General features: G+C 42.0%; 2 protein-coding genes across 2 annotated transcripts; both read right to left on the bottom strand.

Moving 5' to 3' along the window:
* Window positions 1-34,696: 34,696 nt before the first annotated feature.
* On the bottom strand, window positions 34,697-35,047 carry LOC116887904 (60S acidic ribosomal protein P1-like). The gene has a single exon (XM_032889378.1). It carries the CDS (start codon window positions 35,045-35,047, stop codon window positions 34,697-34,699), a length of 351 nt encoding a protein of 116 aa, XP_032745269.1.
* A 5,401-nt stretch (window positions 35,048-40,448) lies between these two features.
* Window positions 40,449-61,041, bottom strand: Amer1 (APC membrane recruitment protein 1). Its single transcript, XM_032889914.1, has 2 exons — window positions 60,812-61,041; window positions 40,449-48,675 (listed from the first exon to the last, which is right to left on the bottom strand). Exon 2 carries the CDS (start codon window positions 48,582-48,584, stop codon window positions 45,249-45,251), a length of 3,336 nt encoding a protein of 1,111 aa, XP_032745805.1. The 5' UTR covers window positions 48,585-48,675; window positions 60,812-61,041; the 3' UTR covers window positions 40,449-45,248.
* Window positions 61,042-72,089: the final 11,048 nt, after the last annotated feature.

The following is a 72,089-nucleotide window of genomic DNA, read 5'->3' as shown; positions in this document are numbered from 1 at the left end:
ATAAATGTAAAAATCCTTTAGGCCTATTCCGAAAGTCCTTATAGTCTTCAACAGTCTCAATACTCCTAAAAAGTTCAAAGAGTCTTCTGAGCCTCAAGGCAGTCTCTTATTTGTGAACCCTCCCACTGGAAAATTAAAAATTGCTTATTTCCAATGTTCTATGTCCCAAAGTATACAGTTTCATTCTAAAATGTAGGAAGGAATGAAAATATAGTGAGAAAGAATAGAACCAAAATGAACACCAAAATAAAACCAAGCAGGAAAAACACCAAATCTTGTAGCTGGAACTTTGGTTTTAAATGGCTTAGGTGGTTCAGCCCCTCTAGCTTTGCTGCCTGAAATCTCTCCCTGTCCCTGTCCCTGTCCCTGTCCCTGTCCCTGTCCCTGTCCCTGTCCCTGTTCCTGTCTCTGTCCCTGTCCCTCTCTCTCCCTCCCTCCCTTCTCTCCCTCTCCCTCTCTCTCTCCCTCTTTCTCCCTCTCATTCTCCCTCCCTCCCTTCCCTCCCTCCTTCCCTCCTCTCTCTCTCTCTCTCTCTCTCTCTCTCTCTCTCTCTCTCTCACTGTCTCTCTCTGTCTCTGCCTCTGCCCCCCCTGTGTGTGTGTGTGTGTGTGTGTGTGTGTGTGTGTGTGTGTGTGGTGTGTGTGTGTCTAATTCCACTCACTCATCTTTACAGATATTCCATGGCTCTGGCACCTTCAACATCTTGGGGTCTCCATTGCAGCCCAGGCTTCACCTTCACTGCTCACTTCTTTACACAGTGGCCTACCAGAGCCTCCTTTCAGGGACACTTATACTACCATATTGTCTTAGTTAGGGTTACTATTGCTGTGATGAAACACCATGATCAAAAGCGTGGAAAACTAGATAAGATGGATGAAGCAAAGAAGTGCAGGCTGACAGGAACCAGATGTAGATCGCTCCTGAGAGACACAGCCAGAATACAGCAAATACATAGGCCAATGCCAGCAGCAAACCACTGACCTGAGAACAGGACCCCCGTTGAAGGAATCAGAGAAAGGACTGGAAGAGCTTGAAGGGGCTTGAGACCCCATATGAACAACAATGCCAAGCAACCAGAGCTTCCAGGGACTAAGCCACTACCTAAAGACTATACATGGACTGACCCTGGACTCTGACCTCATAGGTAGCAATGAATATCCTAGTAAGATCACCAGTGGAAGGGGGAAGCCCTGGGTCCTGCTAAGACTGAACCCCCAGTGAATGTGATTGTTGGGGGGAGAGTGGTAATGGGGAGAGGATGGGGAGGGGAATACCCATATAGAATGGGAGGGAGAAGTGTTAGGGGGATGTTTGCCTGAAAACCGGGAAAGGGAATTACAATAGAAATGTAAGTAAGAAATACTCGTTAATAAAGATTAAAAAAAAAAGCAACTGGTGGAGGAAAGGGTTTTGGTTTTTGTTTGTTTTTTTGTTTTTTTTGTTTGTTTGTTTGTTTTTTAAACTTACATTTTTCATATAACAGTTTATCATCAAAATCAATGAAGGCAGGAACTTAGGCAAAGCAGGAAACTGGAGTCAGGGGCTAATGCAGAGGCCATGGACAGGTGCTGCATACTGGCTTGCTCTCTTCCTAGTGCCCAGCCTTACCTTCTCAGTATTAGCCCTTCCTTCCTGGACTGTCATCTCTGGCATCTCCTGGATGCCAAGCCTGAGCCTCTCTCCATGGCTCTTTTGTGTTTTCAAAACCTGGGCGACTCCTAGATCACCAAGTTCAGCTCCCAGCACAAGGTACACACATGCCCATGTCTGGAACACAACTTCTGTATGTTGACTCTCTGCAAACACTTTCCAGAAGATTTCACCCCAATGATGATGGTCTACTTTTAATTACCACTAATTTCTCACCTACAACTGACCAGCATCAAGTATCCCAACAAAGAAAAGATTTCACTTTAGTAGTTGTGGTATGTTGTTAACCGCAGCTGATTCTTCAGCCCCAGGTAACCAGAAGATATGGAGACTTAACTTAAAATAACAAATGGCTCTGATAGAGCCTTTAAATTTCCCTCTGAAATGTCACAAGCCAGGCTATCATCTGCATTACCCTTGACATTCTTATTGTCCAAGAGCCTCAGAACAGCTCACCAAGCTTTGAACACTCAATGACTTTTCTAGCCCAAAGTTTTTCCTCAATCTTCCCAAAACCAACATGGTAAGGTCTGTCACAGTAATACCCCACAAAAACCAAAAAAGTGACAGTGGGCCCACGATCATGGAATCCATTGGTCTTACCATTTCCCCACCACCCTGAAGCAGCTCACCTGATAGAATGGTGGAATGGCCTTTTGAAGACACAGGTACAGACCAATTCAGTGGTTGCAGTTCAAGGTCTTGGGCAGGGTTCTCCAGAATCCTATACATATGCTTTGAATTACCACTCAGTATATGTTTCAGTTCTTCCCACAGCCAGAACCCATGGGTCAGGGAATCAAGGGGTTGAAAACAGAACAGGTACACTCAATATCACTCCTCATGACCCATTAAAATTTTATTTTATTTTTTTGCTTCCTGTTCCCACTACCTTAAGTTCTTCTGGCCTAGAGGTTTTGGCTCCAGAATGAGAAGCTTTCCTGCCAGGATCCACAATAAGAATTCCTTTGAACTGGTAGTTTAGACTTGCCCTTGGCCACTTTAGACTTCTGATGCCCTTAAGCCAACAAGCCAAGAAAGGAATAATATTGTTAGGAGGGATGATTGGTCCAGATTACCAAGGGGAAATTGGATTGCTTCTCCACAATGGAGGTAAGAAAGATATGTCTGAAGAGAAGGAGATCTGTTAAAGCGTCTCTTGGTGTTACCATGCCCTGTGATTAAAGTCAATTAGGACAACAACCTAATCCAGGCAGGATGACAAAGGGTGCAGACACATCAGGAATGAAGGTATGGGTCACTCCTCCTGGGAAAGAACTAAGACCTGCTGAGGTTGGAGGAAATCCAAAATGGGTAGTAGACGAAGGTAGTTATAAATAGCCAGCTAAAACCAATTACAGAAATGAGGATTATAGTTGATATGAGTGTTTTTGTATTATTTTATTAAGAATGTGTTTGGACAGTTATTTGTGTTTACTTTCATAAAAATTTTTATCATGTGGTGCAAAATCAATTAAGAGAAAGAACTTAAAGCACCTTGAAATACACACTTGCAGTCAATAACAGAGAGAAATAAATGTTGTATGCTTTTCTGTACTGTTATACAGTCTGATGCCCAAACCCAGGGAATGGTGCTACCCACGGTGGTCCGGAGCTTTCCACATCAATTAATATCACCAAAATAATTTCCGTGGACATTTCAACAGACAATTCTGATATAGACAACCCCTCATTTAAACTGAGAACCCATCATTTAAACTCTGCTCTCAGGTAACCCCAGATGGTGTCAAGCTAAAACTAAACATCCTAGGAGTCCTGCTTCTGCCTTTCCCAACTCCCAGGCTAGGTTTCTGTTGCATGTCCTGTGTGTTGGCCCAATCAGATTAATCTAACATTCACCTTTCCCAGTCCCATGCTTGGTCCAATTAAATACTTGTACACTGGCTCAATCCTGTAAGATGTTCATGTCAAGACTCAGGTTTTTAAGTCCCCATTGTTTAACACTAAGAAGGCAGTGTGTTTGACAGTATTCTGTATTATTTGGCTAACATAGTTGTTTTGGGTAGTAAGTCTTCAACAGTTAAAAGGGAAACAGAACAGGAGGGCTGGGGAAAAAAAGCAAAGTTTTATACAGAAACCTGTTATAAAATGGGGCAGAGAAATTTGGGGGACACGGAGGAGGAAGATTCACCATAACAAAGCAGATAACCAAGACAGGAGACATATTTACCAGTGGCCAGTAGTTACTAATTGCCCAATGTTGTTTTGTGAGTCTCCAGAACAGCTGAGTATGAACATAGACTGTCATTTTCCTGAAGGTCTAGACATTTCCTTCAGGAGTTTTACGTAATGGGAAGCTTTACTCTTTTTTCCCCCGTGTTTAATGTGAAAACAGTGACTATGGGGTTTATGGAGCAAATATAAAACATCACTTCATATTAACTTCAAAGGTTGCAGTATGTCATCAAGTATAGTATGATAACTAATACCACAACTCATGCTTTCCAAAAATGCTGTAAAATATAAATGATGTGAATTCATCTATACTGCTGAGGAGTGAGGGTTGCTCTAAAACTTTACATATAGCTGCTAAGTCATTTTCTTTTGGCATTAAAATAATGACTATTAGAGGACCAGGTAAACAGGATCTAAGACATTGAATTAAAATATTTACAGAAGTTTAATAACGTTTCAGACAGAACTTTAAAAAAATAATTCTTATTCCAAATTTAATGTTTGTTTCTGTTTTACCAATTCTCTGTACAAGCATTTCGAAGGACAATTCAATAACTTTTTATTAATAGAATACTTCTGAATTACCCAAGTAAATGGTTGCTTTTTGTAGTAGCTTTTGCACCCATGAGAGTGGGAGCCATTCATTGAAGGCAACAAGTTATCCCACTTAGGTGAAAATTCCTTCTGCTGGTTCCCAGAAATACCTGGGAAGCCTCTGGGGAACACTTGGCTAATCATCCCAGGAAAATGCTGCCTTGTCTGAAACTGGAAGATCATGGTGGGCCTAAGATATCTTTTCTTTGGGCCACTTTGAAAACAACAAACAAACAAACAAACAAACAAACAAACAAAAATCCCAATTTTATTCAAATTAAGCCAGTCTTCTTTGAGAAACCTAAAAAGAAAGGGCTTCTAAAACATGAACATTAGTGCTCTGACATTAGCAACCCAACGTTCACTCTAAAATTATTGAAATATTTATGGGTAAAATTAATTCTTATTAAAAAAAAAAACTCTCCTCTAAGGAAAAATGAACAGTGAAGAGCCACCACTGATGGAACTTACCTGGTGATTATTTTAATGTGTGCTTTTCCAAATGGCAGAAAATAAATAATATACTATGATTCTAATTACACAATGGTAAAATAATGACTTGTCACTAGAAGCCATTTTTAAGCTGATTTTGAACAGTGAGAATGTATTTCTAAATCTGTGTATGGCAAATTTAAGCAAAATTACAAACACTTCTCTTTTTCTCCCTCCTAAGATGTAAACATTTTTTAGTACATCTCTATTTGTAAGACTTATTTTTCATTTACACATGATATGGTATATTGGAAAGCTTAAATATTCTTAAATAATTCAATCAAATACCTGAAAGCAAAGTATGTTCCAGAGAAGTCTCCACAAACAAGTGCCTCTTTTCAAAGAGGCAGTCTGCTGTGCTGTGACTCTGTACTTTGGCTCCAGTCACACACTCTGCTTACAATAACTTCTTCATTGATACAGCAAGAATGCTCTGTCTGCCTTTAAATGCTACTAATACACTTATCTCTTTAAAATTCAGTTAAGACCAACTCTCTCTCTCTCTCTCTCTCTCTCTCTCTCTCTCTCTCTCTCTCTCTCTCTGTGTGTGTGTGTGTGTGTGATTTTGCTCATTTCACTTGAAAGCAGGATCATATTTACAAGTAAGGGATGGCAATAAAGAGTCATATCACATACACAACCCTTATAGCTTCATACAGAATCTTGGCTACAATTAGAAAACATAAAAATACACTCCTCCCTGGCCTCTCTACCACTTTGTGTCTCCAGGTACCTAGGTTGAATTCTTGCCCTGACTTCCTGGACTACAAGCTATAAGACAAAATACACCCTTTCCTCCAAAGTTGCTTTTGGTTATTGTGTTTTGTGACAGCCATTTTTTAATTTTATTTTTAAATTTCTTTTTTCCCATCTTTATTAAATTGGGTATTTCTTATTTACATTTCAAATGTTATTCCCTTTCCTGGTTTCCAGGCCAACATCCCCCTAACCCCTCCCCCTCCCCTTCTATATGGGTGTTCCCTTCCCCATCCTCCCCCCATTGCTGCCCTCTCCCCAACAGTCTAGTTCACTGGGGGTTCAGTCTTAGCAGGACCCAGGGCTTCCCCTTCCACTGGTGCTCTTACTAGGATATTCATTGCTACCTATGAGGTTGGAGCCCAGGGTCACTCCATGTATAGTCTTTGGGTAGTGGCTTAGTCCCTGGAAGCTCTGGTTGCTTGGCATTGTTGTACATATGGGGTCTCGAGCCCCTTCAAGTTCTTCCAGTCCTTTCTCTGTTTCTTTCAATGGGGGTCCAGTTCTCAGTACAGTGGTTTGTTACTGGCATTCGCCTTTGTATTTGCCTTATTCTGGATGTGTCTCTCAGGAGAGATCTACATCTGGTTCCTGTCAGTCTGCACTTCTTTGCTTCATCCATCTTGTCTAATTGGGTGGCTGTATATATATGGGCCACATGTGGGGGCAGGCTCTGAATGGGTGTTCCTTCTGCCTCTGTTTTAAACTTTACCTCTCTACCCCCTCCTAAGGGTATTCTTGTTCCCTTTTAAAGGTGTGAAGCAACCACATTTTGATCATCCTTATTGAGTTTCATGTGCTCGGTGCATCTAGGGTAATTCGAGCACTTGTGCTAATATACTATCATATCATCTGCAAATAGTGAAATTTTGACTTCTTCTTTTCCGATCTGTATCCCTTTGATGTATTTTTGTTGTCTGATTGCTCTGGCTAGAACTTCAAGAACTATATTGAATAAAATAGGGAGAGAGTGGGCAGCCTTATCTAGTCCCTGATTTTAGTGGGATTGTTTCAAGTTTCTCTCCATTTAGTTTAATGTTAGCAACTGGTTTGCTGTATATGGCTTTTAATATGTTTAGGTATGGGCCTTGAATTCCTATTGTTTCCAGGACTTTTATCATGAAGGGGTGTTGAATTTTTGTCAAATGCTTTCACAGCATTTAATCAAATGATCATGTGGTTTTGCTCTTTCAATTTGTTTATATAATGGATCTCATTGATGGTTTTCTGTATATTAAACCATCCCTGCATGCCTGGGATGAAGCCTACTTGATCATGATGGATGATTGCTTTGATGTGCTCTTGGATTCGGGTTGCAAGAATTTTATTGAGTATTTTTGCATCGATATTCATAAGGGAAATTGGTCTGAAGTTCTCTTTCTTTGTTGGGTCTTTGTGTGGTTTAGGTATAAGAGTAATTGTGGCTTCATAGAAGGAATTCGGTAGTGCTCCATCTGTTTCAATTTTGTGGAATAATTTGGATAGTATTGGTACGAGGTCTTCTATGAAGGTCTGATAGAATTCTGCACTGAACCCATCAGGACCTGGGATCTTTTGGGTTGGGAAACCTTTAATGACTGATTCTATTTCGTTAGAAGTTATGGGGTTGTTTTAATGGTTTATCTGTTCCTGATTTAACTTTGGTACCTGGTATCTGTCTAGGAAATTGTCCATTTCTTGCAGATTTTCCAGTTTTGTTGAATATAGGCTTTTGTAGTAGGATCTGATGATTTTTTTAATTTCCTCTGATTCTGTAGTTATATCTCCCTTTAATTTCTTTCTTTATTTCATTCTTGTCCAGGTTATCATTGAGTAGAGCATTGTTCAATTTCCATGTATATGTGGGCATTCTTCCCTTATTGTTATTGAAGACCAGCTTTAGGCCGTGGTGGTCCGATAGCACGCATGGGATTATTTCTATCTTTCTGTACCTGTTGAGGCCCATTTTTTGACCAATTATATGGTCAATTTTGGAGAAAGTACCATGAGGAGCTGAGAAGAAGGCATATCCTTTTGCTTTAGGATAGAATGTTCCATAAATATCTGTTAAGTCCATTTGGTTCATGGCTTCTCTTAGTCTATGTCTCTGTTTAATTTCTGTTTCCATGATTTGTCCATTGATGAGAGTGGGGTGTTGAAGTCTCCTACTATTATTGTGTGAGGTGCAATGTGTGTTTTGAGCTTTAGTAAGGTTTCTTTTACGTATGTAGGTGCCCTTGTATTTGGGGCATAGATATTTAGGATTGAGAGTTCATCTTGGTGAATTTTTCCTTTGATGAATATGAAGTGTCCTTCCTTATCTTTTTTGATGACTTTTAGTTGAAAATTGATTTTATTCCACATTAGATTGGCTACTCCAGCTTGCTTCTTCAGACCATTTGCTTGGAAAGTTGTTTTCCAGCCTTTCACTCTGAGGTAGTGTCTGTCTTTGTCTCTGAGGTGTGTTTCCTGTAGGCAGCAGAATGCAGGGTCCTCGTTGTGTATCCAGTTTATTAATCTATGTCTTTTTATTGGGGAGTTGAGTCCATTGATGTTGAGAGATATTAAGGAATAGTGATTTTGCTTCCTGTTATATTCTTATTTGGATGTGAGTTTATGTTTGTGTGCTTTTCTTCTCTTTGTTTTGTTGCCAAGACGATTAGTTTCTTGCTTTTTCTAGGGTGTAGCTTGCCTCCTTATGTTGGGCTTTACCATTTATTATCCTTTGTAGGGCTGGATTTGTAGAAAGATATTGTGTAAATTTGGTTTTGTCATGGAATATCTTGGTTTCTCCATCTATGTTAATTGAGAGTTTTGCTGGATACAGTCACCTGGGCTGGAATTTGTGACATCTGTTGAGGATCTTCTGGCTTTCATAGTCTCTGGTGAGACGTGTGGTGTAATTCTGATAGGTCTGCCTTTATATGTTACTTGTTACTGTGTCAGGAGTGGTGTAGACCTCTTTTCCTGTTTTCTTTCAGCCAGTTATGGGAACAGATTGTTCTGCTTTCAGGCCTGTATTTGTTCCTGCCAACTGGCTTTCAGCTGTTCCTGTGGGCGTGTGTCCTGAGTCCACCAGACAGGTCACTTTGAGCAGAATTTGGTCTTACTTCTGGTCTCGGGCCTGACATCACTCCTCCAGGCTGGGTTTCAGCTCTCCATGAGGGGAGCAACCAGAAGGGTCTGCCCCTATTTCTGGGTCCCTGTGTGCAGGGGGCCCTGATGGCACTTAGGTGTTTTCCTCTAGAGTTAGAAATGTGGGCAGAGTGTAGTATCCTCTGGTTTCCCAGGCATGTCTGTCCCTCTGAAGGTCTAGCTCCCCATCCTATGTGATTTGGTTGCAGGGAGCTGTTTGACCAGGTTCGTTCAGATTCGGGCGCAGTCTGGACCGCAGGGCTCCTGCAGCTTGAGTGCCCGTATCTTCCTCTTCCCAGAGGCCCTATACAGTTTCCTCCTGTGACAGGGATGTGGGCAAAGGTGGGCAGAAGTTGCGATCTCTCCTGCCCTGCAACCTCAGGATTGCCCACAGGTCTGGGTGATGAGTTCTCTCTCCCACGGGTTTGGAGTAGGGAGCTGTGGGCCTGGATCAGCGAGGTTAGGGTGCCAGCTAGAAACCACTGACAGCAATATAAACTCTAACACAAACCTAAGGAAACTGAAAGTAAATTTCCCATAATGATCCTAGGGAAGGGTGGGGGATTCACTCCAGGAGTTCTGGGGTTGAATACAGCATCCCTTGATGCCAGCTCTGGACCAGAGACCAAATGATTGGAGCTTCCTGCTACTCATTCTCAAGGACCCACAAATATCCTTGAGAAAGACCCCTGAGAATAGCTCTAAAAGCATTAAAAGCTCCAAGGCTTCTTCCAATCTGTGTTTAATCAATTTATTTAAGTCTGTGTTTCTCTCTCCCACTTTCTTCCTCCTATTCTCATTTTCCCCAGAACTTCGCATGCAATACATTGTGGCCAAAATAAGCAGCTTTGTGTTGCATGAAATATTTCAAAAAGCAATCCACGCTACCACGGGGGGATGGCACCAGCAGACAGGCTGGCCTGCTCTCAGCCCAGCAGATACTCTGATTCAAGAGCTCTGAAATCTCTCCATCACGCACACCCTATGCTTCCAAATTCCCATGGCTGTCTTGGGTGTCCTGCCAGTGTACCTTTCTCTGGTACTCAAGTGAGTCACCATGTGAAGGAAAACACCACACAAATTTGGTTTAGAGTCAACCGGTAACACAATCATTGGGCACAGCAGCTAACTTCTTGATTTGTAAGCTATTCTAAGTTATAAATCCTTTGGTAGCAGATCCCTGCCGAACGGCCATCTGAGCGGGGGTGGGGGGGTGGGGGTGGGGGAGTGGGGGTTGGGGGGACCTTCTGCTACCTACATTTCGGCCATTTTGCTCTCTCCTGTTCCAAAAAGCCATATCTTTTTTCTTGCTTCCCCTTCCTCTCTCCAACTCAAAGCCCCCCACTCGTCCAATGATTGGCTCCTTGAAATCTTTATTCATGAGGGAAAGGTTCTGCCACAGCTTTGTGTGTGTATGTGTGTGTGTGTGTGTGTGTGTGTGTGTGTGTGTGTGTATTCATTCTTTCCAAATATTTTAATGCCACATCCAAGGGAGACATGCATTCCTCTTTTATGTGGAAACAAGGGTGAAGCCCTGCAAATGAAGGGTACTTGTGAGTCGATAATAACTCTCACTGGTTAGGAAACAGTCCTTGGTGAGATTGTAACTCCAGAATTACAGGGAGAACATACTACCTAAATTCCCAGTAAACTTTTAGACCTTGATCTAAACAAAGTAACTCTGGAATTGAGAAGTATATGCTGCTAATTTCCCACATGACTTGTGTGCTTAGATCTCTGTTGGTCAGTCTGTGTGACTAAGATAACTTTGGATTTCTATTAATTTACCTTTCAGATATGGTTCTCCACAATTACAGAAATTCTCTCAGATGTTCAGCTAGCAAAGACATTCTCCCAGTCTCTAACTATTTCTACATTGTGACAGCCATTTCCTTTGCTATACAGAAAATGTATACATTTTTATTTTTTAATTTAACTTAAAAATTAGTATACAAAGCAATGGTTTTCAGCCTGGTATTTTATGCTGTCCAGTTCCTTTGGTCTCTCATGCTGGTGCCCATTCACCACCCACTAGCTTCACCTCTGCTTTCTGTTCACCTCTTTCATCTTCTTCATAGCCCCCCACTATAACATCATTTCCCCTCTTAGGATCCCATTTTAAGTGTTGTAACCTATGTAACATCCACATGCATATACACATACATAAAATTTAAATCTTAGGATCTGCATGGTGGCATTGTGTTTGTGAATCTGGGACACTCCACTTAATATAACTTCCACCCATTTTCCTGTAAATGTCATGATTTGGTTGTTTTACAACTGAAGAACATTCCAGGGCATAAGTGGAATTTTTCCTTATCCATTCAACTGTCAATGAACATCTAGTGAACTGTGTGGCAAAAAAAAAAATTATTCTGAACAAAACTTTTTGGCTCTGTCCAGATGTGGTACAGCTGTATCATGAGCTAGTTCTCCTTTTAGTTTTCTGAGAGAGTTTCCTGCTGATTTCCATAGTGGCTACAGTACCTTATACTCTTGCCAGCAGTGAATCAGTACTCCTCTTTACACATATCCTCATTGCATTTGTTCTCACTTTTTTTCCTTATGCTGATGTCCCATCCAGGGTGAGATGAACTCTCAAAGTAGTTTCAGTTTGCATTTCTCTGATCACTATGGATGTTGACTACTTTTCAAGTGTTTATTGACCATTTATATTTCTTATTTTGAGATCTGTCTGTCCAATTCCTTGTCCCATTTATTGGTTTGAAAGATTTGGTGGTTTCGTATTTATTCTATACAGCTTTTTGTGTAAATATAATCTAGAAGTAGTTACCTGTCTGAGGTATAACTACTAACAAAGACTTTTCTCCCATTCTCTAATTTGTCTCTTCACCACTCAGTTTCCTTTGATATGCAGAACGTTTGTAATTTCAGATAACTTCATTGGTTGATTCTCCAAGTTATTTACTGTGCTACTGGAGTCTTGTTTTTCCCTCCAGAAATTTTTTCCCTATCCTGTATTTATTAATCATTTTATTCGTTCACATTTCAAATTATATCCCCCTTCCTGGTTTCCTCTGTGCAAACCCTCCAACCTCTCCCCCGTCCCCTTTCCCTCTCTCCCTCTCTGAGGGTGCTCCCCCAACCATCCACCCACTCCTGCCTCACTGCCCTAGCATTCCCCTACACTGGGACATCAAGCTTTCACAGAACCAAGGGCCTCTCCTCCCATTGATACCAGATAAAGCCATCCTCTGCTACATATGTATCTGGAGCCATGGGGTCCCTCTATGTGTACTCACTCTTTGGATGGTGGATTAGTCCCTGGGAGCTCTGGGTGGTCTGGTTAGTTGATGTTGTTCTTATGGGGTTGCAAACCCCTTCTGCTCCTTCAGTCCTTCTCCTAGTTCTTCCATTGGCATCCCAGGGCTCAATTTTCCTTGTTTTCCTCTATCAGCCTTTCAGGCTTTATAGTAATGTCTTTGATTCATTCTTGTTCTAGCTTGCTTTTCTACTGCTATGATAAAATATTGACAAAAACATGTAGGAAAAAGTATTTATTTTGCTTACATGTTCCAATCACAGGCCATTGTGAAATGAAGTCAGGGTAGGAGCACAAAGCAAAGACGTTGAGGTAAGAACTGAGGCAGAGGACATGGACATATACTGCTTACTGCCTTGCTCTCCATAGCTTGTTTGGTCTGTTTTCTTATACAATTCAGGGCCAGGAAGATATTGTCCCCAGTGAACGAGGCCCTCCAACATAAATAATGAATGAAGAAATGTTTCCACAGAACGAGGCCCTCCAACATAAATAATGAATGAAGAAATGTTTCCACAGACTTGTCTACAGACCAATCTGATGAAAACATTTTGTCAGTTGAGATTCCCTCTTCCCAGATGACGGTAGCTTGTGCTAGGTTGGCAGAAAACTAACCGTCACACAGTCCTCAATTGCTTTTTGTACAGAATGAGACATGCACATTCAATTTGCTTCTGCCTATGTATGACCAGTTTTCTGGTATCATTTAGTAAAGAGCTGCTTGCTTTCCAGTAGTTTTTCACGCCTTAAGTTTTTTTAAGTTGGTTGTATTTATGTGGATTCATTTCTAAGTGTTCTATTACACTGGTCTACATATCTGCCTGTGTGCAAGTCTCATGCTGTGTTTGTCATGGAGGCTTTGCAACATAATCTGAGGTCAGATGTTATGATTCTTCCTGTACACTTTCTGTGTATGCTGGCTCTGACTGTTTGGAATCTTTTGAATTCCTATGTGGATTTTAAGAATTCTTTCTTAGTTCTGTAAAGAATGTCACACTTGTTAGTTTTTGTCAACTTGTCACAAACTAGAGTACCCTGGGAGGAGGGACCCTCAACTGGCAATTATTGCCTCCATCAGACTGGCTTATAGGCAAGTCTGTGGGGACATTTTCTTGATTAATGATTGATATAAGAGGGTCCAGCCCGCTCCTGGGCAGGTGGTCTTGGGTTGTATAAGAAAGATTTTTATTGAGCCATGGCAGTAAGCAGAACTCTTCAATGGTCCTTCCAGCTACGGCTTTCAGATTCTTGTTTTGAGTTCCTATCCTGACTGACTTCCCTTGAAAATGGTCTGTAACCTGTAAGCCCGATAACCCATTTATTTCCTCACCAAGGTGTTTTTGGTCAATAGTGGTTATCACGACAGCAGAGAAGCAAACTAGAACAAATGTCATTGGACTTTTGAATGGGATTTTGTTGAATATAGACACTGCTTTCAGAAATATACTTATTGGCACACTGCCATTTGCCAAAGCATGACCATGGATTTCTTTCCCATCTTCTAGTGTCTTCAGCTTCTTTCACCATTGTGGTAAAGTTTTCATTTTAGAGAATTTTTCCTTCCTTAGTTAAGATAATTCTCAGGTTTTGGTTTGCTGTGTTTTGTTTCTGAAACTGAGAATAGGATAAATTTTGTCACTTTATTTCACAGCAAGTTTATTACTGCTCTACAGGAAACTTCAGGGAGTGTGGGAGGTGGCTCGGCAGTTAAGATCAGTGGTAGTGGCTGACAACTCTTGACAATTCCAGTTCCAGGAAATCTGATACCCTCTTTTAGCTTTCATGGGCACCAGACACTGATGTGGTTCACAGACATATATGCAGACAAACCACCATGTTTTCCTCTAAGAGCTCCAGTATTTCAGATTTTAAAATATTTTTTATTTTATCATTCTTTTCTTTGAATTGGCTTTTGTGCAGAATGAGAGATAGAGATTTCCAGCATTTGTCAGAAAGGATATCTTTTGTTTTCCACAGTAAATGTTTTTACATATTTTAAGCTTTAGTTTTAAGCTCTGTGGACTTGGGTCTCAGTCCACTATTACGATTCATTGTACTACACATCTGTCTTTTTTGTCTATGCTGTCTTTGTGTCTACTGATGTGTACTATAGTTTTACGTCCAGTAGCATGATGCCTCCAGCAGTGTTCATCCTACTTTGGTTAGTTTGAGTATCCATAGCCTTTTATCTTTCTAGACAAATTTTAGGATAGCTTTTGTAGTTCTTTCAAGAATGCCATGGGAATTTGAATGGGAATTGCACTTAATATGTAGATTACTTTTGTACTCTAAGCACTTTCTTATATTCATTCTGTCAAGCCAGAAGAATGACAATTTCCTTTTCGTCTTACTGTTTTGAAGTTTACCTTGTAAACTTCCCTTCTTAGTTTTATTCCTAGATTTTAAAAAATCAAGTAATTAATTGAGAAGTTTTGTAACCATGTTCATCATGGAAAATGCTATTTTCCTTTTTGTTTCTATGAATTTGAGTGTCAGGGTAATATTAGCTTTGTAAAGTGAGATTGTTCACTTTCTTTTCTGTTCTAGTGAATGATGTGGGAAAAATTGGTATTTGTTTTTTAATGGACTAGTAGAATTCATTTGTGAATACATTTGGGCCTGAATTTTGTTGTTGTTTTGAATCTTTATTACTACATTAACCTTATTGCTTACTATAGATCTCTTAATGTTGTTCATACATTATTTTTAGCTTTTAAAAGATTTTTTATGTGTTTACCTCCATATGACTGTGCATCCAGTATGCACAGTGCCTATGAAGAACAGAAGAGAGTGAAAGATACCCTGGAACTGTAATTTCAGATGGTTGTGAACCAGAACCAAACTCAGGACTTGTGCAAATGCATCAAGTGCTCTTAACTGCCGAACCATCTCTCCAGCTCCTTCAAATATCATTGCTTTAATTTTAGCACAAAATGTGTGTTTATATATTGATCTATTTTATATTTTTTCAACTTATCATAGAACAGATTTTTTAAGGCATGCTCTAATGATTGTAATTTCATTGGTATCTTTGTACTATCTTCCTTTTCAATTCTAATTTTTTTAATTTGATATTCTCTCTTTTAAGTTAGCCAATGGTTTGCTAATTTTGTTAATCTTTTCCAGAACCAAGTTTATTTTTTACTTCACTGGTTTCGGTTCCATTTCTTTAGTCTTTGCTGACATTATTCATTTTTGGTGCATGTTTTTTCCTAAGACTCTGAGGGGGCCTCCTTAAGTTATTTCTGATATATTTTCAATAGAGGTATGTACAATTATAAATTTCCTTCTTAGAACTTCACATTGTTTCCCACAAATTTTTGTGTGTTGTATTCTCATTTTCTTACTTTTTAATTTCTTGAATCATTATTTCATCATTCAATAGTGTTTTGTTTGGTATCCATGAAATTGTGTATTTGTGTAGCTCCTCCTACTCTCACCTCTAGTTTGACTCCATCATGTTCACATAGAAATACAAGCAAGAGACACCGCCGGAACCTGAAGGGACAGACCGGATAAACAGTTCTCTGCACCCAAATCCCGTGGGAGGGAGAGCTAAACCTACAGAGAGGCAGACACGCCTGGGAAACCAGAAGAGACTGCACTCTGCACACATCTCTGACGCCAGAGGAAAACACCAAACGCCATCTGGAACCCTGGTGCATGGAGGCTCCCGGAAAGGCGGCGCAGATCTTCCTGGTTGCTGCCACCGTGGAGAGCTCGTAGGCAGCACCCCATGGGCAAACTTGAGCCTGGGGACCACAGGTAAGACCAACTTTTCTGCTGCAAGTGACCTGCCTGGTGAACACCAGACACAGGCCCACAGGAACAGCTGAAGACCTGTAGATAGGAAAAACTACATGCCCGAAAGCAGAACACTCTGTCCTCATAACTGGCTGAAAGAAAACAGGAAAACAGGTCTACAGCACTCCTGACACACAGGGTTATAGGACAGTCTAGCCACTGTCAGAAATAGCAGAACAAAGTAACACTAGAGATAATCTGATGGCGAGAGGCAAGCACAGGAACGCAAGCAACAGAAACCAAGACTACATGGCATCATCGGAGCCCAATTCTCCCACCAAAGCAAACACGGAATATCCAAACACACCAGAAAAGCAAGATCTAGTTTCAAAATCATATTTGATCATGATGCTGGAGGACTTCAAGAAAGACATGAAGAACTCCCGTAGAGAACAAGTAGAAGCCTACAGAGAGGAATCGCAAAAATCCCTGAAAGAATTCCAGGAAATCATAAATAAACAAGTAGAAGCACACAGAGAGGAATCACAAAAATCCCTGAAAGAATTCCAGGAAAACATAAATAAACAAGTAGAAGCCCATAGAGAGGAGTCACAAAAATCCCTGAAAGAATTCCAGGAAAACACAATCAAACAGTTGAAGGAATTAAAAATGGAAATAGAAGCAATCAAGAAAGAACACATGGAAACAACCCTGGATATAGAAAACCAAAAGAAGAGACAAGGAGCTGTAGATACGAGCTTCACCAACAGAATACAAGAGATGGAAGAGAGAATCTCAGGAGCAGAAGATTCCATAGAAATCATTGACTCAACTGTCAAAGATAATGTAAAGCAGAAAAAACTACTGGTCCAAAACATACAGAAATCCAGGACTCAATGAGAAGATCAAACCTAAGGATAATAGGTATAGAAGAGAGTGAAGACTCCCAGCTCAAAGGACCAGTAAATATCTTCAACAAAATCATAGAAGAAAACTTCCCTAACCTAAAAAAAAGATACCCATAGGCATACAAGAAGCCTACAGAACTCCAAATAGATTGGACCAGAAAAGAAACACCTCCCGTCACATAATAGTCAAAAAACACCAAACACACAAAATAAAGAAAGAATATTAAAAGCAGTAAGGGAAAAAGGTCAAGTAACATATAAAGGCAGACCTATCAGAATCACACCAGACTTTTCGCCAGAAACTATGAAGGCCAGAAGATCCTGGACTGATATCATACAGACCCTAAGAGAACACAAATGCCAGCCCAGGTTACTGTATCCTGCAAAACTCTCAATTAACATAGATGGAGAAACCAAGATATTCCATGACAAAACCAAATTTACACAATATCTTTCTACAAATCCAGCACTACAAAGGATAATAAATGGTAAAGCCCAACATAAGGAGGCAAGCTATACCCTAGAAAAAGCAAAAAACTAATCGTCTTGGCAACAAAACAAAGAGAAGAAAAGCACACAAACATAACCTCACATCCAAATATGAATATAACAGGAAGCAATAATCACTATTCCTTAATATCTCTCAACATCAATGGCCTCAACTCCCCAATAAAAAGAGATAGATTAACAAACTGGATACGCAAGGAGGACCCTGCATTCTGCTGCCTACAGGAAACACACCTCAGAGTCAAAGACAGACACTACCTCAGAGTGAAAGGCTGAAAAACAACTTTCCAAGCAAATGGTCAGAAGAAACAAGCTGGATAAGCCATTCTAATATCAAATAAAATCAATTTTCAATAAAAGTCATCAAAAAAGATAAGAAGGACCTTCATATTCATCAAAAGGAAAAATCCACCAAGATGAACTCTCAATCCTAAATATCTATGCCCCCCCCAAATACAAGGGCACCTACATACGTAAAAAGAAACCTACTAAAGCTCAAAACACACATTGCACCTCACACAATAATAGTAGGAGATTTTCAAACACCCTCCTCTCATCAATGGACAGATCATGAAACAGAAATTAAACAGAGACGTAGACAGACAAGAGAAGTCATGAGCCAAATGGACTTAACAGATATTTATAGAGCATTCTATCCTAAAACAAAAGGATATACCTTCTTCTCAGCTCCTCATGGTACTTTTCTCCAAAATTGACCATATATAATTGGTCAAAAACAGGCCTCAACAGGTACAGAAAGATAGAAAATAATCCCATGCGTCCGATAGGACGGCCTAAAACTGGTCTTCAATAACAATAAGGGAAGAATGCCCACATATATGTGGAAATTGAACAATGCTCTACTCAATGATAACCTGGTCAAGGAAGAAACAAAGAAAGAAATTAAAAACTTTTTAGAATTTAATGAAAATGAAGGTACAACATACCCAAACTTATGGGACACAATGAAAGCTGTGCTAAGAGGAAAACTCATAGCGCTGAGTGCCTGCAGAAAGAAACAGGAAAGAGCATATGTCAGCAGCTTGACAGCACACCTAAAAGCTCTAGAACAAAAAGAAGCAAATATACCCAGGAGGAGTAGAAGGCAGGAAATAATCAAACTCAGAGTTGAAATCAACCAAGTAGAAACAAAAAGGACCATAGAAAGAATCAACAGAACCAAAAGTTGGTTCTTTGAGAAAATCAACAAGATAGATAAACCCTTAGCCAGACTAACGAAAGGACACAGAGAGTGTATCCAAATTAACAAAATCAGAAATGAAAAGGGGAGATATAACTACAGATTCAGAGGAAATTCAAAAAAATCATCAGATCTTACTATAAAAGCCTATATTCAACAAAACTTGAAAATCTGCAGGAAATGGACAATTTCCTGAGACAGATACCAGGTACCAAAAGTTAAATCAGGAACAGATAAACCATTTAAACAACCCATAACTCCCTAAAATAGAAGCAGTCATTAAGGTCTCCAACCAAAAAGCTCAGGTCCAGACAGGGTTTAGTGCAGAATTCTATCAGACCTTCATAGAAGACCTCATACCAATATTATCCAAACTATTCCACAAAAATTGAAACAGATGGAGCACTACGAATTCCTTTGAAGCCACAATTACTCTTATACCTAAACCACACAAAACCCAACAAAGAAGAGAATTTGGACCAATTTCCCTTATGAATATCGATGCAAAAATACTCAATAAAATTCTGGCAAATGAATCCAAAAGCACATCAAAACAATCATCCAGAATGATCAAGTAAACTTCATCCCAGGCATGCAGGGATGGTTTAATATCTGGAAAAACCATCAACGTGATCCATTATATAAACAAACTGAAAGAACAAAACCACATGATCATTTCATTAGATGCTGAGAAAGCATTTGACAAAATTCAACACCCCTTCATGATAAAAGTCCTGGAAAGAATAGGAATTCAAGGCCCATACCTAAACATAGTAAAAGCCATATACAGCAAACCAGTTGCTAACATTAAACTAAATGGAAGAAACTTGAAGCAATCACTAAAATCAGGGGACTAGACAAGGCTGCCCCTTCTCTCCCTACTTATTCAATATAGTTCTTGAAGTTCTAGCCAGAACAATCAGACAAAAAAAGGAGGTCAAGGGAATACAGATCAAAAAAGAAAAGTCAAAAATATCACTATTTGCAGATGATATGATAGTATATTTAAGTGATCCCAAAAAAGTTCCACCAGAGAACTACTAAAAGCTGATAAACAACTTCAGCAAAGTGGCTGGGTATAAAATTAACTCAAATAAATCAGTAGCCTTCCTCTACACAAAAGAGAAACAAGCCGAGAAAGAAATTAGGGAAACGACACCCTTCATAATAGACCCAAATAATATAAAGTACCTCGGTGTGACTTTAACCAAGCAAGTAAAAGATCTGTACAATAAGAACTTCAAGACTCTGAAGAAAGAAATTGAAAAAGTCCTCAGAAGATGGAAAGATCTCCCATGCTCATGGATTGGCCAGATTAACATAGTAAAAATGGCCATTTTACCAAAAGCGATCTACAGATTCAATGTAATCCCCATCAAAATTCCAATCCAATTCTTCAAAGAGTTAGACAGAGCAATTTGCAAATTCATCTGGAATAACAAAAAACCCAGGATAGCTAAAACTATCCTTATCAATGAAAGGACTTCAGGGGGAATCACTATCCCTGACCTCAAGCAGTATTACAGAGCAATAGTGATAAAAACTGCATGGTATTGGTACAGAGACAGACAGATAGACCAATGGAACAGAATTGAAGACCCAGAAATGAACCCACACACCTATGGGCACTACTTGATTTTGACAAAGGAGCCAAAACCATCCAATGGAAAAAGATAGCATTTTCAGCAAATGGTGCTGGTTCAACTGGAGGTCAACATGTAGAAGAATGCAGATCGATCCATGCTTATCACCCTGTACAAAGCTTAAGTCCAAGTGGATCAAGGACCTCCACATCAAACCAGATACCTCAAACTAATAGAAGAAAAACTAGGAAGCATCTGGAACACATGGGCACTGGAAAAATTTCCTGAACAAAACACCAATGGCTTATGCTCTAAGATCAAGAATCGACAAATGGGATCTCATAAAACTACAAAGCTTCTGTAAGGCAAAGGACACTGTGGTTGGGACAGAACGGCAACCAACAGATTGGGAAAAGATCTTTACCAATCCTAAAAACTGATAGAGGCCTTATATCCAAAATATACAAAGAACTCAAGAAGTTAGACCCAGGGAGACAAATAACCCTATTAAAAAAATGGGTTCAGAGCTAAACAAAGAATTCACAGCTGAGGAATGCCCGAATGGCTGAGAAAATAAAGAAATGTTCAACATCTTTAGTCATAAGGGGAAATGCAAATCAAAACAACCCTGAGATTTCACCTCACACCAGTGAGAATGGCTAAGATCAAAAACTCAGGTGACAGCAGATGCTGGGGAGGTTGTGGAGAAAGAGGAACACTCCTCCATTGTTGGTGGGGTTGCAGACTGGTACAACCATTCTGGAAATCAGTCTGGAGGTTCTTCAGAAAATTGGACATTGAACTACCTGAGGATCCAGCTATACCTTTCTTGGGCATATACCAAAAAGATGCCCCAACATATAAAAAAGACACGTGCTCCACTATGTTCATCGCAGCCTTATTTATAATAGCCAGAAGCTGGAAAGAACCCAGATGCCCTTCAACAGAGGAATGGATACAGAAAATGTGGTACATCTACACCATGGAATATTACTCAGCTATCAAAAACAATGACTTTATGAAATTCGTAGGCAAATGGTCGGAACTGGAAAATATCATCCTGAGTGAGGTAACCCAATCACAGAAAAACACACATGGTATGCACTCATTGATAAGTGGCAATTAGCCCAAATGCTTGAATTACCCTAGATGCCTAGAACAAATGAAACTCAAGACGGATGATCAAAATGTGAATGCTTCACTCCTTCTTTGGGGGGAACAAGAATACCCTTGGCAGGGAAGAGAGAGGCAAAAGATTAAAACAGACACAGAAGGAACACCCATTCAGAACCTGCCCCACATGTGGCTCATGCATATACAGCCATCCAATTAGACAAGATGGATGAAGCAAAGAAGTGCAGGCCAACAGGAGCCGGATGTAGATCTCTCCCGAGAGACACAGCCAGAATACAGCAAACACAGAGGCGTATGCCAGCAGCAAACCACTGAATTGAGAATAGGACCCCCGTTGAAGGAATCAGAGAAAGAACTGGAAGAGCTTGAAGGGGCTCGAGACCCCATATGTACAACAATGCCAAGCAACCAGAGCTTCCAGGGACTAAGCCACTACCTAATGACTATACATGGACTGACCCTGGACTCTGACCTCATAGGTAGCAATGAATATTCTAGTAAGAGCACCAGTGGAAGCGAAAGCCCTGGGTCCTGCTAAGACTCAACCCCCAGTGAACTAGATTGTTGGGGGAGGGCGGCAAGGGGGGGGGAGGATGGGAAGGAAACACCCATAAAAAGGGGAGGGGGAGGGGATGTTTGCCCGGAAACCGGAAAGGAATAACACTCGAAATGTATATAAGAAATACTCAAGTTAATAATAATAAAAAATGAAATACAAGCAAAGAAAGGCTCAGCTGTAAAGGGTACTGACTGTTCTTCCAGAGAGTACCATATGATTGAACTCATTAGTACAGGAAACACTTTCTGAATAAACCCTAAACAGTACAGGCATCTTAAAGAAAAATTAATTAATGGAACCACATGAAACTGAAAAGGATCTGAACAGCAAAGGATATATATCTGAGAGAAGAGGTAGTCTACAGAATAGAAAACCATTTTACTGAAAATTCAAGCTCATCTGAGTATAGAAACAGAGGCAGCTTGATGTATGTCTATCCAGACAGGAGGTCTATGGTGAAGTACACCAGAGACTGAACTTCACCAACACTATCACCATGTCTAACTACCTCCAAGAGACAGATGGTTTTGAATGTTTGGTTCCCAGCAGGTGGCACTGTCTTGGAAGTTTGTAGAACCTTAGGCCTTGCTGTGAGCAGGGGATCTGGTTTTCACACAAACTCTGCTTCCTGGACTATCAGGACATGAAGAAGCATATCATGTTCCCACTAATATGGACAGAGCTGCCTACCCACCAGAGCCTTGCACCATGATTGTCTGCTGTCCTTTCTACATCAGGAGCCCATATTATGTTGCTTTTATTTTACGAAGGTGATATAAAAGGTAACTACATACTTTCCAAGATGGGCCTCCAGAACCTATCCTAGAATATCATTGGCTTTCTCTACAGGTCAGGTAATGATGGCCAGTTAAGGTACATAGTGAGAAACTGCCTGTGTCTTAGCAACCTAGAACCTAGCACTTTAAAGCTATCCACAAATAATTCAGAATTGTTTAAACATGTCTGATTAGTTTGAGTATAAGCAGCCAATAGAGATGGTTTTTAAGTTCTGATGCTTCTCTTTAAAATTTTTCAACTTTCCAGAAACATACTTCTATGTTTGAATTTTGAGCTCTGCCCAGGCTAGTGATATATAGTGTGATAGTCTCTTGCAATGTTCACTGTGGAGTAACCTGAGTGCTCTGATCATGCTAACATCAGAATGAGCCAGGCTGTGGTGCTGGACCTATAGCATGTAGTAAACATACTTGGCAACTTCCACCTTTGAACTACAGAGCATCCCCGTGAAAGATGGTTGTCAATTTTGATTTTTGTTTTGTTTAATGTTCTTGTGTGTGTGTGTTCCTGAGAAAGACCATCTATCTCCCAAGGCAGAGTCCTGCATCCACTTAGAGCTCACCACTTAGGCTAGACTAGCTGGCCAGCAAGCCCCAGGAATCTTCTTTTCTCTACTTCCATAGAATTAGTGCATGCCACCAAGCCAAGTATTTTAACACAAGTTCACGAGCTGGAACTCTGGTCTTCATGCTCATGGGGCCAAAACTTGATTGATGGAGTGGTCCCTCAACCCCCAAATCCTTGACTTTAAATGGAAAACTATGCTAAAGATACACATAGTGAGGGTGGGGGGGCTTGATGTAGATCCATGTAGAGTGCTTGTCATACATAAAAGGCTTGCGCAATTCCTAGCACAATATAAGCTACACAGTGAATAGGGGACCTAAATATTCTGAACTATAAGGATACTGAGGTAATTTGAATAAGAATGCCTCCCCATAGGCTCCTATATTTGAATGCTTAGTCACCAGAGAGTGGCATTATTTAATGATCAAAATAATTAGGAGGTGTAAGATTGTTGGAGGAAGTATGTCACTGGGAACTGGATTTTGAGGTTTCAAAAGCCCATGTCAGCCTTCGCTGTCCTCCCTCCATACTTCTTGTCCTGTGGGTCAGAAGATAGCTCTCAGCTACTGCTCTAGCACCACGCATGCCACCATGTTCCCTGACATGATGATAGTGGATTAAGCCTCTGAAACTGTAAGCAAGCCCCAAATAAATGTTTTTTTTTTTAATTAAGAGTTAGTTACTGTGGTCAAGGTGTCTCTTCAAAGCAATAGAACAGAGACTAAACCAAGCACATTTGTAGGATTCACAGGTGGCTCATCAGTTTATAGCATAGGCATTCCTGTAGAAGATCTAGTTCAATTCCTAATACCTTTGTCAGAAACACAACCACCTGTAATTCCAGCTCTAGGGGATCTGGCACCCTCTTCTAACCACTGTAAGCACCTGCCCCCCCATACACACACACACACACACACACACACACACACACACACACACACACACACACACACACACACACACATATATTTAAAAGAGTACATTTGAACTTTCTATTAGGGGAAAAAATCTGTACATACACACTGTAAATAGCTCAAGAGGGAAACATTGCTAATGGCTGGTTTGTTATGTATCAGACCCTAAGTCCAAGTGTTTGAGAGAGGAATGAAAAACTTATCAGACTGAGACGGATACCAACCCAGGTGCAGAGAAAGCTGATAATGAGAGAAAAGTGTAGAAAAGATAGGAAGGCCACCAACACCTGGGACCTCAGAGCCCAGGGTGACCTTCGAAGAAAGAGTTGCAACTCTACTCTGCCCTGATCTCTGCGTTTTCCTCTGTGTAATCTGCTGTGATATTCCACATCCATTTTCTGCTTAGGTTGTCTGATTGTATTATGGAAGCCCAACTTAAAGACTCAATCAATCCCTAGACAGCAGAGATGGCTCAGTGGGTACAGGTGTGTGCTGCCTGTTATGGTCTGACACTCCCTACCCCCAATAGCTGTCACCATTTTGTTCCATGTCTGCCAGCTATTTCATACTGTTGTTGTAACTTGCCTACCAGTCACTGACACAGAGAAGTGACTTGGCTCAGACCAAGGACATGCTGATCACACACCATTTTGTTCCGTCTGTTCTGTGTGAAGTTTGCTAGTCTTAAGACATTCCACAAAGCTTTATGTCAATATGAACTGTTATGTGTAAAATATCTTGAATAAGAGCTGACCAGTGAGTGGTACTTCCCGTGCCTGCATATGAGCTCATTGTGGTCTCGGTCTCTCTCTCTCTCTCTCTCTCTCTCTCTCTCTCTCTCTCTCTCTCTCTCTCTCTCTCTCTCTCTGTTTCCTTTATAAGCTGATAGAGATACCCATTGTCATAGTTCTGAGCTATGTCCCTGGTCTGACCAGTAGTAGGTGTGCATTCAATAAACTATTTTTGCTTAACTGAAAAAAAAAAAAGAAAACCATTTTTTGGCCATTCAGAGCCTGCTCCACCTGGGGATCCAGCCCATATACATACAACCCACCAAACCCAGACAATATTGCTGATGCCAAGCAGTGCATGTTGACAGGAGCCTGATAGAACTTTCTCCTGAGAGGTTCTGCCAGAGCATGACAAATACAGAGACAAATGCTCATAGCTCAACCTTGAACTGAGAGTGGGTTCCCCATTAGAGGAGTTGGAGAAAGGATTGAAGGAGATGAAGGGGTTTGTAACCCCTTAAGGGACAACAATACCAACCAACCAGAGCTCCTAGGGACTAAAGTACCATCCAATGAGTATACATGGACAGCCCTATGGCTCCAGCTGCATGTGTAGCAGAGGATGGTCTTGTTGGGCCCAAATGGGAGAAGAAGCCCTTGACCCTGCCAAGGCTGGACCCACCCAGTGTAGGGGAATGTCAGGGCGGGTAGGCAGAGTGGGGTAACACACTCATAGAAAAAGGGGGATGGGGCATGAGATGGGGTTTTATGGACAGGAAATGTTAAAAGGTATAGCATTTGAAATGTAAATAAAAGAATTCAAAAATAAAAAAAAAACCATTTTTACAAACTATACATCTGATAAAGGGTTAATATCTAGAATACAAAAAGAATTTATAAAATGATCATCAAGAAATCAAATAACCTAATTAAAATGGAATATAGAACTAAACAAAATTCTCAGAAGATGAAACATAAATGACTGACAAGTATTTAAACATTTTCAACATCCTTAGGTATCAGGAAAATAAAAATTAAAATTACTTTGAAATTTTATCTTACCATAGCCAGAATGGCCAAAATTAATAAAGCAAATAACAGGACATGCTGGTGAGGATGTGGGGAAAAGGGAACATTTTTCAGTACTCGTGGGAGTGGAAATTGGTGTAATCACTATGGAAATCAGTGTGGACGTTCTTCAGAAAGATAAAAATCAATCTACGACAAGATCCAGCTATACCACTCTTGGGCATATACTCAAAGGATTCTACAACTTACCACAAAGACACTTGCCCATCCACATTCATTGCTGCTATATTCATAATAGCCAGAAATTAGTAAAAGCCTAAATATCCATCAATTGATGAATGGATAATAAATATGTGGTACATTTTACATGATGAAAATTATTCATCTGTTAATAAAAATGAAATTATGAGATTCACAATAGATGGAGCTAGAAAGAACAATTGAGTGAGGTAACTCAAAATCAGAAAAAAGTATGTTTTCTTTTAGATGTAATTTAGCTTTTAAGCTTTAGAAATGTGCCTTTCATTTAGAATATCCATAGGTGGAACAGGGCGAGGAGAGGCTCTTCCACGTTTTTTTTTTGTTTTTTTGTTTGTTTTTTTTTTTTCCCCGGAGCTGAAGACCGAACCCAAGGCCTTGCGCTTGCTAGGCAAGCACTCTACCACTGAGCTAAATCCCCAACACCTGAGAGGCTCTTCCACGTAAGAGGAACTACAATATAGTGCCACAGACAGATAAAGGAAAAGTAGAATAGGGAGATTAAGTGAAGGGGGATGGAAGGGCAGGAATATAGAGGGATTACTAACACTAAAGGCCTTTTTGTTTTGTTTCGTTTTTATTGATAATTTTTATTTATATTTCAAATGTTATCCCTTTTCTCGTTTCCAATCCATAAACACCCTATCCCATCCTCCCTCCCCCTTCTTTTATGAGGGTGTCCCCCACCCATAAACCCACCACTTCCCGCCTCCCTGCCCTAATATGCCCTTACACTGGGGGCTTGAGCCTTGGCAGGACCAAGGGTTTTTCCTCCCATTGGTGTTCAACAAGGCATCCTCTGCTACATATGCAGCTGGAGCCATGGGTCTGTCCATGTGTACTCTTTGGGTAGTGGTTTAGTCCCTAGGAGCTCTGGTTGGTTGACATTGTTGTTCTTATGTGGCTGCAAACCCCTTCAGCTCCTTTAAACCTTTCTCTAACTTTTCCAATGGTGACACCGTTCTGGGTTCAATGGTTGGCTGCGAGCATTAGCCTCTGTATTTGTCATGCTCTGGCTGAGCCTCATAGAAAACAGCTATATCAGGCTCCTGTCAGCATGCATGTCTTGGCATCAGCAATATTGTCTGGGTTTGGTGGCTGTGTATGGGGCTGGATCCTCAGGTGGGGCAGGCTCTAGTTGCCCTTTCCTTGAGTCTGTGCTCCAAAGTTTGTTTCCATATTTCCTCCTGTGAATATTTTTGTTCCCCCTTCTAAGAAGAACTGAAGCATTTGGACTTTGGCTGTACTTCTTGAGCTTCATGTGGTCTGTGGATTGTATCTTGTGTAATTCAAGCTATTGGGGTAAAATCCACTTATCAGTGAGTGCATACCATGTGTGCTTTTTGTGATTGGGTTACCTTACCCAGGATGATATTTTCTAGTTCCATCCATTTGCCTAAGAATTTCATGAAGTCATTGTTTTTGATAGCTGAGTAATATTCCATCGTGTAGATGTACCACATTTTCTGTATCCACTCCTCTGTTGAAGGGCATCTGGGTTCTTTCCAGCTTCTGGCTATTATAAATAAGGCTGCTATAAACATAGTGGAGCATGTGTCCTTGTTATTGTCCTTGTTAATGCTGGAGCACCATTTGGGTATATGCTTAGGAGTGGTATAGCTGGGTCCTCAGGTGGTACTATGTGTAATTTTCTGATGACTAAAGGCCTTTTGAAAAGTCATATGGAGACACTAATCTAGAAGCTTCCTGAAATATATACATATATATAAAAGGAATTTAAATGGAGTCATCACATGATTGGGGAGAGACAGTGCCCAAATTAGACACCATGTGCGACCAAATACAACTCCCAAAACCACACAAGTTTTCTAAACAAATTTAAATTAATAATTTGATACAGATTTAAGATTTATTGTAATGGCTACTTAGAAAAAAGTTTTTATTAAAAATTTCTTTTTTGTTCTAGTTCCCAAGGCAAACAAGAGCAGAATAAAGCCTGGCATTCTGTTATTCCAATAATACCCTATCTTTTTTTTTTTATTAATTGGCCATTCTGTCTAGGATGTGATAACATTTCAATGTAGTTTTATTTTGCATTTCCTTAATGGCTAATGGTGTTGAACATTTTAAAAATGTTTGTCAACAATACATCCAGAGGGATCTTCATTCTACCATAAGGACACTTCCTCAATTGTATTCATTGCTGCTCTACTCATAATAGCCAGGAATTGGAAACTACCTAGCTGTCCCTCAACAGAAGAATGAATAAAGAAAATGTTCATTTCCACAATAGAGTATTGCTCATTTGTTAAAAAAGTGATATCATGAAATTTGCAGACAAATGGATGGAAGTAAGAAAATCATTCTGTGTGAGGTAACCCAGACTAAGAAAAATAAATACGGTATGTAATCTCACACACACACACACACACACACACACACACACACACACACACACAACAATCAATCAATCAATCAAAGCTACATTCTGTAGACTCAGAGAAGTTAGGTGTAGAGGAAAGGATTAAGGAGGGAACATGGATTTCCTTATGAGGGGAAATATAATATATTTTATGGGTACACTGGTGGTGGGGTGGGGTACTAAGACAGGATGATCAAATGGGGACAGAAGGGGTATCTGAGGGAGGGAATGAAGGGAGAGACAGGTAGAATTGAGGGGCATTTGAAGGGCCATATGGAAACCAAGTGCAGTGAAAACTTCATAATACATGAACGTTATTCTAATAAGGTTTCCAAATAATGGGGAACTGATCATAACTTGCACCCCAACCGGGAAGCTTCTAGTACTAGGTCTGGGTTGCACTCAATTAAGTTATTGGCCAAAGGAGTCCCATGGAGATCCCCAGGCTGTTGCTTTTCACAAACTGACAACAAGGCTCTATTGCTGAAGACAACACTCACAAAAGTCAATGACCATGGAGACATAGACACTGTGTTCTTGTGTCTTTGGTGTAGGAAAGTACTCAGGAGGGTTCTAAAAGAGAAACATTAGTAACAGCCACAAACCTTTGATCTACATGCTGTCCTGCCTATAAAATATGCTAGGGCAATGGTGGCATAAAACTTGTGCCAATATTGGATTTAAGTTAAGGACTACTCCACTAGGTGGAATCCAGACCCTGCAACTGCTTGAGTGATCAAGAATCAGAGACTACATTTCCCAGGAACCTAAGGGAAAATCCAAATATTACTGGTCTTAAAAATACTGATAAAATAACTCCTAATGATATTCCGCTGTACTCATAGATCAGTGCTGTATTCAGGAATCATCAGAGAAGTTTCCTCCTGCAGAAGGTGGGAATAAATACAAAGACACCCAGCCCAACATTACAGAGAGAGAGAAAAGAGAGAGAGAGAGAGAGAGAGAGAGAGAGAGAGAGAGAGAGAGAGAGAGAGAGTGTTTTGTGATGCATAGCTCTAGATGGGATGCCTCAATTAAATCCCTACCCCTTAGAGCTCAGGGAACCCTGAAGAAGAGGAAACAGAGTTTAAGATCCAGAGGGGATGGAAGGTATCAAGAAAACAAGGCCCTCTAAATCAACTGAGCAAAGTTTATAATATGAACTCACAGAAAATTGAGGCAGCACACACAGGACAGACTTGGGTCTACACTAGGTCCTTTCTCTCTCTCTCTCTCTCTCTCTCTCTCTCTCTCTCTCTCTCTCTCTGTATGGTTTTCAGTTTAGTGTTTTTGTGGGACCCCTGAGTTGCCAATGTATGGGTCTCTGATTATTCTACCAGGTCTTAGGATTCTTTTTACTTCTAATTGTTTCCCCTTTCTAACTTCAATGTGATGACTTTTATTTTGTCTTATTTGCTTTGTTATGTTCTGTTGGTATTTCTCAGAAATCTTTCCTTTTCTAATGAGAGATGCAAAGGGAATAGATCCAGACGGGAGAAGAGGTGGGGAGAAACTGGAAGGAGTAGAGGGAGGGAAAATTGTAATCAGGATAGGTTGTACGAAAATAGAACCTATTTTCAATAAAGGGATGAAAGAACAAAGGACTATTGTCAAGATATGATATGCATATAAAAAAGACAAATGGTATGGAACTAGCCTGCAATAAACTCAAGAGCAAGTCTTCCATTCTTCTCGCATCACTGGATTTTATTTTCTCTCTCTTTTAGCCCTCAGGAAAAAAAACTAACAAATTGCTATCTGCTTCAGATTTTCAAGGGAACAAATGCCTTGTGTATTTTCTCTTCTGACGTTTCTTGTTTACAGCGTACTTTGCTCTCCAACATTATTAGAAGTTCAGTTACCTCTAGCAGCTATTGCTGCTGGTAGAACCTCTCAGGGAACGGCCATACCAGGCTGCACTTTTTGGCATCAGCAATATTTATAACTTATATAAGTCATATCTAATATGAGGAGACATATGGTATGATAAAGGACTTTCAAACTTGTTAAGAAAATATTTAAAATCAGTAACAGAATCTTTCCCCAGTAAGCTCCCAGGAGACAAAGAAATCTGTGATTTCATAAATGAAAAATTAAATATTATATCAAAAACTTCCTTAATCCTGAGGGGAGAGGGTACTATTAGGTACTTCTCACCATGACCTATGTTGCAGAACTGTAAGTGATGACCTCTTAAAATCTTACGTCTTACCTCAAATTTGTGCGGTTTTTGTTGTTTGGAAAATACCCCTTGCTCCTTGACAGTCAAAGTATAGCTCTAACGACATTTTTTCTGATGTCTTTGTTTACAATTTTCAAAAGTCTTTATATTCATTTCACAGGAAAAGGACAGGGCAGTTATATATATATATTCTTACTTGATAGATGATGAGGCCAAGGATCAAATGAATGAGGGGAGTACCAAAAGTAACAAATGGACAGTATCTGTGAAAAGACTCTATTTTCAGAACAATGAGGGCAACTTCCTTAGGACTTATTGTTGACCGCATTTGGTGTTGGCTATTCATGACTCAAGTGGCAGGGAATTGTTTTCCTTTCCCTTTATAAACTTTGTATACTTTGTAAACCCTCAAGGCAGAAAAGTAGCCATTCCAGAGTAGCTACAGCAGCCAGCAAGCCCACATCCCAGCAAGGCTAAAAGAAGTCTTGACCTGAACTTCATTTTTTAAGTGAAGAAGTCATCTTTTATTTATTCGCTCTACATCCCACTCCTTCCCCACTCCTGGTCACCCCCATCCTCCATCCCCTTCTCCTCTGAGCTGTTGAGCCCCTCCCTAGGGATCCCCCTACCCTGGTACATCAAGTCTCTGTGAGGCTAGGTGCCTCTTCTCCCACTGGAACAGACAAGGTAGCCCGGCTAGAAGAACATAGTCCGCAGACAGACAACAGCTTTAGGATAGCCTCTCTTCCAGTTGTTCAGGATCCACATGAAGAGTGAGCTACATGTCTGTTACATATGTAGGGGGAGGCCTAGGTCCAGCCCATGTATGACCTTTGGTTGATGGATCAGTCTCTGAGAGCCCCAAGAGTCCCAGGTTAGCTGACTCTGTTGATCTTCCTGTAGACTTACTACCCCATTTGGGGCTTGCAATCCCCCGCACCCAGACTCCCTTCAATAAGAGTCCCTAAGCTCTACCAACTGTTTCACTTGTAGATATCTGCATCCCTCTGAGTCAGCTGCTGGGTGGAGCCTCTCTGAGAACAGCTATGTTAGACACCTGTCTACAAGCATAACAGTATCATTAACAGTTTCAGGGATTGGTGCTTGCCCATGGGATGGGTCTCAAGTTGGACCAGTTATTGTTTGGCCATTCTCTCAGTCTCTGCTCCACTCACTGTCCCTGAATTTCTTGTAGACAGGATAAATTTGGGCATCAAAAGTTTTGTGGCTGGGTTGGTGTCCTTGGGTTCCTTCCTGGCTGTAGGAAGTGGACTCTTCTGGTTCCATATCCCCGGTCACAGTTACAGTCGTCCCTATTGATTTTTGGTAATTCCTTAATACCAGGTCTCTGCCTCATTCTAGAGATGCTCCCTACCTCCCCACTCCTATCAGTAGCAGATTTCCATTCATTCTTATGCTGTCTATCCATCTTTCCTGTCCCTCTCCACACCTAGTCCAAGACTCATCATTGCCCATCCCATCCCCCTCACTCCCAGTTCCCTCCCTCCATCTGTCTCTTGTGACTATTTTATTCCCCCTTTTAAGTGAGATTCAAGCATCCTTGCTTGGGCCTTCCATCTTGTTTAGCTTCTTTGTGTCTATGAAGTGTAGCGTGGATATCCTGTGTTTTATGGCCAATATCCACTTAACAGTGAGTACATACCATGCATCTCCTTTTGGAATTGGATTACCTCACTCAGGATGATATTCTCAAGTTCTGTCCATTTGCCAGCAAAATGTATGATGTCTTTGTTTTTAATAGTTGGACAGAAGATGTACCACATTTTCTTTATCCATCCTTAAGTTGAGGAGCATCTAGGTTGTTTCCAGTTTCTGGCTAGTACAAATAAATCTACTATGATCATAGTTGAGCAAGTGTCCCTGTGGGATGGTAGAGCATCTTTTGGGTATATGTCCAGGAGTGGTATACCTGAGAACTATTCTGTTTTCTGAGAAACCACCAAATTAATTTCCAGAGTGACTGTACAAGTTTGCTCTCCCACCAGCAGTGGAGGAGTGTTCCCCTTTGTTCCACATCCTCCCCAGCATGCACTGTTGCTCTTACTCATTCTGATGGGTGCTCAGCGTTGTTTTGATATGCATTTCCCGAATGACTAAGGTCTTTGAAAATTGCTTTAAGTGCTTGTCAGCTATTTGAGATTCATCTGTTGAAAATTCTGGTTAGTTCTCTACCCCATATTTTATTTGGGATATTTGGACTGTTGATGCCTAACTTCTTGAGTTCTTAATAAATGTTGTATATTAGCTCTCTGCCAGATGTAGGGCTGATGAAGATCTTTTTCTGATCTGTAGGCTTCCATTTTATCCTATTGACAGTGTGTTTTGCCTTACAGATGCTTTTCCATTTCATGAGGTTTCACTTATCAATTGTTGATCTTAGAGCCTGAGTCATTGGTGTTCTGTTCAGGAGATTATCTCCTGTACCAATTCTTTCAAGGGTATTTCCCACTGTCTCTTCTATAATAGTCAGTATATATAGTTTTAAATTGAGGTTTTTGATCCATTTAAACTTGAGTTTTGTGAAGGGTAATAAATATGGATCTATTTTCATACTTCTACATGTAGACATCCAGTTAGAACAGTACCATTTGTTGAAGATGGTTTCTTTTTTCCATTGTATGGTTTGGACTTCTTTGTCAAAGGTGAAGGGACCATAGGTATGAGGTATGTGGGTTTATTGCTGGGTCATCAGTTCTATTCCATTGATCTACCTGCCTATCTCTGTACCAATACCATACAGTTTTTAATCACTATTGCTCTGTAGTAGAGCTGGATGGTGATCCCCCCAGTACTTTTATTGTTGGGAATGCTTTTTGCTATCCTTGGATTTTTGTTATTCACTATGAAGTTGAGAATTACTCTTTCTATTTCTGTGAAGAATTGAGTTGGAATTTTGATGGAGATTTCATTCAATCTGTAGATTGCTTTTGGTAAGATGGTCATTTTCACTATCTTAATCTACCAATCCATGAGCCTGGGAGATCTTTCCATCTTCTGAGATCTTCTTCAACTTTTTCCTTCAGGGAGTTGAAGTTCTTGTCATACACATCTTTCACTTCCTTGGTTAGAGTTACACCAAGATATTTTATATTATTCATGGTTAATGTAAATTTGGTGTTGTTCCCCTAATTTTTTTCTAGGTGCATTTATCATTTGTATAAAGGAGGGCTACTGGTCTCTTTGAGTTAATTTTGTATTCAGCTACTTTGCTGGAGGTGTTTACCAGCTGGAGTCCTCTGGTAGAGTTTTCAGTAGAATATATTACAGTAAAATCCTTGTTTGACCACTACAGAGATACACCTCCCTCTCACCGCTATCATCTCCTTCTCACCTACCCATTTTATCCTACTTTTCTACACATGCCTCTTCTGTGACCCTGTACTTCTGATGCCACGTTAAGTATCTTTCTTGGATGACGGTTTCAATTTTGATTGTGCAGTCTAGACCACTTTCCAGATGTATTTCTCCTTATTCCAGTTATTTCTCATTGCCAATAAGAGAAAAACTTGCCACTGACTTCTCTTGTACTCTCCATTCTCACCTTCACTCAGGACACCAGTGTTGGTGTTGGAAACTGAATGTTGAACATCTATTTGTAGACTTCAATGTGGCATCCATATTCTTACGTCCCTAGATGCTGAGGCCAACTTGATCAGGTTCACCCCACTGTAGTGTCCATATCTACAAAACAGCCAAAAGGAGACCACCTATATATCAACAATGGGAGCTACAATGATAGCTAAGATTTGTTTAAATCTGAACAGACATTATTGCTAGTCTGTCGAACAAGGTGTAGCTCATTTTTCCTATTTTATATATTAAGGCACTGAGGCTAGCAGGCCTAATTTATCCAATGTAATGCAATTGGTAGGTTTTAAAGTAATGTATAGGATCCAGGTCTATCAGTCTCGAAAATTTATAATACTATGTAGGCTCTTATGTGTTTTAATGAATAATGACAAATGAGCTCAGGAAATTTGTCTCACATTCACAGTTAGTGTAATAAAATAAATAGACATAACTATTTTTGAGGTGGCCTTTACAACTTTACGTGTGTTTTGTTCTTTAACCAACTTCTTTTTTTTTTTTAACTCACAGGTTCAGCTCTTTATTGGACATGTTAACAAAAGCAGTTTTAGTCAAAAGACCAAAGCCCATGTCATCCTCGGATTCCTCAGATTCTTCCTTCTTTGCTTCTACTTTCTTCTCCTCAGCTAGGGCAGCAGCGGCGGATGGAGCAGGACCACCAGCCCCTACATTGTAGATGAGGCTCCCAATGTTGACATTGGCCAGAGTCTTTGCAAACAAGCCAGGCCAGAAAGGTTCGACATTGACACCAGCTGCTTTAATGAGGACATTGATCTTATCCTCCGTGACCGTCAGCTCGTCGTCATGCAGGATGAGGGCGGAGTAGATGCAGGTGAGCTTGGAGACAGAAGCCATGTTGTGGACTGCCAGCATGGTGCTAGTCACCAGATGAAGTGAGGGCCTCACCCTAACGTGGCCTTAACTTCCTCGGAAGGACCGAGCACCTTGGCGGCAGCTGAGGAAAGGCTTTAACCAACTTCTTGACTTCAAATGTTTAATTGGAACTGAGATTAGGAGGCTGTTGAATGACCTACAACATTTCTTGGGAAAGATTAAAAAACTACTTGGAGAAATATCTAAGTGCCAGAAGTAGAGAAGGATAATAGATATAAATCAACCACCCTAAAATTATTGCCATTAACTTTCACATTTTTACTTTTACTCTAACACAGTGTAGACTTAGTGTGAAATCTAGTTGTTCAAGAGTGTCTACAATTGAACATACATTTGTAGACTAGAGTATCACCACATATGAGGTGAGTCAATAAAGTTCAAATAAAGGCACTGACAATACTAAAAACTAAAGTCAGCTTTGAAATGGTGTTCTGTTAAGAACAGAACATCTAGGAACACAATGGCTCTAAATACCTCTGTTTACATTAGGTAGTCCCTGAGATATCATGCTGTGTTTGTGGACCTACATTGACTGGAAGGAGACCACAATACACTAGGAGCATCTAAGATGGGGCAAAGCTAAGACCCGGACCACATGGGGAAATGGAAAGAACTTGCCATGGTCTCAGTGTTTACAAATCTTTAAAATTTATGGGCTGAAACCTAGTCCTAAGTTTAATACTATTAAAAGATGGAAATATTAGAATGTCATTGAGTCTGGAGTATTCCGTCCTCATGAATTGAGTTAGCTCTTTTTTAAAGAGGCATGGTAGGATCTCTTTCCTTTGCTCTCTGTGTGAGGACATTATGCAAGTGGCATTCATAAGAAAGCGAGTCAACCCCCCGTACACACCAAAGCTGCTGGTGCTATGGTCTTGGATGGTTTAGCCTTTATAACTGCAAAGAATACATTTTAGTTGTTTACAAATATGTTGATTAATGGTATCTTATAATAGTAGCCCGAGAAGAACAAGACAAAACCAAAGGTGTTAATCTGAGACTATTTCAAGTGACAAGTGACATGAGTCAGTTCATGTCAATGTTTCCATGTCAGTCCAAAAGCCAGAGCCTTTAAAATCTACAACCCCCTTTTAAATTACCAAGCTCTAGAATTACATCTGTAATTTTTTTACCCCCATCACTGTTCCTTTATTCACTCTGCTTGTGCAACACTGGACCCATTTGTATTCCTCAAATACATTATCAGCACTCACCACGGCGCTTAGCTCATCTATCAACTATGACCTACTTAGTGAGTCTTAGCTGATCATTTTATTTAAAACGGTGATCATCATGTCTTTTCCTTGGCTGTACTATTCATCATCTAGTTTCATTTATTGTTTCCTCTGACAAGCCGAAGGTTTGTGCCCTCACAAAAGGAAAGATATTTTATCGTTCCTTTTCATCACTGCATCCACAGTCTAGAACAACATCTGACACATCAGAGACACTAAATATTTGTTGGACTAAAGAACACTACCTTTGCCTTCAGATTTTGAAACATTGTAAATGGGGGGGGGCGAATTGGTAACAGAAGAATTTATGTGGACCCCAGGGACTAAGCTAAGTCAATTCTAGCTCTGTAAGAAGAAAACTCTCCAGTAACCTGTGTCCCTGGAGGTGAGCAGGCATAGGACAGATACAACAGAAGTAAACAGGCCCTCAATAGGCTTCTTATTCTTCAGTTTGGTTTTCACATTTGCTTGTCTTTTGAAGCAGGATCTTTCTATACAGTCCACACTGGCCTTGAATTAGTGATCCTCTTGCCTCTGCCTCTGAAGAGCTGGGTTACAGGTAGAGATGACCTAGTAAACTTACTGGTTACTAGGATTTTTGTTTGTTTTTATTACGTTGGGGTAAGAAGTCATGTAGATGAACCTAGAGCTTCATGCATGCTAAATGTGTGCTCTACTATTGATCTAAATCACCAGCCATACAACTTTGCAGTAAAGAAAGCTGAAAGCAATAAAATCATCTTCCTTTTCAATAATAGCCTGAAAACCCTAAAGGGAAAAGGGGGGAGAGAGAGGGACCTTGGGAGGAGGTAGTAGGAGGAAGGAGATTTATACTGATCGTGTGTTTGAGTTGGTGTTGTTGTTTTTGTTGGTGGTGGTGTGTGTGTGGCTGGGGGTTGTACTGATCCTGTGTTTGAATTAGAGGAATTCTTAGCAGAGGAAAGCAGAACTTAAATCTCTAGATCCTTCTCCTTCCTTGTTGTAGGCATGGAAAATAAGATTATCAGATTTGAAATTAGGAGCCTTTATCTTAATTTCTGGACACTATAAACTTCCTTGGTTTCCACTGCTTACATGTGCAGAAAGCTCATTCACAAATAAGATGGAATTTTCAGTTTTCCCATTCAAACAAGGAGCTTGAGGAGTTATAATTAAGCTACTTTAAAGTATATAAAAATGACTATTTCTTGCCTACTAGTGTGTGAGTTTACACGCAGAGATAGATATTCATTTCTTTCTGGGTTTTTTGGCCTCTTTTAATCTGAATCTGTTTTCTATAGACCATGTACTTCCTGTCAATGATGGCTCTACAAGGAGACCTTGGGAAGGCACAGTGAACTGTTTTGTGGGTTAGAAGGATGAAAAGGAAACTGCACTAGCATCAGGTAGCAAGAAATGGCGATAGAAGAAGGAAACTGAAGGAACAAAAGGAGTTCTCAAAAGCACACAAGACAGGCATGGTGCTAAACATCTTTAATCCCAGCAGTTGGGAGGCAAAGGCAGGCCGATCTCTATGGAGTTCAAGGCAAGGCTGGTCTGCATAGAGCTCAAGACAGCTCAGCCTGCACATCCTCCTTACAAAAAACAAAACATAAGGCATGAAAGCCCAAAGCACACTAGGAACAATTGTCTCAGAGAAGGAGACTTTGTCCCTGCTGAGGCTATGAAAGTGATTTACAATTAAGTAACTCTTCTTGAGGATATTCTCCAACTGATGGTGAAGGTCTGAGTGGGAGAAGGATTATTTGCCAACTATCAAGGTACTCATATCAATCGATTCACTTCTATTTATCATATTTCCTCAGCCTACTTATTAGCAAGTTCAAGTAGCAGGAGAGTTGGGCCCACCTGATTAGGTACAATGACTATGGACCAAAGCGTGAGGGTGGGAGTGAGGAGAGGTAGTCCACCTCAATCCTCTGAGTCCAAAAGAGGATTCAGATCCTGTTATGCTGAACCAGGCCTGGAACTGTATGTCTAGTTTAGGTCTCAGGGGGATGGGAAACAGCACATGGTGTGTTTCAGCAGCACTCTCTGATCTGGGACAAGGTACAGGAGTCACTGCTAGAAACCATTACGTTATTACAGTGTATTGGGAAAAAATAGTGAGCTTTGAAGTCCAGCCAGAATACTGATCTGGCTGAGTGAATTTAGCCAAGGGTTTTTAAATGATCTGAGATTCCCTTCCATTTTTTATCTTAAGGCAGAGACTTATAACAATGTTATTCTCATAGATTTATGTGAGGCTTACATGAGAAAACGTAGTTAAATTGTCTGGTGTCTGGAATGTATCAATGATATTATTCATGCAGTGTTTAGAGAATTATTAGCAATGATCTTGGTCTTCTACTCCAGCCTGCAAGGCACTGATCCGCAGTCACTATTCTGTCCAGTGAAATATGCAAATCTCTTTTCAATATCCTGATTTCTTGTGCATAAAACATTGATGAAATCACATGCTCTGTCCATATGCCTTTTAGGGTCTTAAAGAAGGAAGAGGTGATGGAGGAGATTTTAAACTAGAAATTGATGCCCTTGAGTTACTTGATTTTTCTGGCTGAATCTAACTTGTAGAAATTTTGTAGTCTAGATAAAACTTAGGACTTATCCAGAGGCATGGATAATCAGTAGAACCAAGACCCCTCCTTGTGGAGAGCGGTGGGAAGTTAGCAGCTTTTCCTTAGCAGTCCCTATTTAGCATGACTCCTTATCTGTCTACTTTTGTTCTAAAGGAAAATAGAAGAAAGGCAGCTTGCTATGTAGGCATAACCCCGGCTCTCAAACCACAGAACGGTGTGGAGTGGACTAAAGTGAGAGTTATGTGGTCTGGGAGGAGTTGGGAGTAAATGAGCTAGAAGTGAATGAGACCAAAATACGGGCCACATGTATGACATTCTCAAACTGTGTTTGTGTGTGTGCGTGTGTGTGTGTGTGTGTGTGTGTGTGTGTGTGTGTTTAGCAGATTCCTTCCACAGTTATGTCTTCATTTGAAAAAGACTTCCCAAGCGAGCACAGCCAGGGCAACCATCTGTCTATCTAAAAATGGAAGCATGTTTTCCACCTATTTTGTCTGCTGGTCTAATATACCAGTCATGTGGGCAACACAAATAGTAAGAGAATCCTACTTCAGGCCAAATGAAATTCTGGTGTAGGGAATAATGTTCAACTTAGTTGAAAAAAAAATCCTATAGGATGCTGGGTGTGGTGTTGCATGTCTTTAATCTTAGCACTATGGGGGTAGCCACAGGTACATACTGAGTAGAGGTTAGCCTTATCTACATAGCAAGTTCCAGAAGAGCCAAGGCTAGTGAGACCTTGTCACAAAACAAAAAGTCATGTAGGTTACAGACACAGTGTAATATTTTAATCTGTACTGATGGAAATTACCAATGATCAATTGATTGAGGCACAAAAAACAACACAGAGGCCTGGGCCACTTTTGATATCTTAGTGCCAGTGAATTTCCAATGAATGCAATCAGACTAGGTAGACTTCAGCAATGCTTTTGCTCCATACACCCACCCCTTGGCCATCCAAACCTACCATTCCCTAACTGGCAGCACAGGACACAGAATGTTCTGTAAAATACCCACTTGCCTCAGATGATATTCTCTATCTCCTAATTTCCTTCTGACTTTCCTTGATTCATATGATCCTGGGGTCACTTAGCTTCTTTGCTGGTTTGAGAAGGGAACCCAGGGATCTTTTCCATGGTGATCCTTTTCGAGAGAGATAGCATGACCTGAGACTAACTGCAGAAGTGCAAATTAGTCCCTGACAATGTCCAGATACTTCACGGACAGGTCTTAGAGTGTAGATGGTGTGATGAGACTGACTGGGATACACGGCACAGGTTGAATGAAATATGTGAGTTTCTTTTTTTTTTTTTTTTCGGAGCTGGGGACCGAACCCAGGGCCTTGCGCTTACTAGGCAAGCGCTCTACCACTGAGCTAATCCCCAACCCGTGACTTTCTTCTTATTTCATTTCAGCTTTGGCTTGTTTCCCCTGTTGAGTGACTCCCTTAATATCTTGGTTTTTTTTTTACAGTTTCCCTTTAAGAGAAAACCCATCGCCCATAGATCACACGAATGCTGTTGTGAAACAAACAACAAGAAAACACTTTAGTGACTGGAGGTCCCTCATGAGCACAGAAGTTTATTAGCATTCAGCAAATGAAATATATGTTGTAACATACAGGCAGTGTATTAAGATATCCAGATGCCAGTGAGTGCTAGGGATGGAGAGGTCACAATGCAGATGATTCCATGGTGTCTCAGGAATGGGGAAGGGAAGTTCAGGCACAGCAAAGAGCTACAGTCCCCTTTCTATACCGGAAGAGAGAACTCTTAGACCTAGACTGGGGATGTACTGCACTTTCTAATATCTTTCTTCTTCCCCCAGCCATTTTATTTAACATGATCTAAATATACATTTCTGGTATACCCCAGCCCTTCCCCACCCCCATATACAGCAGGGAAAATAAGCACCAATAGTAACAGAAATAATTAAAGCCCCCTCTTAATAGACCCAACCCTCACAAATGTACATGCCATGTGGATTTTCTTCTTTGGAATGACTACAGGATGGAGAAACCGTGGATCAGGCCACCCAGCCATGACTGTAATAGTCACCATTCCCAAAAGTGCCATCCTGGTTAAAGAGCCAACTCAGCCATTAAAGGCTAAGACTTACAATCAAAGGACAAGAGTTCGGTTTCCAAAAGTACCATCCACTTGTGAGCTGGAACAGGGAAGGGAAGGAGGAGGCAGGATGGGGAGAGAGTCTCCCAAAATAGCAAGAGGGACCAAGGAATCACCTAATGCCTTTTCTGGACAATGTTGCAATCTACTAAATTCCTGGTAAGTCCCATTCAAGGGTTTCCCGGAGGAGATGACCAATTCCTGGAGGTTGAAATGGCATTGTCATCTGTCATCCCAAGTCTCTTGGTGTTAAATGAGCCCCTAATGCTCCTTTGGAGAAACTTAATACAACAAATCACACAATGTGGGCATGATACTTTGCAAAAACAAGCACAAACAATAAAGAAAGGAAAAGAATAGAAGTCAAGAAGCATGAGTACTTTTAAAACGTCTACACAAGAGAAGGGTTCAAAAGGAAAAAAAAACTTAAAGCTAGAAAACATGCTGTCTGCCAAGTTCCACATGCTTGAGTTACCTGGTATTGGTCTTCAGTACATGGGCATCTTCTGTTCTTACCATGTGGAAAGAGAATGAATAGTGTGACACAGCCAGGTGGGGGAGGGAAAAGAGGGAGGGCCCTAGACAGTTGAGATGACATCCCTCTGCATGAGCAGCAGCAATTTTTATGTCATCTATTTTTTTGTTTAAAACTGTAAACAGCACCGCTTAAAAATAAAATATATCAGAAAAGAACAATTGATAAACATTGTTTCCATGAATATAAAATGCAAACAATATAAAAATAGATAATTGGCTTTTGATATATATATTTATATATATATATATTAAAAACAACTTGGATGCAACATACATATGGGTAAACTTGAAGTATCCCTGGTAAACCCCCATGCCTCCCTCTAGCAAGTGAGCCTAGGGGCTGAGGGCAGTGGTGGCACTGGTGCAGGTGAAAAAGCCACTGGATGAGAGCATGCACCCAGCATTCTGAGTGTGGAAAGCTACTTCCCTCCTTGAAATAGCACTAAGAGGAGGGACACTGGCATTTACTGAAACCATTATCCACGAGGCTTGTGGTCTGGTATCTAAGCTAAAGCCAGATGATCCCCAAGGTAGAGCTTCCTTGGAGAATCTAAAGCACCAAGTAATTGGCATCCTGGCTTCGGAAGAGGCCTGCTAGGTGGCTTTCCATACCCACAGTCACTGGTCCTCTATGAACTGGGCTATCAAGAAATCTTCAGGATCAGAGCTGACAATATGTAGTAGTACTGAGTAACAAGATGAAGCTAGCCTCCTTCTGTCAGCACATCTTCCCTTGAAGTCACATCCAAATGCATTGTCCAATGACCTACAATGGAGACAGGAGGTTCATCTGGCCACAGCCTTAGGGTGAGCATAATAGCAGCACTTCTGGTAGTTTGTAGCATATTTGGTGCCAGCCAAGGAAGTACTTGTCCATGTTTGGACAGATACCTGGAGATTAGTTGCATATTCCATTGTTAACCATGTTGCCAACACCATATGTCCTCAGCCAAATCTTGCTTCCCCTTCTAGGCTGCAGTTAGCGTTTGCTTTAGAAACTCAAAAGGAGTCTGCTTCTGTAGACATCTTGGCTGTCCCATTTCAGGTTGTAAATATTTTGTCCCTAGGCTAGCAGCCAGGTCAGTGAAAGGACTTGCAGGCAATGATGTTACCCAATCCACAACCTTCTACTTTGCCCCAGGTCCTACTCTAAGGTATAAATTTTCAAAGTATAGCAAAAATATGTCCGAGTTATAGCAGGTCCCTTCAGAGATATTGCACTGTGCTGTCCTCCTGAACTGTTGGGGGTAACCCTCAGTTAAAGGTAGATTACCTCTTCCAAAACAGGCTGCTAGCCCTTCTCCAGTGGGCTATGGAGGCTGTTGACAGCTCTACTGCCTGCTGTAGATGGCAGCCAAATGTAAACAGGAACTCAAGCTACCTTGAACAGGCAAGAGGTGTGGGTTTTTTTTTCCTGTTGTAAAGGCATTTGGTGCTTACTTCCTGCCACCCAACCAGGCCAAGTTCAGCCTCACCTTCCCAGAACAGCTTTGGTAAGAGGCCAAGTGGTTAAAATCTGGGCATGTGTCTCTTAGGACAATGTGGTTGGGGTGAGGAGGCCCTTTCTTACTTTCTTTCATTATCCAGTTCCACAAGAGATGCACTTCGTGATGTAGCCCAAGTCATCCAAGAGAGCTTATCTGAGGTCCTTGAGGGGTGGTTCTGCTGATGGTGCCATGCAAAGTTATGTAGTTACTTCCAGGGGGTTAGATTTTACAACCAAGTCTTCTCTTTTGGGGTAAAGGCACAGGGCCAATCCCAAGTTTAGAAACTGTGACAAATATGAATATATCCCCTGGCAAAGAAAGTATGTCTACAAAGTAATCTTGACTCAGAAGGCCACCAGCATCTGTTCTCAAGGTAAATTGCCGTATTTCCAGCAAGAGCCCTATTGACATCTTCACTTAGGAGATGTGAAGATGGCTCTGAGGTGAAAAGAGGGACATGGGCAGAAGATAAAAAAGTTCTAACTTAGATCAACATATCCATCCCCAAAATATTTCATATGGCATTTCCAATAAAGAAATCTTTTAAAAACAAGGTCTTTTCTTGCTATGTAGCCCTAACTGGCCTAGAACTCACTATGTAGACCAGGCTAGCCTCAAACTCATAGAACATCAATTGCCTCTTCCTTCCGAGTGTTGGGATAAAAGGCACATACCTCCATGCCGGACCTGATGGAGAATTTTAAAGAAACTGTCTCATATAGATGGTTAAGGAAATGTTGAGCCTGGTCAAGATAAGCCTGTCACAATGTCTTCCTGACACCAAGCTCTTCCCTGGTGTTTCCAACTTCTAGACTGGGCTTGGTAGGAGGCAGAGGCAGGTGGATCTCTGTGACTTAGAAGCCTTCCTGGTCTACATGGTGAGTTCCAGGCTAGAGAGGACTACAATGTGGGACCTTGTCCGAAAACAAAACAAAATAGAAAAAAAGCTGCATGGATGCAAGAGAAGGGAGGGTGCTGTTCATTTCAGAAAGGATTGCAACTGCCATGCAAATCAGTCCTTTAGCTTGGCAGAGCAAGGACACATTACAATCTTTCCTCTCAAGAAGCCTGGTCCTTGGATAATACTAAGAACTTGGCTAACTGGAAGATGAAAGCTTTTTAGCGTGCCTGCAACAGGTGAGATGCCTTTAGCATCCTGTCTTAGACAAGCTTGGAACCACTTCACAAAGGGGTGGGCAAGGGTTTATTGATTCCTTTTTTGGTTTGGGAGGAAGGGTGGGGAACATTTTCCCTCTTAAGCTGAGTTGCTTCAAGTTCCAAAGTCTGAGGTCCCTTCTTGGTGTCTAGAATCTAGCTTTCTGTTTTCCTCCTTTGCATCCCACAACACCCAATGCTCTATGGAGTCAAGGCCAATTTAGGTGGCTTCTCTTCCCTCGTCTCATTTAAGAGACTACATTCCTTGTGATGAGATTATGGAATTTTCAGTTACAGGAAAGGGAAGATCTAAAGGGCCTGCAACAGCTATAGGCTTAGGAAACAAACAAGATATATTATTATTATTATTCCACAGCTCAAGACCTCACAACACTTTCCATGATCTATCTACCTTTGTATTCTGCTTGAATATGGACAGATTTAATCACTCCATTATGAGGACTAGTGTTTTTTGTCTTCAATCTAGACTATGACAGGCCAGGTTAAAAGGACATCATCTAGTTGTGATACCAAAGTCCACAGCAACAGGGAGCGAGACACATGCTACTTGACCCACTCTAAACATAACTAACTGGGATAAACAGGTTATAGTCATTTGATGTGCTGGAGAGGAATGGGGTTAGGAAGGATATGTACCATAACTTTATATTGCTAATAGCCAGCAAGCCTCCCATCTCTGGGTGAGAGTCAGTGCAAAAACTAGGCTGCTCATCAGTGGTTCATTAGTCAACAAGGGACCAGAGAAGAGGGGTTCAGCCTGCAGTAAGGATGCATCCCAAGCCCTGTACAGGTTAGAAGAAACTCCAAAGCAAAAACTGGAGCACAGAAGCAGCAGCCTCCCTGGGCAGATGTACTTGAGCTGAACCTGGCCAAAGATGGCAGAGGAAGGTGTGCAAAGTGAAAACTCAGAGGAGTTGATCTTGGCCAAAAGGATTTTCAAGTGAAACAGCACTACCCACCCCCACCCCTCTGCTCAACCCCTGACCCCCATTCACATGCTCAGGTCTCCACGCTGGAATTGATGACTACTTGGCTAGGTTTCCATTCATGGCAGTGGAGGAGTAGCTGGTAGAGAGAGAGGCACCTTGTTCACCCCTCTCCTTTGAAAGGTCAAGGTTGGAAGCTCGGTAGTGATTGGGTTGAAGCTGAAGGGGTTCAGGCCGTACCCTGGGCAGCTGAGGGATACCATGGGTGATGCCTACAGGCTTGGCTTGAGACAGAGAGTTGGCTCCAGAAATGGAGGAGCAACTGGGCTCATCTACAGGCAGCAGTACATCCCGAGGCCTGGCCCTCCCACTCTGGGAGGCCTGTGATTGAAGGTTATAGCAAGGACCCATGGGCAGGGGTAGGTGTGAAGGTCGAGCTGGCTGAGACGCAGAGTCTCCAGGTGCTCTTCCTGGCACTGACATTGCCACAGGAGGTACACAACAGGTTGCTTGCACATATGAAGACTGATTGAAAGGCTCATCCAACTGATTAGGGCTTAGCCAAGCAAGACCTGGTCCCACTGGAAGAGGACAGTGAGCCCAGGGTGGCCAGTCATAGACCCCTGGAGGTTCAGTGTAGAGAGACAAGGGGCTGTCCCGGCCCCATTCTCCTTCCTCTTCTTCACCTTCTTCATCTGAATCTTCCTGGTGGTCCTGTAGCTCATCAGACTCCACATAACCCTGGGCTAGGTGAGAACTAGAGAGCTCCAGCTCCAGGGTCTCTGCATTGTCAAGGGAACGGCTTCTTCTATTGAGTGCCATTGCAGCGGGTGGAGGTCGAGGATGTACACCCGGGAGTCCTAAGTATCGAGGGAGGCTGCTAACACCCCAGGGCAGGCCTTGGTAGAACCGGCTGTGATAGCTGTTGAAGGCATGTTTGTGGTAATAACCCAGCTCAAAAGCTTCCAAGGAGGCCGTAAGATCTTCATCATTGTTGAACTCAGGATTCTCTTCACACTTGCCTTCTCCATCCCGTTCCACATCAGCAATGTCAAAGGTGACCATGGGGGGCAACTCAGGGAGATTTTGAGTGAAGGACGAGTCAGAATCAGAGCTGTAGGACATGCTGGTAAAAAGGTTTCCATTGCTGGTAAACTCTACTAGGGCCTGTGAAAAACTCACAGTGGCATTCCCTTCTTTCTCATCTTCCTCTTCCTCTGGCTCTTCAGGGGGTGAGTAACTAGGGTAGGCCTTCCTGGGAGAGCCTCCGAAATTTGCTTCTTGCATGTCTGGTTCAAACATGGCATCACTCTGAAAGAGCTGCATTAAACAAGTACTTTGATCTTTTTTGGAGCAAGTCCCCTCAAAACGCTTCTCCAGAGGACGGAAATCCCGCCAGTCTGGTTCACTACTGGAAGTAGCTGGGAAAGCTGAAGTGGTTCCCCGGTGTGAAGTCTGAGAACCTCCTGGTGTCCCTGCCACCAGGCCCATCACCGAGGGGCCTAATGGCCTCATCTGATATTCCAAGGCAGGCTTCTCCTGCCGTACTTTGGTCTCTTGGACTCGACCCTCTTGAGAATGAACCTCTAGGGCTTGGGTTTCTCGGGCTCGGGTATTTTTGCCGTAAGATTCCCGAGTGTGGGTGTCTCGAGAATAAGCTTCTCTGGCATGAGCCTCTCTGGCACATGCCTCTTGAGCCTCACGCTGCTCCCGGCGAAGTTCCCAGTACAGCAACTGCTTCTGGATGGTTACCAGCCGTTCTTCTTCCGTTTCCATTGCCCCAGGTGGTCGAGAAGAAAAGGGCTCCAAGTTCAAGAAAGGATCCAACATCTCTGAGTTGCGTCCACGGAGGTCATAAAGGCAGTCATCCCCAGGTGGGGAGTGCTCAAGACTGTCATCTGGCTCATAGAACTCATAAAGAGCATCACCACTATAGCTGTCTCTGGGTAGACAATCCCTATGGACAAGCCCCAGGGCCTCACCTGAATCATCTTCAAATCCTGGTGTGGTAGAGTCATAATAACCTTCATCACTATTGGGAGCAGACTCTTGCTGGTCACTCTGAGGTGTCAAAAGTTCTCCCAGGCCTAGGTTAGGATAAGACTGAACTGGGTCAAGAAGCATGTAGCCCTGGTGGCTGGGAGACATAGCAGTATGATAGCCCAGGTTCATATTAAATCTTGGGTATATCTGGGCACTTGCCCACAGATACTCTAAGTCATCATCTTCCTCCCCATCCTTGACCTCCTCTTCCTCCTCCTCTAATTCTACCTCCTCATCCTCTTCTTCTTCCTCTTCATTGTCATCGTCATCTGGCAAGGCCATTTCCTCCCCACCTCCTTGGTAGGTCACCAAGCAGGAACTTCGCTTGGTCCCATCTCGGTTGGCCCTCTGGCCACCAGAGGCCATGCTATCTGTCATACTGTCCATGTCCTGTTCTGCTATAATGTCACCACAACCTGTCAGCGAGTCAAAGCTTTTCAGGGATGTAACATCCCCAAACAAGAGGCTTAGCTGATCCCCAACCGGGCCATTGGGTGGGTTTGCATCTCCTGTCACCACTTTTCCTTCTGTTTCTGAAGTGTGGGGTTCTTCTAGACTACTAGCTTCAAGAATAGGCTTGGGCTGCATGAACTCTGAGGCACAGGTCATTGTAAGTTTTTCTGGATTTTTACAAGCTGTCTTCTCAGTAGTTGGTGAAAAATGTTCTCTTGCTGGAGACATTTTTGGTCCAGGGGCATCCTGGGGTTTGGCATTTTCCTTTATAGCATCTCGGAATATCTCCTCAGAGCTGGGCAGAGAGATTGAACTCACATGCTCTTGAGACATGGTTCTTGTCCCCTCAAGTTCCTTGGCCCCTAGCCCACTTTGGTCAGCCCCAGAAACCTTGCTCTTTCGGTGACGGCGGATACTGTTTAAAAAGCCTTTTAGGCCTTTCTTCGGCTTGTGCACGGAGGGTACTTTCTCAACTCCAGCTTTCTCTACAGCTTCAGTCACAGATGTCTTATGTCTAGAGCCTATCTCCAAAGCTCCATGGGCACTCTGGGAGCTAGGAAATTGAGAAGGTGACTTGGACAAAGGTGTAGAGAGCTCTGTTTCTTCAACAACAGCATCTTCAGTGCCATGAGATGATTCACTCAGACCATCGTGGGTCTTACTCTTGTTTAGACCCTTCTTGGAGCTGCCTTTCCCAGAACCTTTGCTTCGTCCACCCCCAAAGAAACTAGGCAGAGTACAGATTCCCTTCTTGCCACCAAAGAGTTTCATGGCAGTTTTCTTCAGCCTACCTGGGCCTGATAAGGGTGGCTCTGATGTTGATCCTTCTGTTGTCTCAGCTGTCTTATTCTTGGCTCCCTTCTCAGCTCCCTGATCTTGGGCATCGCTGGAAGTTGATGTCCTCTTGATTTGAACTGTTTCATCCTGTTGAATCTCCATGATGATGAAGAGAACTCTCCAACTGGAAACGCTGCCTTTGGATTCCAGGCACACTTATAACATCATCAGTCAGGAAGCATCACAGTGGGGTCTGAAGGAGATAAGAGAGACAAACACAGAGACAGATACTGGTGAGCAAATATACAGGCTGGGCTTGTCTTTATGGGTGCTTTTTGTCTAAGGATCGAATGGGAACAGAGAGAAAAGAAATGAACATTGGGAAAACCTTCATCTATTTCAATGTTTGGTTTGCTGGTCTAGCGTCTTCTGGGCCCTGGGGCAGTTAAAACCCTACAAGGAGCAACAGGCGGCTATCATTAGCTACCCCCTTACTACTCCACTCCCTTTAAGTTGTTTTAAGTACAGAGCAGGATTTGGCAGAAGCAATTGTAGGTGTGTAAAAGCCGAACTAGGCTATTGTCTGTAAGGAAGCTTATCAGTTATCAGGTTGGGGTCAGGAAAGGAGTAGAGAGGTTGCTTTTTAACATCACTGAAGTTTGAAATTGTGTGGGGAAAGTTGCTCATTGAGTCTTCATGGGGCTCCAGGCCTTAGTTGAACATTAACCTGTACTATCACTAACATTTTTCTGAGAGCTGAGAAGACAAGTGTATCTACAGCTTTATCTTCTGTCTAGTGGTTCTCTTAATTGCCCCTAGGACAATGGCCAAACCTTTGGAACACCAGAGAAGGAACAACATTGAGTTGCAGAGCAGGGCTGTAATGTAGGACTGGCAAAATGACATGGCAGTCTCAGAAAAAATATCCTCCTGGCTTCTGTATCCTCTGTCTAAAAAGCTTACCAACATCTACCTCTGTAAGTAAATCCCTTGTAGAGACTATGTGAGGGGTAGGTCTAGACCAGAATCTCTATTAACTGTTCCTGGCATGCAGAACCACCAGATTCTACTGTAGAACTGTAAGGCAAATTTTTTCTTCTACTTTGTTTCTCTCAATTTCTTGGTCCCCATCTAGGTTGCTATCTAGAAGAGGAACTTGAGAACGCACAACCGTATATGATTCATGCTCCTAGTATAAGAAATATTTAAGTATGTAAACGTGGTAAAAGCTGCAAAATTCTGGGTAAGGCTACCGAGTCCCAATGTCAATAGAGCTGGAATAAAAAGAAGGGCTAACCACCTTCTACACCAACACATCTCATCATTCCCTTGATTCCTGACAAGTCTGGTGTTTTCCACTGACAGTAAACATCTGGCATTTAAACTAGTGATTAGCCTGCAGAAATCCAGTCATCCCTTCTTAGAAAGCCCTGCCCTCCTCTGAACTGTCTTTGTAGATCTAGGGTGGCAAAGGGAGACAGAACAGCTCTTGGGCTTGAGAGATCGAGACGCTAGAAACAGGAAGGGAAGGGAGAGAGTGAGACTGCAGCATTCCCAGGAACTGCTGGCCAGAACACTAGTCTAGTGAATGAACGCCACATTAAGGAGATTCACACTGTTATCTTCCGTACAATAATGTAGTCCAGCACTGGGGATGAAAAGAAACCAGCAACTCTACCTGTGATTTCACTAGACGAACCTTTCCTACTACCTAGGCTTCTAGCTTCCAGTTTTGTGCCCGGTGCCTCACTTAGTTTGACACATCTAAATCATCAGAGTAAACCGAGTTCCAGTGCTTTGCTAAACAAGCAGAGTCATATCCTCCAGACAGAGTAATGAATATAAGAGAAAAATTCATCCGATCTTCCCAGTGCAGAGATTTAAAGTACTATTTTATCAGGTTATGCACTTCTCTGTGCAATATATCTTGACATTACATTCTCCACACTCAGCTCTCTAATAAACAGACAGTACCCTCACCACTAAGCATGCGACTACCTAGAATTCTGGGCCTCATGTTATAGTGAAAATATGGGCCCAGCATATATCTGAATTCCTTACTTTTCATAGTATTAATCTACTCACCTCAGCCTTGAAATTACTAACACGATTACCATTATGACATTGGGGATGGGGGTGGCAGCTGTGAAGTTATATGTGAAATTGTATTTTCTGGTGTGGAATTTATAAATTAATCTCTCTGAACATTCAGTAAGTGACAGACACTCACGTTGGTGCATTAGGCCATACCAAGAAGTGGAAATCTTGAGTCCTAGCTTTAGAGAGCTTACAGGCTAGTAGGGAGGGAATCACCTACAGAAGTTTGAAGATGCAGCATAAGGTAGGCTTTCAAAGAATAGTCTGTTATTTGTTTTTGTTTGTTTGTTTGGGGATTTTTTTGTTTTATTGATTTATTTATTTTTTTGAGATAGGGTTTCTCTACATAGTCCTGGCTCTCCTAGAGTTTGTCATGTAGACCAAGATGGCCTAGAACTCAAGGAGATTTTTGTGCCTCTCCCTCCTAGAGCTGGGATTAAAGATGTCTTGTTATTTCAAACTAAGTAATGGAGTGCTAGTCTTTATATTTTGTTAATGAGTCTTTAGATAAAATTAAAAGGTAAAACATACTCCCTGGGCTCAGAAAAGCTGCCTTGTCCCAAAACCCACAGCTGGAGAGATTACAGACCCTAGGAGAAAACCTACTACTATTATTTTGCTATACAGATTTACTACCAAACTGTTTTCCAAGTACTTTATACTTACACATCAGTGCAGCTCTCAAACCCCATCAGAGCTAATTATTGTAGTAGACAGTGATTAATGAGATACTGTGGAGTACTCATTCCTCAAGAAAATTCTGTATCATGCCTTCCACCCCAAAACTCAGGGTTCATCAAGGACAATGGGGCAGAAGTACTGTAAGAACAAGAGATAATGGAAGGATATTGTGAAATCTTTCCTGGATATATAAGAGTACTGCACTGATGACCTCTCAGCATCTGTGACTGTATGTGCAAGACCTACGGTAGATCAAGCTAGCCAAAATGTCAGCATGGATTGGTAGAGAACTCGAGAACCCCTTTGCCTACATGAAGAGCTACTGGCGGGTAATGATGGCTGCTGTGGGGAGGGAGAGTCGAAACTTTCTTCAGAAGTCTTGGCTCTAGTGTGTTGCCTATGTTCCAGTGGATAACCCTATATCCACACACATGGTGTCACTAATTGGATTCACTGTGATAGAAAATAAAGAAGAGTGAATGAAGCTGTAAGGGAGATGGAAGGTGGGTCTAGAGGAGGAGAGGGGAATGATAGGTGGGTATAGTCAAAATCACTTTAGACATATATGAAATTCTCAAAGAACAGATAGTAGGTTGGAGATAAATAGAAAGACAGATACACTGCCACATAGATTCATAGATTTATGATAGAAAAAAGAAAAAATGGAAGGTAAAGAGGCTTTTAAGAGGAAGAAGCTTCAGTCTGGACTTTGTCAAGCAGTTGTGAATGGAAATAGCAGTAATCTAGATGGGGTATGTGTTCTTATCCATCAAAAAGGGACTCATTCTGATGGAATCAAACAGTTCGTGGCAATGATGATTACAAACTCAATGCCCTCATCCAGTCTCTTTGGCCCTTGCAGGGCGTGCTATATGAGGGGAGAGACCAACTCTTCACCACTCTCTACAACATCGGTTCTCAACCTTCTTAATGCTATGACCTTTCACACAGCTCTTCATGTTGTGGGGACCACCGACCATAAAATTATTTTGTTGCTACTTCATAACTGTAATTTGCTACTTTTAGGAATCATAATGTGAATGTCTGTGTTTTCCCATAGTCTTAGACAACCCTTGTGAAAGGTCATTTGACCCCCAAGGGAGTCATGACCCACAGGCTGAGATCGGCTGCTCTACATTATCAGCTGTCATAGGCTTTGTCACAGGGCTAGAGTCCACATCCTGCCAGCCCCCTCACCTGCCGGGAGACACCAATCAGGCCCAGGGAACGGTTCTGGTTAGAATGAGACTATCCCCCATAGACTCAGATGTCTGAACACTATCATATGGTGGTGGTGTTTGAGGAGGCTTAAGAGGTATAAGTTTCTTGGAGGAAGTTTTGTCACTGGAGGAAGGCTCTGAGAAAAACTCCATGCCATCTGTAGTCTGTTGTCTCTGCTTTATGTGTGAAGTTCAGGCTGTGCCTGCTTCGTGTTGTCCATACTATTCCAATCATTATGGATTCTAAACTTCAGGAACCATAAACCAAAGAAACTTTTTTGGTTTTTTGTTTTTGGTTTTTTTTTTTTTTTTGAATGAGGATTTTTTTGACCTTTGGACTGAAAAGCAGTTGAATGGTGTAAGCAGAGCTGAACGTTAGGGCTGAGCCTGGAGACCGTGCTAGAAGCCTGACTCAAGATGCTTCAGCAGGAAGCAAAGACTTCAGTAGCAACTACACTAGAGACTTCTGTGGAATTTCGGCAAAGAATCTGGTTGTATTTTGCCTTTGTCACAAGAACTTGCCTGAGGCTAAATTAAAGAGTAATGTCCTCATTTCTTTGGTGGAGAAATGTAAACTGTATAGTTTGAAGAAAAAAAAAAAGAATCACCAGGAAACTTCATGCTGCACCAAAGCTTCCAAAGCCCGAGGCCATGGACTATATCTCATTTACCCTGGGGCCGAGTTTCTAACACCCTAATGTAGATCTCCCTCTTAGCCAGACTCCAGTTACTTTTTGCTAAGCAAGGGTCAATCTTGAAACTATGTTATAGTTTGATTAAACTATGTTATAGTTCATTATCTCTCTCTTGCTTTTTTCCTCCCAGAACCATGCCCAACCCCCTCAAAGCTGCTCACAGCATCTTTGCCTGAAGGGGTATAATAGAAGTATTTTAGAGCTTGAAGCTCTCTAATCTGATCTTATTTAGCTATCTCTACCTCAAGACTTCTTCACACTCCTTATTAATCTATCGTGGTACACAAACTGTCCTAAAACAGGCTCTTCTGCTTTGACTTAGGGCAAAAGAAATTCTTCAGGAGATAGAACTGGAGCCTAAAACAAAAGAAACAGCAAAGGACAAACCGAAGCTCCCTTAGGCTGGGACTGGCTTTCCTTAGGCTCTTGCCAAGAAGCTGGTCCTGCCAAATGCAGAGCTCCTCAACACTCAGATTTCTCAGTCAGTGTGGCTGGCTGTTTTTCAGATGGGCTGATGGGAACCCTACCAAGATACTTGATATTCCCAGATAGAGGCTGCAGCCCCGGTCCTGTGACTGCAGCAAAGAACAGGCTATGGTAGAAAATGATGGAACCATCAATATCCAAGAACCAACCCCAGTCCACTCTGGGAGAAGTAAGAGATGGCTCCTAAGGAAGTATGGCTTTCCTTTGACCTCCACTCAAAAACCAAGTAGAACAGCCACAGACCTGTCTGAAACCCTTCTCTTGAGGAAGAAAACAGCTTTAGCCCAACCTTTACATTTTCTGCTCTTGGCCAAGCTTCAAGAGATCAGCTTAATAAACTTGGGAAAGGCTGGGCTCAGAGAAGAACCCAGGGTACAGCTTCAGAGGCATGGCCTTACCCATTATAGTTTCCAGACTCATTCCAAGCAGTATTTGTGAAGACAGGCCCACTCTTAATTTATCCACTCCCCCAGTGTGTTAATGGAGAGGGGGTAAGGAAGATGTAAGAATGCTGAGTGTCCTCCCTTTAGAGAGCCAGGCAGTTCTTCACTGGAATTAGCTATGCCACACAGGGAGAATTCAGCAAGTTACCCAACCTGTCTGACCCTCAATGTCCTGAATTGTGAAATGGGGCTATTGAGAATGTCTACTTATTGAGACTATTGGAGGAACAAAACCAATGCATGTGAAGTACAAAATAAAATTCACTGCACAGCAGAAGCTCAAATGTTATGGCAGATTGTATTGATGTTTATTCCAACAATGTATGGCCGGACAATTTCTAGCAGTCAATCGACCCCAGTCAGGGTTGACTAGGGTGTTCTCAAAAGCTTTACAGGGATCTCTGAAACCTTTCCAGTTTCCCCTAAATAAACATTATGGTGATTTTATAGTTACCCCACAGGAAGCCTTACTTGTTCATTAGACCAACTTTTAATGTTCAGGGAGCTAACAATGTTAGATCATCTGGTAGATTCTAGATAGGATCCTTAGTCCAAACCAGAAAGATCAACATTTTAAACTGAGCTAAAAGTGCCACAATCAACAGAAATGCAGTTAACAGGCACCCTCCAACCACTTTGGTACCTATCAGTATACAAGACATGCCCTATTCACCATTCCCACTATTTCTTCCCCGTACCCCATTAATCTCTGCTACTGTCATATGGCGAAGCCTTGTTGCAGAAAAGAAAATTGTGCCCAGACTTGGGGTAAGATTTGTCTAAGGTCTCTAATGGGATTATGACAGAATCCGAGTAGCTTTGAGGCCTTTTGAATTTCACTTCCATGATACTCTGCTCTACTGTGCAGGGCCCCCATTAAAGAATTAGGAGGGGTGTGAATATGGTTGAAACACACTTAGAAAATTTTCAAAGAACCAGTAAAACATATTTTTTAAATATTGGGCCAAAATATTGGGCTGGGAGAAATGTGAAGGTTTCCTTTATACTGGTGAATAGCTGGTGAATAGGTGTCATTTCCTTTCCTTAGTCCACCCTGTCCCAGCTCAGTTTAACTTTTCCTGAAGGATTGCTTGTCTACTGCTGCTTTCAAAAAACAACCCCCACTGCTGACTTGAGTATTCAGGTGCTGTCTAGTCAGCTGGTGACCTCTTCCCTAATCAACAATGCTATCACCACTCCTGTAAATTACTGGACATAGCTTCTGATTTGTTTCCTTGGAAGAGAAGTTTAAGGTATAAAAAAAAAAAAGACTGAAAGGGAAAGGTGACAGTGGACAATTTTGAAAAGTTTGAACTACTTAAACATAATGACCTCTGAGATTATCTGGTCCTCAAGTAGTAGTACATTACTGGTACCCATAAACAAGACCCGAGGTCAAAATGTTCGTGGTGTGAAAGAAGCGCTTCTGGTTTGGATCCTTTTGGTGGAACAGTGGAAGTGGTAGAAAGAGTCCCTCTTACCCACTCCTATACCACTCTTTCCTAATTTGCAGCATTCCTGCTGTGGAATCCCTCCTTTGTAGAAAACAACTCATCAGTTCCAGATGATCCACAAATCCCAAACCTGGCTTCTATCCCTGCCTCGATTCCCTCTGTCTTCAGCTGCCTTGCTCACCCGTGTATCCTTGCTGATGTCCTTCTGGCAGACGTCAGTCTGTCCACTTAGTTCTGTCACAAGGACTCTGTCTCATAGTCACTGCATTTCCCACGGAGCAGGTGCTTGGGATGCTGGTTCAGTTGGACTCTAACTGAGCTGAACTTTGCCAGCCTAAAGCTGGAATGGCACTCTCAGCCCTTTCAGGCAGAACTGTTTGAGAAAGCATCTCTCTGAGACAGAAGTGCCTTGTGTGTGAAGAAAAAAATACCTACCCAGCGCAAGATGGTGGTTATGGATTAAAAGGCGATTAGAGCAAAGCAAGCTGATTACTATGCATGGAGCAGATACTACATAATGGGCTCTTTTGATGAGGCTGCTTGCAGTCCAGGCACCTTCTCTCTACTTTTTACTCAGTCTCCACCCAGAGTCCTCTGAAGAGGATACAAGCTTTCTAGTCAAGCCCCTTTGTCTGACCTTCAACATTTGCTTTTCCCAAATGTCCACTGCAAGTTTTTAGCTTTACTTCTCTATCCTAAAATCTCAGCTCCAAAAAATATATTAAGATCTTATTCAGTTCAGAAGTCAGGGCACCAAAACCCAGCCCTGAAACAGAGCTTTCCTGATGAGTTCTATTTTTCTGTTTTATTGTTGGGTTGTTTGTTCTTTGGTGCTGGGTGAACACACACAGTACCTCATATGTGCTGGGTCAGGATTCTAATAATCAGCCACACCCCACTCCTGAGGATCTTCCTGATGTCGAAGCACTGATCATTTCTTACTTGCCCCTGCCTTCGAGTCTCATCAAGAGAGATATTTTGCCAAATTAGGAGCTATGTGTGCATAGCCCCTGCAGTGTGTCAGTACTAGTCAAGCAAAAGCAAAATCAGAGACAGGCTGTACCTGCTCCATTATTCAGAAAGGCTAGGAAATACTTCCTCTTGGGGATAAAACTTTATCATCTAGTTCATCTGCCTAAACTGGCTTTGCACAGAGGAACTCAGAAGATAACACCCGGAGTTTCCCTATTCAGTTTCAGGCTGCCTAACTGCGAGGGAGTGAGAGAGCTAGAACTCCTTTCTCTGTCTTTGGTTCTGAGGGACTGGGATTTTGGAATTACATATATTCCCTGATAGGCAAAGAGACAGGGAGAGGGGTCCATGGCTAGGTGATAAAGATGGTGAACTTCCAATGTGGCTAGCTTCTTCCTCATCCCCACCAGACCTGAGACAGACCAGACCTGAGCTTAAAACAAAAACCTTGCAGGCTTTTTTCTCCAGGTAGAGGGCCCCTTGCTGATGGACTGGCTCAACAAGTTCAAGGCCAGATCAGGGCATGTTTACACAACAGTTATGGGTCAATTGGCCACTTGGTTTTCTTCAAACTGACCAATCCTAAATTAGGGAAGGAAGACCCTTCACAAACTTACAAAAATAACCCACCTCAAAACAAACAAAACCCAACAACAGCAACAACAACAAAAAGAAAAATCAACCAACCAACCAACCAAACAAACAAACAAACAAAAACAAGCCCCAAGGAGCCACTGAGCTATGACTTCCTGAGTACCCCTCTATTTTGCGATGGGTCTTTCCCTCCGTATGCTTGCTGTGTGTGTGTCTGTATATGTTTCCTCACCCATAATAAAAGCATTTCTTTACTTGCTGTTTCTATCTGCTCCTGATTGCTGTGTTCAGAATTTTCTCACTGCTACCTGCACGTTTAAGATTTGTCCTGCCTTTTAATTATTTAACAGGCAGAGAAAACAAACCTGATCGAGACCTCTAGACAGTAACAGTTCTACAAGTAAACTCATGAAATGATAAAGCTTGCTGCTGTTTCTCTCCTTTATTTCTGTGGACCAGTGAAGCAGGGGTATTTTTTCCATACACTTTGCGTGCAAATATTACAGTTCTTAGGTGCCCCAATACCTCCCTTCTCCAGATACTTCCAGCCCCCAGCATGCTGCAGGCCTTAATCTGCTGAGAGGCAAAAAAAAAAAAAAAAAAAAGTGTTCCCAGGATGCAACTGCCACATAAACCCAGGTAGCTTTCACTTTTTAAGGAATGGGATAGTGGCAGGAGGGAGTAGTAATTCATCAAATGTGCACTGAATGGTGCTTCCTGGAGACCTTGGGGCACAACATAAAGGGTTACACGCAAGAGCAATAGGCCATCCCCTCAAATTGCTGTGTACCTTGCTTGCTTTCTAGGGCACATCTATGACCACAGGGGTCTTAACTGCTAGTCCACACAAGGACCTGTGTAGCTGAGAGAAGGGGAGTGAAAAAGAGGCCTGAAAGATATTTTTTAGCTTTTAGCTAATAAGTATTTAGGCCCAGGTGCACCTCCCTCCCCACCCCCCACACCTATGAAAGGTCAAAAGGAATTTTACACTGTGAAATTTCCCTTTTGTGATAGCATGCCCCTCCCCACACCGCTATTTAGAACTTTGAGCTAGCCTTTTACCTGTCTGACTTGTAGGACGCTTTCAATCTCTAAGACCCCATTTTAAAACTCTTTCAAAAACTCCATTATTGGGCTGGTGGTGGTCTACCTCTTTAATCCTAGCATTCAACACTGGCGAATATCAATGAGTTCAAAGGCACTGGCCTACAAAGCAAATTCCACGACTGCTGGGACTACCTAGTGAGGTCCTGTCTCAAAACCATAACAAAACCCCAAATCCCCCAATACAAATACCCCCAAAACAAACAAACACAAACCCCTCCATTCTTATCGTTGGTTCACCGTGTGCCCTCCCACCCAGATCCAGTGCTCTTCTCCTAAAAAATATTAGATCACCATTCCAATGCCTGATGTTTTGGAATTTCCACCACTAGGTAGGTCCTAAACTCTTTTGCACCTCTGAGCTATGCCATTTCAACCAGATTCATCTTGCCTGCCGGCCACTCCCTTTCATTTCTAATTCTGTCTATTCTTTCTCTACCAAACTCCTGCACTTCCCAGATGCTTTCCAACAGACACCCCCACTGCATATATAGATCTCTCCATGGCACTTTGCCTGTAGGCTCATGAATCAGCAACCAAAGGTATGCAGAGCCTCAGGGTTTGAGCAGCCCAGACCCTGATAATAGAGGGGACTAATTATGACTTTCATTTTCAGTGGAGTAGCAACCCAATCACTCTTTCCACCCACATTAGGCATATTATACACATATCTGAGCCTTAGGCACCTTTACTTTATGTTTCATGAATTAGGATAAACACAAGTTGCGAGGTTAAAGGTCTTTTCTAAAGTTCTACAAAGACAGCAAGTCCTTCTGGAACATTCATTCATTAACTAGTTTATAATTCTAGGATCCAAGAGGATTGTAGCTGGGGCCTAGGTTTTATTTACCCATATGAGGGTTCTGAGAGAACCTAGATATCTCGATTAGGGAAACAAAGCAGAGTCAGGGAAACTTAACTGTACAGGAGTTCCAAGAAGGATGTCTGGTCATCAAGAAACAGCCCGAAATGCCACAAAAGGGAAAGTTGGTTGAGAATTGGTGCCTGAAAGGGAGGGACTTGGACAGGTGTAGTCTGAGTGTTTGAGTGCTGGAAAAATAGCTGCTGGACTGAAGTAAAGGCAGGAGAGAGCCAGAAGTGGGAAATAAAATACCAGCTGAAGTAGAGGCTTATGTTGATGTCTGGTCAGTTTAGGTAGGGGTGACAATAATGTGGTTGGTATCCACAATCCTGGCTAATATAAAGAAAAAAGGTTCCGTGTTAACGTTACCAAACAAGAGATTTATTTACTGGGTCTCAATGCCCCATTATAAAGATGTCCAGCCTGCAAATCCCTTAGTCAAATCCCCTCTCTTATTCTTCAGGAATGCCTTACTGGTCCAGAGCGGTGCACAGAGTACGGCACTCGAGGGAATGGGCTTTGTTGGAATCTCCACTGGTAGGACAGAAAGTCCAACAACGCAGTGCCCTGGGTCCAGTCCATACCAGTGCTACTGAGGCAGCCAACCAGAGACGCAGAAGATGTTTGTATGCGGACTGTCTAGACTTCTCTCAAGGCGAGTCCAGTGACAGGGAGGATGGTTCTGCTCTATTAGTCCTGCTGCTGCCTCTGCCTCTCATGGCTCATCTGGCAAGCTTAGCCCCTCAAAGGGGAGCTCAGGAGAAGTCACGCCTTTGGGCGGTCACCAGTGTCAGAGGTGTCTGCAGCAGACAATGACAGCAGTCTGGCAGGCTGGGTATTTTAAGTAACTGAGAAGTTGTAGGATTTGTCTACCTTACATACACCGTTTGTTCTTTACTACAACGACAGCCCCTCCGACTCTAGCGCGGAAATCCCCTACAATATTGTGCCTATTGCTATTTTAAACCGAAGGCTAGAGAAAAAAAACGCGCCCTATGCCCTACAAGGGAAAAAGAGGCGCGTAGGGGGTGGGGCGGCAACAAAGCGGCCTTGCAGCTCTAACCCAAGGACCAGTAAGAGCTCCTAGTCCAGCCTGCCTGCAATGGGGGTGGAAGCCAAACGAGAAACTGGAGGCCCAGGAGGGGGTGCGGCTCATTGGGACCACAGGACCAAGGTTCCAGGATAAGTGGGAAGTTCAGAAACCCAACTGTGCTCCCTTGAGCAGGAACAGACTGGATATCTTAATCCACCCTAAAGCCAGTCTAAGTCTGGCCGTAAACGAGCGCGCCAGCTTCCTCTGCAGAGGAGAGACATAGGAGATGCACCGCAGAGGGGAGGGGCCACAGCAAGGCCTCGCGGGTGAGCAGCACCGGCCTAACAGCTGTTCCAGCAAATGCACTACAAACAAAGCTAAGGAGTTCCCGGCCTGCAAATGCATTCTTGGGGTGCTAGCTAGCGGCGCCCTTCCCGGAACCACGCAACAGCACGTGTGGGCCCATCCCAGCTTCCCATTACAACCTAGAGGCGTAGCCCAGGATAGTCCGCCCGCCTTCCGGCCCTCCCACCCCACCCCCCAGCCACGGTCGCCTGTACCCTAAAGACTAACGGCCGCTGGGCCCCTTGCTGGACAGTACGCAAAGCGAGTTCCAAGAAAGACCAGCAAGAGGCTGGGACTCCGACCAGCCAGGCTCTGGATGCCCTAGTCCAGGAGACCAGAGCAGAGCACGCGGGGATGCACTAGACCTTCAGCAGGATGGCTCCTAGCTGTGCGTAATGCTTACCCTGCCAGGTCCTGCTCCCAGCGCGGTTATTGTCTGCTGCGCTGCTGGGATCTGAGCTGGAACCTCTGCTGAGAACGCCGCCACCACTGCTCCTGCAGCAGCCGCCACCAGGACTACAACAGTCTCCTGCCCCGACTACCCTTCTCCAGGCTCTGAGCAGCTCCCCCATACCCCCTTCTCCCCGGACTCCACAGTTATAGGGTGGGACGTCCGTGATCTGATTGGCAGGCGTACAGTCCAATCACCACGGTTGGAAGGCATGCCCTCTCCCGCCCACTGTTTTCCTTGGTGCTTCTCTCTTTAAATGCAAATAAGTCGGGCGTGGTATTGGCAGGAGGCGGAGAGGTTGCCGAACCCCTTGCAGGGGCTCCCCACTTCCGCTCCCACGCGGGGCGGGTTTCGGCGTGGCTACACACCCGACTCCCAGAGCTAGTCCCGCCCAGATGGGACTTGCCAGATTCTTGGAACTCGGTTTCGATTTTGCATACATTCCCCATTCCATAGCCTGGTGCTTTTGCGCTGCTGCTCCCGGGTTGCTACCAAAGAGTTTCTCCACACAGTTTGAGACTAGCTAGGAGAAATGGGACAGAGAATTGGGGAGCCAAGGATTGTGGGGCCTGCAGAAACCTTTAGCACCGTAGCTGGCCAATTATTAAGAGTGACAGCAGGGTCCGGTGGCTGGTCTTCCCTGAGAGAACATCACCTGTCAGGAAATTGACCTGCCTCTTGGTCTTCCCACCACCTGCCTCCCCAGCCCTGCACTTTCCTAGCTTGCTTAAGGCCCTAAGGGGAGGTCAACTGCCATGAGCCACCAAAGGGCCTAGTGTTGCCCAGGAAAAGGAAGCGGCTTTCACCTAAGGTTACTTGGACTCCCAGTGACTGGGATAAAAACCTATACTCACCTTTTAGGGGACCTTTCACTTTTCTTCTCTAGGAAAAGAACCCTTTTTATAGTTTACTATTTCAATAGTTTGCCTCACACCCAGATTCCATACCTTCCAATGAACATGGAATGATTGTCAAGATCTCCAGAACACACTTCATCGATTGTGAGTCTGGTCTGTGCAGATCTCTTTTCTAGATAGGGAAAGAAGTTTTGTCAGAGCCCTAACCAGAGGTCATACTGAGGAACAGTGAGGCGGCCTGTCAGACCAGCCTTGCAGGCTACTGTGTCTGGAATGTGGCAAGGGGCCAGCTGAGCTTAGGCCTCTAACTCGCCTAAAGACATTAAGTGGCATTAGGGACTGCCTGTGCCAGGTGAGCTGGAGCGACAAAGAATCCGGTTGTATAACCAGCTCTGGAATGCACAGAAAATCCCGGCTCGAAAACTCTGTCAGGGTCTAAAAGGGGAGGGAGAAGCGGTTTGAGGGGAAGGAGCAGGGAGGATTAGAGAACAATGATAGTCCCCACCCCCAACCCCAATGAAGAGTTGTCTGCTGCACTGTCGGATCCTGTCAACCTTGTGAAGACACAGATGCAGAACTAGTAAGACATGAACTGCTGCCACTGCCTGTGTGAAGTTAAGGAACAGTTGAGAGCTGGCATTTACTCTCCTTTCTGCCTCAGACTTGCTATGAGACCTTGGCCAACCTGGTCTTCCTTCTGAGCCAATCAGTCTATTTTCCCAAAGAGGGAATAAGCTCTATCGGTTCAACTCAATCCTTTCTATAATATTCCATGACCTTCCTTGAGAAGACTCCACCAAAAATTAGCACTATGAATCAGAGTCCTAGTCCTGGGTCTCAATAAATGTTAATGGCAACCTGCTGCTAACGTCTCCGTGTAAATCATTCCCCCTAGCCTGGTTTGAATGGCTGGACTCTTAACATTTCCTTGGATCTCTACTTTCCAGCTTTGCAATGTGGATTCTCATTTGTTGGGCCCGGCATGCCACACTTTCTTTTTTAGCACCTCTGTCATATTCTACTAACCTGTGTCTCTGTCATTGAAACTTGCTCACATTTCACACAGATCCTTGCTTAAAAAATAAAATTAGACCGAGATTATTATTTGGAAAAGATAATTTTAAAATATGGAGTTCAGGGAAACAAAAGGCCAGACAGTCCTGGCCATGGGAATGTACAAAATAGCCAGATTGTGGGCTTGAAAAAGCCCTGGGCACTACTGTGCTGGTGGCAGGACATAGTCAAGCATGACCCTTTCTCAGTTTTGAAACACACTATCTTTGTTATACTTTGTTACACAGTATCTTCTAGATCCAATGAGAAATCTATGTCAGGTTCCTGGGAGGCCTGCTCTTTTCTGAAGAGAACCAGAGGAGGAGTGGGTCTGGGGGAAAGGGGAGCTGCAGTAGATTGGAAAGGGAAGGTTCTGTAGAGTGGAAACTGAGAGGAGGGAAAGGAGGGGAAACTGAAATCTGGATGCAGTGGACATACCAGTCACCTTTGGGAGTGGTAGACATTAGGCTGAGATCAAAAGGAAACAGAACAAAAGGAAAAAAACAGGAAAAAAGAATAAAAGAAAAGGCCTAAAAGCACTCTTTGAAATGCTAAAGGCTTCAAATCGGACTCTTGTTTGTGATCGAAAGTCTCAAGTCTTAAGAGGAGAATACGGATATTTTACAGCAATGAATAGTACCAAGAAAGACTGTGGGAAAGGCTGGTCTAGTACCTCAATGGAATATCACTCCCGCCTAAAGAGTTGAAGAATGAAGTAGGAATAAAAAATGCCTCCTCTCAAGGGGGTCCTCTAAAGCAACCATCTCACTCGATGAATGGTGGTCAGATCCTTTAGGCAGGCCAGAAGTTCCTTTAGGCAGGCCAGGAGTTGACAGTGGGAAGCAGAATTTCTTTCTTGTTTTAAATTCTTTTATCTGTAAAAAACAAAGACCCTCATTTTGTTACACAGCGAAAAACTTATGCCAGGTTAAGTTGATATGCCTGGGAGGCCTGCTCCTTTCTGAAGGGAATTGGAGGAGGAGTAGATCTGGAGGAAGGAGGAGGTAGAGTGAGGTGAGGACTGGGAGGAGGGGACAGAGGGGAAACTGCAATCTGGTTGTATTGAGAGAAGGAGAGATAGATAGATAGATAGATAGATAGATAGATAGATAGATAGATAGATACCTATGAGAGTGCTATGAGGTGTGTGGTGGCAAGTCCATAAACAATTTGACAGCCATGTATGATTACATGCATTCCATGGATACCTCTTCCAGCCTAGGCCTGGTAATATAGATTAGAAGTTTCCATAGTAATATTCTTAGGGGACCTGAGAATAAGATTCTGAGTGGAGCAGAAAGTTAAAATCAGCTATCAGGCAATAATGCTTTGGAGCAATATACACAGGATGATTGATTTCTTCTTTACAAGTTGGTAAGGAGTATTCGGGGGGGGGGGGATTCAATAGAAGATGACCTGGGTAATGGAGTCAAGTCAAAAAAGTACAGGAAGGATTCCTACCCAAAGTAAGAAAAAAAATGCCCAGTGCTGTGATCTGGTACACTAGATTGAGCAAGAACTAAAATTCTGATTGGCTACTTTTGTATTTGTAATAGTGAAGAGGGAGAAAACGTAAAGTTAGACTAGAAAAATAAATTGGAGCCAAAATGTAAAAAAGCATGACTAACTGGGCATGAACATGCCAGTTAGCTAATTTCGTCATTTCTCTGGAAGCAATAGAGAAAGTACAGTGTGGCACATTCCCTGGGCTGGGATACCAACTCATGCAGGCTGGTTTTATGCAACTGGACACAGGATAGAGATATCTGAAGGGAAGAAACCTCAATTAAGAAAAAGCCTCCATAATATTTGACTGTAGGAAATTCTGTAGGGCCATTTTCTTAATTAGTGATTGGTGGCAGAGGGCCCAGTGAATTGTGGTTAGTGCCATCCCTGGCCTATAGTTCCTGGGTTCTATAAGACTGAGCAAGTAAGCAGAATTCCTGCACCGGCCAACCCCACCCCCAACCCCCAGCCCCACCCCATGGTCTCTGTACCAGCTCCTGACTCTAGGTTCCTGCCCTGTTTGAGTTCTTGTCCTGAATTTCTTCAGTATTGAACAGAGGTGTGGAAGTGTAAGCCAAATAGACTCTTTCTTTCCAACTTGCTTTTGGTCATGGTGTTTCATCACAGCAATAGTAACTCTGAGACAGAAATTGGTACGAAGATTGTATGGTTGTGACAGACTTGACCATCTTTGGGGACAGACTCCCCCATGTTTTGGGGAGGATTGTGGAAGGAATTTGGAACTTTGGGCCAGAAAAGCCATTGAGTATTTAAAACATGGTGAGCTGTTTTGTGGGAGCTTGGAAGATAAGAATGTTAGAAATGCAGATAATAGACTCTTGGCTTCTGAAGTTCCAGAGGGAAGTTTGAGAGTCACTTAAAGACCCTTTCAGGGTTATTGCATAGTTTGAAGTAAAAATTTATGGTTCTGGTCAGCTAGGACTGAAGAATCAGCCATGACTAACAAGCACCACTAAAGTAAAACCTTTGTTTTACTGGGACAATTGATGCTGGTCATCTGGAGCTGAGAAATCATCAGTGATTAAGACCAGTATCATTGACGTAAAACATTCTGGGAATTGTTTCTTTATGACCAGCACGAACAAGCTGTGTTCCAGAGGTTACCACGGTTGTACCTTGTGCTGGCAGCCGAACTTGGTAGTGTAAGGGTCACAGATTTGGTACTGGTTTTGAAACCAGGAAGGGGTCATGGAGAAAAGTGGAGGGGTTGGCATCATGAGCCAGTGTTAGAGTCTCTGAAGAGAGTCCAGGAGAGGTTATTGTTAAAAGTGTAGCCCAGTTGCAGCAAGAGATACCAGAATATGGAGAACCACCATTGGATGACCACCAAGAACATCAGCAGGCATGGAACGGAGCTGACTGGAGCTGAGAAGATCAATCTGTGTGTTGCAAGGACAGAGACAGAGATGTGACCCAAGTCCTCTTCAAGGAGCTCACAAGATCATAAGTGGATCCTAGACATTGGAAACTAAGTTATTTACACAGTTGGAGTTTAATTTTGCTTTGTTCAGATTGTGACTGTGCCTTGGCTCTTCCCTATTGAAGAAAGTTATTAACTTATTCTTGATTTTACAAGACCTCACAGTCAAAGACTTTTAACTTTTAAAGAGATTTTGGAATTTTATAGACACTTTGGATTTTACAAGAGACTGGGTATGGTAAAGAGATGGAAGTTTTTAAGTGTTTGAAGTTGAAGGACTGTAGGAATTTTAAAATTTGGAACGTTTGTATTGCAATGTGTGATACAAAAGAGTGATCTTGGGGATGAACAAGAAAGGAAAGGTTATGGCTTAATAGTGATATGTTTGTGTCAAGTTGGCAAGGGGTGAGTTGTGCTGGCTAGTTTGATGTCAACTTGGCACACATAAGAGTGATCTGAGAGGAGGAAATCTCAATTAAGATAATGCCTCTATAAGATCTGGATGCAGGGCATTTTCTTAGTGATTGATGGGGGAGGTCCACTCCATTGTAGTTGGTGCCATCCCTGGGCAGGTGGTCTGGATTCTATACGAAAGCAGACTGAGGAAACCATAGGAAGCAAAACAGTAAGCCGCACTCCTCCATGGCTTCTCAAGTTTCCTGCCCAACTTACATTCCTGTACTGACTTCCTTAAACATTGAGCAGTGACGTGAAAACCTAAGCCAAATTCTTTTCTCCTTAAGTTTCTTTTGGTCATGGTTTTTCATTATATGAATAGAAACTGCTGACTAAGGCACAGCTCTATCACTTAGGGGCAGCACAACCTATCTGGGAAGGTTAACCATCACTTTGAGTCTTAATTTCCTCTTCTACACTAATAAAGATACCATCCTTATCATTTTTCTGTTCACTGTAATAGAAACAAGTCAAAAGGAAGGTTTTATTTGACTCTTAGTTTGAGAGTCTAGTTCATCATATTGAAGAAGGCATGTCAGCAAGAGTATCTCACAGCCATAGTGGCAGACGATAGTTATGTAGTGCTGACCAAGAAAGAGAAAGTTTGTCCCAGAGACCGAGTCAGGCTAACCTCAGTGCTTGCTCCAAGTTACCCAATTTCGCTAGCTAGGCTCCACTTTCTAAAGGCCCTATATCCTCCCACAAAAAGTGTCACAAATGGGGTGAGCAAGTATTTAGATACTTTAGGGGGCATTTCACACTCAAACTATAACTTTTGTACTACAATATACAGTGAATTCAACTCAACTTCATAAGTCCTCAGGGTCTGAGCTGCCCTAGTGCCGCTCAGAATTTAGTCTCTTGTGAGTCTCTTAGCTATGAGCTATTTGTAAAATGATTACTTATTTTTAATACATATAGTGAAGAAAAGTTACCCATTCCAAAACAGAGAAATAGAGGTATGTTAAGGAAATATTGGACCAGCTGGGAACTTCAATCCCAGATCTCTGGAGGCAGAGGCAGATTGATCTTGGTGAGTTCAAGGCCTGCCAGGCTTACACAGAACCTGTAATAAACAGACAAACAAACAAACAAACAAATAAAATAAATGGAGAGAGAGAGAGAGAGAGAGAGAGAGAGAGAGACTAGACCAAAGCAAGACAGAAACCCTGCTCTCGTTCAGGCAGACTCCATTGAGTGCCTGCAGTTTTCCTGGAAGACCTTCCATGTTGTTGGCACCTCGACTTCTTGAGGTTTCCATTGTAACTTAGACTTCATCTTCACAGCTTCATACAATAACACATCTTTTACTATTTCATTGTTTCTTGTTATTATAAGGATGAAGTGTATACCGTGGCACAAATTGTGGAGGTCAAAGGATAGCTTTGTAGAGTCAGTTTTCTCCTTCTACCTTTATGTGGATTTGGAGATTAAAATTAGGTTGCCAGGCTTGTGTGTCAAGCTCCTTTTACTCATGGAGTCATCTCACTGGCATGCATACAATGTCCTCTAAGGAGTTCCTTGCAGGGAATTTGATTCTCACATACATTTGCTGGCCTTAGCAACTTTTTGAACCTTGGTGTAATCCTCTCTGACCCTGTGACTCTTGCATTCCTTGTGGGTGCAAAATGAGCAATATGTGGATTATGACAATTTCTATTTTTAGTATGAGTTATAATAAATAGTCTATCATCTTTTGATCGCAAATGCAGAGGCCTATGTGGGCCTTAATGCCTGAAGCTTGGAAAATAATTATCTAGAGGTTTGTCTCTTGAATAATCCCAAATCCAGTCAAGTTGGCAATGAAGAATAACTATCATAGCCTTGGAGCTTTCAAATGTATTCTTATTGTCTTAGTGCAGAGGGCATAGTTTGTCTTAATTTTCACTAATCACTTTAACAGTTCCTACCTCTTCGTCTCTATCTGCAGCTAGTCTGTTGATGGCATTGAAAGAGCTCACACTCCTTTCTAGCACTCCTCTCCTTGCCAACTGCACATTTTTCATATGCTTTGGCTCCACTGTTTGTTCTCTAGCACCTTAAATCTTCTGTCTGGCTAAGAGCAATGGGGATGAATGCTTTGCTGCACTGAATTTTTCCGCAAACAACTTAATCCATTACTCTTATATTCTGCCTGAAGATTTTAGGACCTGGGCAGATCATGATCACTTTTTTGCCAGAATATAGCACAAATAGTTTGTAGCCAAGTTTCTGGATTCCATCTGTCAATCCACAATTCCAGCAGTAGTCTGGTTTTTCAAATTCTGACAAGCATTTATCAGCTCTGTTTATAACATTCTTGGACTTCTGTAGCCTACAGTTCCAAACTCTTCCATATTCCTCTTACAAATCACTTTGCAGGGCTTGTCACTGATAGAACATTACATTGTGTTGAGTCTTCTTGTATTCAGAAGTATAGGAAGTTGTTAGCCACTTGATATGAGTGCTGGGTACCAAACTCGGGTTCTATGTAAGACTTGGTTCTCTGAAAGAACCATATGTGCTCTTAAATGTTTAGTCATCTCCCTAACCCTAAAAGGTGATGTTGTCATCAAGAAGTTTGAGTCATATCTCAAGAAAGTAACATTTGAGTAAAGAATGTAGGAATTGAGAGTAGAAAACATAAGGATATCTTGAAGAAGGCTGATGAGGCAGAGACAACAAAAAAGTCCAAAAGCCCCAAGGCAATCCAGTTCTTTCTAATGAGATCAACTACATTATATGAGATATTACGGAAATAACAAGACAGATAGTGCAGCTAGAATAGAATGATGAAAGACAAAAGGAGAAGAAAGGGACAAAGAAAGTATAGGGGCAGGTGACACATGGCTTTGTGGGTCACATGAAATACTTTTGAACTTGCCGAACCTAGAACTGTGGAGATTTGTTATTTAGGGAAATGTCCAGGGAGGTGTTGCAGCATGACAAAAAGTGAGGGAATTAGGAAGGAGGCTTTATTTGATTTTGGTTTCATAGTCCAATGCAGATGTGAATGCTTGGAGTCAACTGTCAGACGGAGCTCAGGGAACCTGGTTGGGGAGCTGGCAGAAGAACTGGAGGAGTGGAGGGGGATTACAACCCCATTGGAAAAACAACATAAGCTGGCTGGACTACCCAGTTCCCCCAGAGTCTAGACCACCAATCAAGGAGTGTACCTGGAGGGAATCCATGGCTCTAGATACATATGTAGCAAAGGATGGCCTTGCCTGACAGCAATGGAGGGAGGTTCTATTAATGATCCAGGTGAAAGGTAGTGATGAGAAGGATTTGGATTCTGCATATGTCCTGAAAACAGAGGTAGCTGAACACTGTGATGGCATCTTAGACGAAGATTGTGAGAGAAACGGTACCCACAAAACTCTGAGAGAAAAGCAAAAAATAGACCCTTGGGTATGAACTTAGAAATGTACTGGGGATATGGGCAACACTAGCTGGAGCAGAAATAGGATAGACACCTACCAGTATGGGTTCAAAAAAGAATTTCCTTATTACTGAAGTTTGGTTACAAAAGCTGGTGACTGGGGCAGGCCATAGAGTGCAGGTTTGTTTTTACACATTCAAAGAATGTGAGTTTGTTTGTATGCTGATAGAAAAAGATCAATTAATTAGAAGAGAAATAATCTATCTTAATGGGTAAAGGTGCTTGCCTCTAAGCCTAAATACCCAAGTTCCATTCCTACAACTCACTTAAAGGTGGAAGCAGAGTTGACGCCACAAAATTATCCTCTTTTTCCCACATATGTATTGTGTTATACACTCAACAAATAAATCAAATGTATGTGGTGTAAAATAAAAAAGAAAGCAGGCTAATCTGTTGAGAGTCTGTATGACTGGTGATACATGGAACCCAGAGTCCCTAAAGATGAGTTAGGCTTGGGTAAAATGAAGACTAGGAGGATTCAGTACTATGTTGACATAAAAGTTAAAGATTTCATACCTACCTGCTCTGGGAAGCAGGAGACACTATAGTTCAAATTTGATAGTGAGAAGAAAATCAGTAGGAGGGGGAAATTTTAAGAAAGATTGATATTACTACACAGACAGAACTCTTTTAGAAAATGGCTAATTAATAAAGGCCCAAGTAGTATGTTACCTAGGTAGCTACATTCACCCCATTCGGTAGGTTCATGAGGGCCTACTCTTTACTTTGAACCACTTAACAACAATGGATCTCAGTCTTCTAATCTATAAAATGACCATGAGTATAATGTTGTAAAGTCAAATGAGTTAATCTACACAAAATTATTATTTGAGCACATTCCCCAACATATAAGAAGTGTGAGTGAAATTAACTCTTAAAATATTATACTTGATTAACACAAGATAATTTTATATACAACTGAGAATGTAATATTTTCATTAAATGTAGTATGATTACATCGAGATGGTTGACATATCCATCATCTCATTTTCCTATATTTTTATGGTTTGACATGTAAATTTTACTTTTAGTTATTTTGAAAAATATACTGAAGAATTATTGACTATAGTCACCCTGTATACAACAGATATCAAAGTCTCCTGTCTATGTGAAAATTATATTCCTTTGATCAGTAACTCCACATTATATTTCTCCCCATACCCTTAGCCTCTGTTATCAATCAGTACTCATTATGTTGAGAGAAATAACTCAGGCATAGAAAAGGAAGCGCTCAATGATCTAACTTATACATGAATTATAAAAATAAGTTGATATCTCATAGAAGTTAAAAGCAGAATCATAATATTCTTTATAAAATGGCCAAGAAATTCTTAAGTACTTTATACTTTAGGGGAGCTCTAGTTTCTTTCCTCTTTGGGAAGACAGAACAAAACAAACAAACAAAACCATTATCTATCACCATCCAGTTTATAGCCTGCTTACTAGCTCCTTGATAGCCAATCCAATAAGGAGACTTTGGTTCCTTATTCTTTTCTAATTCACATTAACTATACATAGCATTGTTGAACTATATAAACATTTCAAAAAGCTAAACAAACTGAAATTTTTACCACAAAATTTTAAGTATTTAAGGAACTAATCCTCTTAACCTGATTTAAACATTAGACCAATGTATAAGTGTATTGAAATATTGTGCACTTCATACATATGTACATTTTTATATTTTTACATATAGATTAAAATAAAATTAAAATTGAAAATGTAAATAAAGAGAAAAATGGACAAGAAATAAGTCAAAGGAAAGGGGATGGAGAAGAAACCAGGGGTCATTTGATTTCTGAATTATAGTACTTTAGCACAGACTAGAGAGACTATGTGGAACTAAGCCATGAAGTTCTAGTAATGTAATTTCTAAAAAAGAGGGCAATTCTGATGAGAAAGAATGACTAATGAGGTGAATGTTTCTAAAACCAAATTGTAGCATTGAAGCAATTTAACTACAAGCCACAGCACTGGTGAGCGTAGTCACTGAGCCAGATCCTACTCTTAGACTGTCATGCAGTGCTTTTATACTGAATAACGGAAGTCTCCTTATTGGACTGGCTATCAAGGAGCTAGTAAGCAAGCTATAAACTGGATGGTGATAGATAATGGTTTTGTTTGTTTTGTTCTGTTTTCCCAAAGAGGAAGGAATCTAGAGCTCCCCTAATGTATAAACTACTTAAGACTCGACCTTGTGAAAGTTGGCAGAGCACCTAAGGGAATGGAGGTAATAGATTCTTCACACTGAGGGCAAGTGACAGGAAACAAAATGCCAAGGGGAGATTGTATTTAGTAATGTTTTCTCAACTTACTTGTCACACCTCATAGGGAAGATACTCTTGGAAGAGTTGTAGAATTTGAGATGATCTAATCCAACTCTTGACCCATTGTCTAGAAGGGTCTAGTGAGACGTGGGGAGAGGAAAGGACTGGGGCACTAAAACTTTTCATATGCAATGGGAATAGAAAAAGAACATATAGAAGCAGGCTAGAG

This window comes from Rattus rattus, chromosome X (genome assembly GCF_011064425.1).
Source record: "Rattus rattus isolate New Zealand chromosome X, Rrattus_CSIRO_v1, whole genome shotgun sequence".
Taxonomy (NCBI): domain Eukaryota; kingdom Metazoa; phylum Chordata; class Mammalia; order Rodentia; family Muridae; genus Rattus; species Rattus rattus.
This window is presented reverse-complemented; position numbering and strand designations above follow the sequence as displayed.

Excerpts from the sequence above, each read along its gene's own strand:
- LOC116887904 (XM_032889378.1), bottom strand. The coding sequence starts at position 35,047 with ATGGCTTCTGTCTCCAAGCTCACCTGCATCTACTCCGCCCTCATCCTG.
- Amer1 (XM_032889914.1), bottom strand. The coding sequence starts at position 48,584 with ATGGAGATTCAACAGGATGAAACAGTTCAAATCAAGAGGACATCAACT.